At 46.8% G+C, this 61,220-nt stretch overlaps 4 protein-coding genes across 11 annotated transcripts in view; 3 read left to right on the forward strand and 1 right to left on the reverse strand.

Annotated features, from left to right (window-relative positions):
• Positions 1-17,427, forward strand: part of MSANTD2 (Myb/SANT DNA binding domain containing 2) — a 35,417-nt gene extending 17,990 nt beyond the window's left edge. Inside the window, exons 2-5 of one of the 7 annotated variants that reach the window (XM_017524024.2) lie at positions 5,148-5,237; positions 9,290-9,545; positions 11,239-11,299; positions 15,895-17,424. In XM_017524024.2, the coding sequence (XP_017379513.1) occupies positions 9,470-9,545; positions 11,239-11,299; positions 15,895-16,747 (990 nt within the window). In that variant the 5' untranslated portion in view covers positions 5,148-5,237; positions 9,290-9,469 and the 3' untranslated portion in view covers positions 16,748-17,424. Of the gene's footprint in view, positions 1-3,385; positions 8,539-9,289; positions 9,546-11,238; positions 11,300-15,894 lie in introns of those variants that run through there. The other 6 variants (XM_017524034.2, XM_017524006.2, XM_017524014.2 and 3 more) reach the window with 6 other exon arrangements.
• A 4,229-nt stretch (positions 17,428-21,656) lies between these two features.
• ESAM (endothelial cell adhesion molecule) lies at positions 21,657-30,638 on the forward strand. The gene is made up of 7 exons (XM_017524053.2): positions 21,657-21,896; positions 25,432-25,613; positions 27,199-27,400; positions 27,587-27,742; positions 28,990-29,112; positions 29,413-29,539; positions 29,794-30,638. Exons 1-7 carry the CDS (start codon positions 21,827-21,829, stop codon positions 30,107-30,109), a joined length of 1,176 nt encoding a protein of 391 aa, XP_017379542.1. The 5' UTR covers positions 21,657-21,826; the 3' UTR covers positions 30,110-30,638.
• Positions 30,639-30,729: 91 nt separating this feature from the next.
• VSIG2 (V-set and immunoglobulin domain containing 2) lies at positions 30,730-36,391 on the forward strand. The gene is made up of 7 exons (XM_017524068.2): positions 30,730-31,693; positions 32,166-32,323; positions 32,962-33,169; positions 33,997-34,155; positions 35,112-35,231; positions 35,346-35,490; positions 36,202-36,391. Exons 1-7 carry the CDS (start codon positions 31,633-31,635, stop codon positions 36,329-36,331), a joined length of 981 nt encoding a protein of 326 aa, XP_017379557.1. The 5' UTR covers positions 30,730-31,632; the 3' UTR covers positions 36,332-36,391.
• A 262-nt stretch (positions 36,392-36,653) lies between these two features.
• Positions 36,654-44,047, reverse strand: NRGN (neurogranin). Of its 2 annotated transcripts, none has more exons than XM_017524084.2 (4): positions 43,820-44,047; positions 38,131-38,357; positions 37,887-37,904; positions 36,654-37,448 (listed from the first exon to the last, which is right to left on the reverse strand). In XM_017524084.2, exons 1-2 carry the CDS (start codon positions 43,832-43,834, stop codon positions 38,136-38,138), a joined length of 237 nt encoding a protein of 78 aa, XP_017379573.1. In that variant the 5' UTR covers positions 43,835-44,047; the 3' UTR covers positions 36,654-37,448; positions 37,887-37,904; positions 38,131-38,135. The 2 variants fall into 2 exon arrangements, with proteins under 2 accessions (XP_017379573.1, XP_017379581.1); XM_017524092.2 differs by having other exon boundaries at positions 37,887-37,907; positions 43,820-43,981.
• Between the last annotated feature and the right edge of the window lie 17,173 nt (positions 44,048-61,220).

The following is a 61,220-nucleotide window of genomic DNA, read 5'->3' on the forward strand; positions in this document are numbered from 1 at the left end:
ACAATCAAAATTTCCTGAATTTTATGTTGTTTTGTTTAAAATTTGTTTTTACTTTCTTTTATTTTTTAATTTTAATTTTTACTTTTTGAGACAGAGTCTCATTCTGTCACCCAGGCTAGAGTGCAGTGGCGCAGTCTCACCTCAGTGCATTCCCCGCCTCCTGAGTTCAAGCAATTCTCATGCCCCAGCCTCCTGAGTAGCTGGGACTACAGGTGTGCATCACCGTGCTTGGCTAATATTTGTATTTTTAGTAGAGACAGAGTTTCTCGATGTTGGTCAGGCTAGTCTGGAACTCCTGGCCTCAGGCGATCTGCCTGCCTTAGCCTCCCAGAGTGCTGGGATTATAGGCTTGAGCCACCACACCTGGCCTTGAATTATTAATATATATTCTGTGCAAGAATCTTCTCTCATGGAGACAGTACTGACCAGTTATAAACACAAATTGAGTCGTTAATAGCCAGATTCAGAATGAAGTGCAAGCTGATAGGATTCAGTCCTGAACAGTTCCCACAAAGACTGAGCCTCCAGAGAGGTAAGATCTCTTTGTTTTTGGTGGTCATTCTGTTTGACCCTGTTAAAATCAGGAAACAATTGAGTCTTTCTGCCTTCCCGTCTTTGGTAGAACTACCTTATATTCTTGAATATTTCATTCACTTGTTTACTTTGTAAAGCATAAGAAATAAAATTTGGACAGGGCTGCAGAGCTCTCTTTGGCATGTGGCCTGCCTGCCCAAAGAAAGCTGTAACAACAAGAATGATAGATATTTTAAAAATAACCTTGCCCAGCTATTTTCAGAAAGTTTCAGGAGCCCTGCCTACCAAGATTCATTGATTTTATAATTTGTTTTAGTTAAACAATAAATTTTCTGATGTTCTTTGCTAAGAAAAATTTTATCCTCGTGCTAGTGATTTACTGCTTTAAAATTAGCTTAATTTATGTATTGAATAAATATATTTTTTGAATAAGCCTCATGTAATAGGCACTGCTCTAGACTTGGGGAATAGAAACAACCAACGTAGATAAAATCCCTACGTCATGGAGCTTGCAATCTACTGAAATAACTTTCTTAGGAAACATTAAAGTTTCTTAAGTGGCATTTGATAATTTTCATATGACAAACTCCTCTTAAAGGAATACTTATTTATCTTTGGGCCTCATTTGTTAAGTGAAGAAGGTGAACTAGATGATCTCTAAGGTTCTTTTCCATTCAGAACTTGTATGTTTTTTATTTTTATTTTTTCTAGAGATAGGAGTCTCACTCTGTTGCCCAGGCTGGAATGCAGTGGTGTGATCATGGCTCAATGCAACCTCTACCTGCTGAGCTCCAGGGACATTCCTGCCTCAGCCTCCCCAGTAGCTGGACTGCAGATGCACTCTACCATACCCAGACTATTTTTTTTTTTTTAAGTAGAGAAAAGGTCTTGCAGTATTCTGTATTGAACAGGCTAGTCTTGAACTCCTGGCCTTGAAGGGTCCTCTAGCCTTGGCCTCCCGGAGTGCTAGAATTATAGACATGAGCCATTGTGCCTGGCCCCATAACGTTTTAGAAGTTGGAGCCTGGTTTGCAATTAGAACCTTAGGCAGTTCCACCCACCCTTAGTGGATCAGTATATTATAAAAAGTGTTATAGGCCAGGTACAGTGGCTCACGCCTGTAATCCAGCACTTTGGGAAGCTGAGGCGGGCAGATCACGAGGTCAAGAGATCGAGACCATCCTGGCCAATATGGTAAAACCCCGTCTCTACTAGAAATACAAAAATTAACTGGGCATGGTGGTGTGCACCTGTAGTCCCAGCTAGTTGGGAGGCTGAAGCAGGAGAATCGCTTGAGGCGAAGGTTGCAGTGAGCCAAGATTGAGCCACTGCACTCCAGCCTGGTGACAGAGTGAGATTCCGTCTCAAAAAAAAAAGTGTTATAAAGAGACATTTGCCAAGATAGTGATATGAATAGGTAATAAAGAGTATCAAATGCTGCAGGGAAGTCAAATGAGTTAAGGACAAAGTTCAAGGACTGTTCTTAGTTATTAAGAAGACATTGGCCGGGCACGGTGGCTCACACCTGTAATCCCAGCACTTTGGGAGGTCGAGGTGGGAGGATCACCTGAGGTCAGGAGTTCGAGACCAGCCTGGCCAACTAGTGAAACCCCGTCTCTACTAAAAGGACAAAAATTAGCCAGGCATGGTAGTGGGTGCCTGTAGTCCCAGCTACTCTGGAGGCTGAGGTGGGAGAATCACTGGAACCTGGGAGGTGGAGGTTGCAGTGAGCTGAGATTGTACCACTGCACTCAAGCCTAGGCAACAGAGCGACACTCTCAAAAAAGAAGAAGACATTAATAATCACAATAGAAACAGTTTTAATAGAGTCATAGATTAGACCGTGATCCCTTTGGGTTAAGGATTGAATTATTATAGGCATTGCCTATTCCTGTGAGACCCTTTGGTCATTAGGCAGTGTTAAAGCTGGAAGATATGAGAGCTTAAGAGCGAATCAAGACTTACTTTTCTGTACTTGTTTCTGGATGTGTGTTTTTCTGTTTTAGGTTGTTACTTGACACAATTTGTCTGGCATCTATATTGATAAATCAATCAGATATGAATGATCAAGTACTGTGTGATGCAGTTGGAACAGATAATCAGCATAACTAATGAAATATTTAATATTGCTTAATTATCACTTCAGAAAAAGATTTCTTGCCTAGCAGATAGAAGGAAGTGCTATATTTTTTTTCTTCTTTTTTTTTTTTTTTAAGGATGGAATCTCACACTGTTGCTCAGGCTGGAGTGCAGTGGCGAGGTCTTAGCTCACTGCAACTTCCACCTTCCAGGTTCAAGCGATTCTCCTACTTCAGCCTTCCCGAGTAGCTGGGATTACAGGCACCTGCCACCACACATGACTAATTTTTGTATTTTTAGTAAAGATGGGGTTTCACCATGTTGGCCAGGCTAGTCTCAAACTCCTGACCTCGTGATCCACCCACCTCAGCCTCCCAAAGTGCTGAGATTACAGACATGAGCCGCCACACCTGGCCAAGAAGTGCTGTATTTTTGTGAAGAGTAAAGTAATATATGCTTTTACTTTTTTTTTTTTTTTGTGAGAGAGAGAGCTTCGCTCTTATTGTCCAGGCTGGAGTGCAATGGCACGATCTTGGCTCACTGCAACCTCTACCTCCTGGGTTCAAATGATTCTCCTGCCTTAGCCTCCCGAATACCTGGGATTACAGGCGCCTGCCACCACACCTGGCTAATTTTTGTCTTTTTAGTAAAGATGGGCTTTTACCATGTTGGCCAGGGCGGTCTCAAGCTCCTGACATCAGGTGATCCTCCCACCTCGGCCTTCGAAAGTGCTGGGATTATAGGTGTGAGTCACTGCACCCGGCCCTTGTATGCTTTTACTGACAGAAATTATTTCTTTCAAGAAATGGGAATTTGGCTAATTTACCTCTTAAAGGAAATACTAATGCTTCTTTATCTAAATGAGCAAGATAGTAAGTGAACTGGTAATTGTACTTACATTAGTTGTTCTAATGTTTAGAATCTCCTGGAAAACTTAAGATACAAGTTTACCATATATTAGGGTTTCAAACTAATATATGTTGTGTTTTATGAAGAAAAGAACTACATAATGTAAAGCAGAATTTTTTTAACAAGAGGTTCTTGTATGGGATCTTTAATGAGTCCATATACTCCCTTGAAATTGTATGGAACAGGTTGTGTATGTGTGCATTTTTCTGAGGAGTGGATCCATGACTCAGAAAGGTTAAGAACATCTGCCCTGCAAAGGAAAAGCAAAAGATTTAAGAATAAAAACGTTTTGTACTTGCCAAAACTTGCTCTGTAGCATTAAGTGTGAAACGAGTTTGCTACATTTTTCTTTCGTGGTTTTACTTTGTTGGGGTGTTTTTGTTTGGTTGGTTTTAAAGGATTTAGGGGATTGGCAAGTCAATTTGTCAGATATCAATGAACAGAAAACCTAAGAAAAAATGTAGCAAAAGTTCTGCTAGCCCCACATGGATTTTGCCTTAGGTAATTTCCTAATCCTTAGCTACAGCTCTGTGTCAGAAGATGTATTTAGAAATTTATACTAGATTCTTAACCCCTTTTTTACTGTGTGCAGAAATTCTTTTTATGTATGCTATGTAAGGTATTTTCTTTCTTACTTTTATGCTCACAGTAACAAAATATAGCTAAAGAAATTAAAGATTTTCTTAAAGATATTAAATGGTGTTGTTTTGTTGCCTCAATTAACTAAGAGCAACTGTTTTTAACAGTTACAATGGCAGTAACTTTAAAGGAATAAGAAAGATCTATTTCACAAAGACCTTTGTTGCTTCACAATACACATCTCCTTTAGTCTGAGGTATCATTTTAAACAATTTTATAAGAAAATCAGTCACTGGAAATTTACTCCCAGTATAATTTCCTCATCTCTTGTGGAGCACAATATGTGATTTTTAAGGCCTTGTTTGTGAATAAGTGTGTTCTTTAATCATTTGAGTAAAAGGAATCTTAAATTTATCATGTGTACTTGGCAGTGGATTAAGATGACCGTGTAATCCATTTCTAGTGTGGCCAGTTTGACAACTACATTTGAAAATCTGTTTCACTGCCTGTTTTTTCTTGTAACATTGTTTCCTGCTATTATAACTAAGCTGTCCTCCCTGCAGATTGACTTTATTTTTCATCTGACATCTTAGACTGATCAAGCCATTGTTTTCTAAACAACACATTTATGTAGCTGTTATGCCTTATTTCTGTTCCTCCTCATTATAATGCTCTGTTCCATGTATGGTCAGTTAGCTAGAACAGTGGTTTTTGTCCTGGTGATTATTTTATGATTGTATGAAATGGGGCAAACTTTGAGAAAATTATTAAGCCAGTACTGGAATTGGCTGGCATATGCCTTTATGATTTATTTAGTTTTCTACTTTGCCCTACCGTGGAAGAATTTAATTCTTCCCATTTCCTGAGAGTCAAAGGATTGGAGGACACTGAAGCAAAATAAACCTTAATCTCACCCCAAAAGTAGCTTAGATAATGTCAGGAAGGGCTTTGATGAAACCACTGTCCCTGCTTATAGATCTTATTTTCCAAGCCTTTCATTATTTTATTTGCCCTTTTCTGAACTCTACAATTTCCCTCTCTTGTAGCTGGTTCGATGCCCAGAACTGAATGCTGTGCTCCAGCTGTGGCCTCACCGGTGCTGAATAGAGAGGAAGAGCCACCTTCATAGCTTACATGTGATTCCTCTGCTTATACAACCCAATACTGGATTTACTTACTTTGGCAAGATAGCTGCATTGTGCACTGTATTTAATGTTACGTGTACTGTAACCCTGGGTCTTTCTCTGCATTGCTGCCGTTAAACCCCCAATCCTGCCAATCTAAAACTCCTGCCTTTGTTTACCTTCCCCCTCCCCCATAGACTCCCCATACATTCATCCACAATGAATGTCATCTTTTTATTCTCTCATTTCCTTTTACTGTAATCTTAAACTTTGGCAAAACTTTCACTCTGTCCTATAAATTGTCAGTTGTCAGCCATCTTATTTTTCTTCCTGCTTTGGTAATGGGACATCTTTCAGGTCTTTTCTCTGGTTCTTTTGCCTTTGTAGTCATTAAGCACTTGTCATGGTGGATTTAATAAGCATTCGCTTGCCATTTCTTCCAAATCAAATACCCATGAACTCCTCTGGGTTGACCACCAATCAAGTTGTTACCTATGCTTTAGTTCTTCAATCCGGGGTTTCTTGGTTCCTGACCTGTATCCCTACGTCTTCAATCAGGATACAGTATTCTCTCACAACTCTTCCTCCAGGGAGGAGACAAAAGCATCATGTCAGTTTACTGGGGAGCTTTCCAATAGTAAGGAAAATTATAATCCTTAATTGTAAAGGGAATAGTTTTTAATAATTTTAAGCAAATTTCTGCCCCCACCCCAGACCTTAATTTTTAGAAACTATTAAGCTTAATTTATTACAGATTTCTAGGATGAGTAAAGTAAAGGAAAAAGGAAGGGAAGCAAGATTTTTGTGTTGAATAAGACATGGTTCTCCAAAAAAGCCATATCGAGGTTATTGTTGGATTTGAGAGCTGTCTGAAATGGGAACTGGGGCTTTGTTTTTCTGAGCATTATTGTAATCTCAGCTCTAGAGTAGATTTTTAAGTTGGTTTATGCAGGACTGTTAACACACAGTCTTAATTACATGCTTTGGCTAATTTAGAGTGTGGAAAGTGTAACCTATTTTGCTTTATTATGAGTGATAATTGGAAGTTCTCCATGGTTCCTTTTTATTCATCTCTAAACTCCCTCAAGTTTAACTACATCCCATTGTTTGTTACAATAGCAGTCAAGCCGAAGTTTAAGTTCTTATTCTCTTTTTCTTAATTGATGTGTTCTATTTAAACAGCGTCTCCTTGGATCTGTGGTCTTTACTGAACCCAGAAGTTACCTCTTAAGTGCATTTATATCTTGAGAGAGTTAAAATTAGTTGTGAAATCTTTTTTAACATGATTTCAATACATCAAATTCCTATCATGGATTTAGAAGCTACCTAACATCTTTCCTTCAGGCCCTGATAGATATTTTACATGCTAGCATATTGCACTATTCAAGTGTATTACAAAAGTACACTACAAACTAAGAGGTGGCAATATCTGTTAGTGTCTTTGATAAATTATAAAATGTATCACGTTTCTTTCAGATGTATGACCATTAGATATTGCTAGTTTCCTTATTCACAATTACATAAGCCAAGTGAAGTATAAGCTCAATTTGGTGGTTCCAAAGAAAGTAAGAGTCTTTTCCATGGTGTCCTACCGTGTCTCTTGCCAGATATTGGTGCCTTTGCTTATGCTTGTTTTCCTTCCTGATAAGTATGGTACCTTTCTTCAAAGGAATGTTAGTTTTATTCCCTGACTTCTGAAATAACCCTCAGAACAGAGCCAGCTGGGCTCTTGTGTGTGCTGAATGCTTTTCTCTGGGCAGTCAGTAAGTAGTGAGCAGTGGCATGGTTTCCTTCTCCATTTATGGCCTTGGAAGGGTGAAAGGGACATGGTTGGGACTCTCCATTTACGGTCCTTGGAGGAGTTGAAAAGAGTGGTTGGGGTGTTCTTGGAGGCAGAAAGTAGACATTGTGAGATAAAAATAAATTGGCAAGGGATGTTTGCAATTCAAATTCCAATCCCTGCAAGGAGGGCAGAGGGCACTGGGAAAGGGGGAGTGTGTAGAAAGTCAAATGAGCTCTGCTGCAGACATTTGTCTCCTTCCACTGGAAGGTTTGCCCATGACACATTTCCCAAGTTCGTATTTCTGGTTTGTTCTAGAAAGTTTTATCTTATGTAATTGTGACTATCTCTTACAAAGAGAAAGAAGAAACACTTTTAAAAAGAGTGTATTGTTAGAAACCCCAGTTCTCTAAGGTATCATTTGAGGCTCCAGAAGCGATCTCAAGAAAGGAAGAATGAGGCAGGTGCTTGTCCAGGGCCTAGGCTGGCTGGCTTTAGGGTTGGAGACTCTTAATTGTTGCTCTGTTTTTGTGTGAGGAAGATCATCACACATGTCATGCTTTTATTATCCTTTTACCCATCTAGATTTCTGGCTTCGGGGACAGATTTTTACAGTATCTGAAAGAGTGTCTTATAGATTGTCAACTGTGATTTAAAGATAATGAACTTCCTGGCCGGGTGCAGTGGCTCACACCTGTAATCCCAGCACTTTGGGAGGCCAAGGCGGGTGGATCACTTGAGTTCAGGAGACCAGCCTGACCAACATGGAGAAACCCTGTCTCTACTAAAAATACAAAATTAGCCGGGCATGGTGGCACATGCCTGTAATCCCAGCTACTCAGGAGGCTGAGGCAGGAGAATCGTTTGAACCCAGGAGGCGGAGCTTGTGGTGAGCCGAGGTCGCGCTGTTGCACTCCAACTTGGGCAACAAGAGCGAAACTCCGTCTCAAAATAAAAATAAATAAAGATACTGAACTTCCATGGAGGTGTTATAAAGATTATTAAGAGTTGTTTTAGTTCGGTGAGAATAGTTAACATATTGGCTTATGGAGAGCAATCTCACATTTAGGAGAAATTTATAGTCTGGCAGTGCCTATAAATTAAGTCTGAGGTGAACTTTTGCACAGTTGAGTTAGGAAGTATTTGGTAACCACCCGGGAAAAGGGATATTATTTCAAGAACATTCTCAGTAAAAGTAAAGTAGAAGGGAGATTAGAAGGAACAAAGGGAGACAGAGGTGGGATAGAGACTGGATGCAACTAAACTAAATTTGGAAGCTGGGACTAAGCCTTTGATTTATCTTTTGAAATCCCGTGTAAGATAGCATAAGATGTACCATTAAACTCAGGAAACTGGGTTAATAATCAGAAATATGTGTTAGAAATAAAGACCATGGGAAAAGATGGAAGGGTTGTACAAGATAATAAAATTATTTAGGTTTTATCTGTGGACTTGCCTAATGATATTTATTTGCTGTGTGCTACATGGCAGAAAAAGAAGTGAAATGACACCCCTCTGCCCTGTCCTTCCCCCCAACAAGAAATCATTGGCTTCATTTGTTGGCTTGTTTAGCTGGCAGCTTGAGTTGGTAGAATAGACTAGTTGATTGTCTAGTTTTAGACATAGGTATTAGTGTACTGTTTCTTGATCCTTGATGTTTGAGACCTGGAATTTGTAGCATTATTGATTTGACCTCTGTTTTGAATTTTAGCAGCTTCCACAAAGACTGAGTTAGTAAGGAATACAGAATATGTAAGTAATACGTTTTACTAGCTAATTTGTTTAGGCAATTATTTTTACCCTGTATTCATTACCTCTTAATCAAGAGTAAGGCAGGTATTCTTTGCTTTGGGAAATTCTTCTTTCTGTCCTCCCTTCCCTCACTTTTTCCAAATTCTGGGCACAACAGCAACTCTCTCTCTTCTGTGGCAGGTGTGCATCCTATTGGCTGGCTGGTATTTCTTGTTTCCCCCCCCTTATTCTTTTTAAATGGGGGTGGGGGTTTAAAAATTTGTGTATGGGGTACATGCAATAATGTTGTAATGTTTCTTGTTGTTTAATGGATAATTAATTGCAAAATAATTGTTTTAATTATAACATGTTTGAGTAAATGCTAAATTAGTATTTTTTTCTAATATAATAATGAATTTGAAATCTAGCATTCCTGTAACAATGTGTCTATGTTTGTCTGTCTGTGTCTGTCTAATAGTAATTAATATCTGTGGTCCGTACCTGGAAGAGGAAGTACAGCTTTAAAGGAATAACAAAAGACTTTGTGTCTTAGACCCTTCGCAGGTGTTACAGTCGGGTGAAAGAACATGGTGTTGGGAAAAGAAAGAGCAGTTACACATTTGAACAGTTGGAACAGGTGTTTGGTCAGGGAGGATGGGATGCTCAGCCCTGCCAGCCTGTACTTATTAACAGTAGTGGCTTGTACCAGGAGCTGGAGTCAGATGGCAGCACTATGGAGGACTATTCACAGGAGGACTGGGGAAACCACAGTCAGGATCTCCATGGCTATCCAACAGATCAGGAATTGGGTAAGAAAGCCAACATACTTGATACTTATGTTTGTGTGTATTTATGTACCTTTATATATGTGTACCAGTACTTATTATCTGTAAATATTTTTGGTGGTGTTTCTATAGTGGTCAGCACAAGGCATAAAGGACATCTCTGCCTTGTATGTCTTTTATGCATTTCCATGCCCCAGTCTATTTGGGGCGATATGGGCATCCTTGATTTAGCCTTAAACTGCCAACTAGTGCTTGAGGTTGTTCATTTGACAAGTTGATTATCAACAAGATTCCCAAAAACACAGAAGAATTTCTAATTCTGACCTATACAGGGACACTCAGTGACAGGTAGCATCCTATGCAAAATATTCTGTACCCTCTAGTTCTAAGATGACTGCTACGATAATGACTCTTGGCCCAACTGCTGTAGATGTAGCTATGTTAGGAATTCCTTCCTTCATCCCAAATACATTTTTCTTTCTGTTTATGATTTGGAAAAGATCTTCTCCCAGACTTGAGTCTGAACAAAAAATGAGGGGAAGCTTCCATTTACCTTGAAAAGGGCTGATATTTGAACTGTGTGATCATATTCCTTCACACTTCTTAAGGGACCCCATCCCAACAGTAACTGGAGTGATTTATACAGTCATAGGTATTAACTGGAGGATTTATATAGTCATAGGTATTAAAAATGGAAATAAAATTCCTGACCATCAAATCTAAACTTGTGGGGTCTAATTAAGAGTGTACATGTCATTGTGGGTTTGTTCTGTTTCTTTTTGCATTACATGCTCCAATTTTGATTTTCATGTTGATTTCATAATTTGGAGATACTGATCAGTCAGCCATTGCACATTAACAGCAGGTTGTGTAATGAGTGCTTGCTTGGAAGGAAATGTTCTTGCTTCCAGCTCTTGGTACTCAGGTAGCCCCCAAGGAAGTATAAGTAGGATTGGCGTTATAAACATGCTCCCAGACCTTTAGATAAAAGTTCATGGGCTCTGTTTTTTACCAAATTTGTGATGATAGAAAAATGTTAATTCAAAAGAAAAAGGACTAAATGCTAATATGTTTCTTAGCAATGTTGTTTTAAAAATATTTCTCAAATACTGGAAGAGAGTGAGTGAAAGAAGAAAGAGGTTATAAAACTAAGACTAATGACATATAAAAGACGGACTTAAAGATTAGAAGAATAAAAGGGGTAGATGGTAAGCAATCACTACCGATTAATTTCAAAGGAGAAATAAGGTCTAAATTACTTTGGCATTCCGTAACACTGGTTTTGCTGTAGAGAGTTAAGTCACTCAAACCTTTAGGAAAAAAGCAGTGTGCAGAATATGTTGATCCTGATATTGGGGGAATAATTGCTTTGTAAAACCTACATAGAAAATCTAAATAGAACAGAATTATTTTTATTCTTGTCCTTTTAAAATCATGTCTGCAGTGAAATTAAGCTTTAAGCTCCTAGCTAGAAATCCACTGGTGACCTTGAAGAATTTCGTACTTGTAGAGCTGGTTTCTGACCTTGCATATAAATGTATGCATCTCATTATATAAGAGTTACATTTATACATCTGACATAGGACAGTGTTTGACACTAGAGTAAAAGCCTGGTCTTGGAAAATATGGAATAATCAGTAAACATAGCTACCTATCTACATACGTGCATGCCATTGCTTAGGAAAATATAACTTGCTTCAAAATCTTTGCTTTTCAGATGAAATACCTATCACAAAGAGAACATTAAAAATAAAACAAGAGTCTTCTGAAGAAGCACAGTAAGTAGATGCTTCACCTTTCCAGAAAGTGTGTCTGCCTAAGTTTAATGACCATTGGGAGGATCAGAAAATATTTAGACATGTTTTGGAAGTTCCAGCCATTCACCAAGGAGGCATGTCTATTCATTCTTTAGATTTAATCAAGGACTTAAAAGTAAAAAGCATTACAAGCATAGCATCACTGGTAATTCCGAGAACTGTGACGTCTATACATTCTTTTACATCTTAGCTTAACTCTTCCAGTGGTTATGTAAAATGTTGAGAATTTTGTATAGAAGAAGAAGAAATAAATGTGTTACATGAAAATAGGCATGTTTATGGTGTTTGCCTGTGTGTGGATGTGGACATCTGGATGTTTAATTAAGGCGCAAAGATGAGTCACAGGAACCTGAGTTTATCTGGGGTTAGGTGAAATGATCAGGCAGACCAGAGGGACACCTGAAGTATTACATTTTGGGAATCAAAAAGAAAGCTCTTAGATGGCCTATTAAACATTTAGAAAAGAAAGCAATTGCTAGAGGAAAGACTAAGAAGGTCCAGGGACAGTGGTCCACGAAGCTTGATCTTCCCCAAGTTTAGCATTATCTATTGTGCAAGGACATCCTAGTTCCTGAAATTACCAGTGACATTGTATTTGTGGTTCTTTTTAATAGCTTTAAGTGAGTCCCTGACTAAATGTAATTACTGAGGAGAATATATTGGCAGATAAATTTGTGGAGAAAGTAAGAAACACCATTCATTTTTTTCACCTGTTACCCTTGGAGCATGGATAGCACCCACTTATTCTTGGGTGCTTCATCCCACATATATGATCTTGATGTCTGAGAGATGGCAGAGAAGAGGTGAAAAGGGCTGTGATAGGTAACAGGCAACACAACAAGAAAGCATTCGTTGTTTTTTTTTGTTTGTTTTTTTGAGATGGAGTCTTACTCTATCACGCGGGCCGGAGCATAGTGGTGCAATCTTGGCTTGCTGCAAGCACCTGTAATTCCAGCCTAAGTAGGTGGGACAACAGGCATATCACCGTGCCTGGCTAATTTTCATATTTTTAGTAGAGACGGGGTTTTCCCATGTTGGCCAGGTTGATCTCAAACTCCTGACCTCAAGTAATCTGCCTGCTTCGGCCTCCCAAAGTGTTGGGGTTACAGGTGTGAGCCACCACACCTGGCCACATTAGTTGTTTTTATTCAGCAAGCCACCAGCACCACTTCCCATTTGCAAATGCTTGTTTCTTTTTCAGAGTCTCTCTTTGGAATCAAAGAATTCCCATTGTCATCTGATTCCATGTCTGGGGAGACGGTAAGAGTTCAGGGATGAGGAGTTGTTCCCCCAAATTGTGCCCATTATTCCATTCCTCAAAAAAGAAGCTAATGACCCACATCAGTAAGTTTAAGGCCATTTCTCATTGGGAAGTAGTTATCTTTTAGGAGTGTGACATCAAAGTGTACAAAGGAAGCAAAACTGATTATTGTTGTAAAAAATGAGTTATTATAGCCAGGCACGATGGCTCACTCCTTTAATCCCAGCACTTTGGGAGGCTGAAGCGGGTAGATCATGAGGTCAGGAGTAAATAAGACCAGCCTGGCCAACATGACGAAACCCAGTCTCTACTAAAAAAATAAAAAATTAGCCGGGCATGGTGGCGAGCACCTGTAATCTACTTGGGAGGCTGAGTCAGGAGAATTGCTTGAACCCAGGAGGTGGAGGTTGCAGTGAGCTGAGATCATGCCATTGTTCTCCAGCCTGGGCAACAAGAACAAGACTCTGTCTCAAAAAACAAAACAAAACAAAACACAAAAATTAGCTGGATGTGATGACACACACCCTGTAATCCTAGCTACTCGGGAGGCCAAGGCACAAGAATCGCTTGAATCCAGGAAGCAGAGGTTTCAGTGAGCTGAGATCGTGCCAGTGCACTCCAGCCTGGGTAACAGAGTAAGACTCTGTCTCAAAAAAAAAAGAAAAAAAAAGTGAGTTATTACAAGACCAAGCACCACCAGTGGCTCATGCCTGTCATCCCAGCACCCTGAGAGGCCAAGACAGGAGGATTGCTTGAGCCCAGGAATTCAAAACCAGCTTGGGCTAGACATAGCTAGAGCACCATCTTACAAAGCTGGGTATAGTAGATGCACTATACTACAGGCACAAGGTAGTCCTAGCTACCTCAGAAGGCTGAGGTGGGAGGATTACTTGAGTCCAGTAGGTCAAGGCTGCAGTGAACCATGTATTCCAGCCTGGATGACAGAGCAAGATCCTATCTCCCAAAAAAAAAAAAAAAAAAAAATGATTACAAATCTGTACCTTCAAACCCTTATTCTGCAAAAAAAGTCACTGGTTTTTCACTAAGATGTCCTTACCTCTTCCTAATAAACATTCGGGACCTTTAAGGAAGGCCCAGTTGGTATAACTAGGAATGAACTCAAATTTCATGGATTTGGTGTCAGCAACCTCAAACCACTTAAATTTTTCTGGTGATTGGAACTTCAAAAACCAGGAAATGTAACAGACAGTTCTCAGGAATTGTTTAAATAACTTGGTCTAGCTCTCATTGTGCTCCATAGCTTTGAAACGCTGATATGAGTCTTGAGCTCAAATCAGCTTCAGGCTCAGATCAGCAGGGCAGGAAAAAGACACGTTCTGCAGAAATTTCCAGCTAGTGCTGCCTGTCCTGCAGCTTTCAGCCCTCAGAGTGAGGGATTCTGAACAGGGTCTGGGTAGGCCATTTATTTTCCAGTGCAATAGTTTCTTTAAGACAGTTCTTTGCACGCTCTGACTATAGCATTAATGATTTAGTGCCATGACAATGCTGAGTAAAATTACGTGATTTGGGCATGGGATTTCCTTTTCTCTATAGGTAGGTATAGGTAGGATTAGCTGAACCTAGCTAATCCCCTAGGCTGCTCATTTATTCAACACATGTTTCTCAGGTGCCTACTATATATCAGGCATTGGGTCACTTCATTGAACAGAATAGACAAAAATCTCTGTCCTTCATCCCAGCCCTTAGCATAGCCCTCTGTAAGATCAATAAAACATTTCGAAGAAGGGCAGGGAAAGATGGTAGCTATGAAAGATCATTTTCCTTTTAAGCATCAACCCATGCAGAAATATGGTCTGTGTCTTAGCCTCATAAGCACCACAATTAGACATCATAAAACTGACCAAGTGCTTTTGTGTCCTCTGAGAAGAGGAATAAATTCCCCGAGAATGCAGTGATTTCATCTAGATAGGCACTCTGATACTTGAAAGCTTTCAAGACAAACTAAAGGATAGAGGGCAAATTCAGGGCAGTCTTACTCTTAGCTCCAAGAAGCAGCTGATAACAAAATATTCATTTTTTGCCATCTTGCAAAGAAAGTCAAGGAGAGCAAGAGGACAGACTTCAGAATGGCTATGTGAAGCCTCCCCAGAATGTTCCCAAAGCTCCTCCCCTAGAAGGCATGAGAATGTAGCAGGAAAGTCTCAAGGATTCTGCTGCTTCCAAAGCCTCCGTTCAAAAAGCTGTTAGCAAATCAGCATGTACACCCTCCTTTCTTGCCTGTGTGTGATTTATGTAAGTGTGGTAGTTGAGTGTTTTCGTAGGTTAAACCTGTAGTTGGTGTGGAGTGTAGTAGTTTGTTATCAAGTTGATATTTAACAAACCAATCTTCCAGTATCAAAGTTTTGCTATACTGGAGAAACAAACTTTATATAGTTTCATGTATATACAGATTACATGATTTAAGCAGCCTGTGAAATAAAAAAAAAATTTCCAGCATTTTTTGTCTTATTCTGTTAGGTATATGAGTCAAAATTGAAATAATTCCTATATTTTTGCTTCCCTTTATAAAGGGTTTCCTAGAACAGTCTCAGTTCATTATCTTGAATGTTTCTCTCTTGAAATCTAAGCCTAATGTGAGGCTTTTCCATCTGAATTCCCAGATCTTAATTATATGCTAACCTGACTTCTTTTAATTTTGGGAATAGTAGTAAATTTCAGACAAATAGAAAATGTCATTTAAAAAAGATCGTTAGTCATAATCAGTTGCATATTTTCCCACAGCACACATGTATGGGCCAAAAACATTGGACTTTCTGAATTTCCAGGTTAGAAGTTAAGCTGTTAATTATTTTAAGTGACACCAGATACTTTTCTAAATACAGCATTTTTCACCTTATTTTGGTAGGTAGTTAGATCGGAAAGCCATGATAAACATAATGGCCATTTTAAAATGTTATGATCTGTAGATTTCTGAAATGCTAGAGTCTAAGGTATTGATACTGATTAAACATGATACAGTGAGGCTATAGAAGTCATGGAAAGCAGTTTATCATTAATTCTTAGAAACTTGCTAGGGGTGTATTTCTCTCATTTTAATATGATGATTATCTAGACTTACACTGCCTAGTACAGTAGCCACTAGTCACATGTGGCTATTTAAATGTAATTTTAAACTAAATCTAATTAAAAATTTAATACCTCACATTAGCTACATTTTAAGTTCTGGTGGCCACCATATTGGACAGCAGATATAGAACATTTCCTTCACAGAAAGTTCTATTGGACACTGCTGTTCTAGACACTTGGGGAATTTGACTTTTATTTCTCTTTCCAGGAAGAGAGACATCATGCAGAATATTGTACAGATTTTGGAATCAGTACAGTTGAAATGGGAACTTTTTCAGAGCTGGACAGACTTTTCAAGGCTCCATCTTTCTAATAAACTGGCCATTTTTGGGATTGGTTATAACACCCGTTGGAAAGAGGATATCCGTTACCATTATGCTGAGATCAGCTCCCAGGTGCCCCTTGGCAAGCGACTTCGGGAGTACTTCAATTCTGAGAAGCCTGAAGGACGGATCATTATGACCCGAGTGCAGAAAATGAACTGGAAAAATGTTTACTACAAATTTTTAGAGATCACTATTAGTGAAGCTAGGTGCTTGGAGTTGCACATGGAAATTGACTGGATACCCATTGCCCACTCCAAACCAACCGGTGGGAATGTTGTTCAATATTTATTGCCTGGAGGTATTCCTAAAAGCCCAGGCCTTTATGCCATTGGCTATGAAGAATGTATTGAGAGGCCCCTCTCACCCCACATGGAGCAACGTTCCCTGGACCCAGGAAAAGAGGGCCGGGTTGACCTGGAAACCCTTTCACCACAAGCCTCATTACAGGTGGAAATAGAACCCACCCGAATTACATATTGCTACCTCGGGATTGCTGAGGTCAGGACTCTGCAGCAGTGCTTATTTTTACATTTCCAAGCAAATACCAAAACCTTCAGCAAAGATTGGGTTGGTATTAACGGGTTTTTGTCTCAGAACTGTATTGTGGATCCCGGAGTTTCCCCCAAATCCATCTATATCAAATTTGTAGAAGTAGAGAGGGATTTCCTTTCCGCTGGCTCTTTAGTTGAGTGCCTGGAAAAAGCCATTGGATACCCCTTAAAATTTAACAACTGAATGTCATCCTTCATAAGGATTTGGGCTCTTAGCTCCTTCTCTATTCACTTCCCATTACCCAGACCACCCCTCATCCAGATGCTGCCATCAGACTCTTCATGGAAACTTTCCTGGATTGGGCCAGTACAACTTCTAAGGAATCATAGTAGACTTTGGCCAGAGAAAAAAACAGACCTCACCTGCAAATGCTCATTTTGAGCAAGCAAGATATATAGCAAACTTGCATGGTGGGTCAGCTGTTTTCTTTTTTAAAAACAGAAAAACAATTTTTAAATGGTTTTAGAGCCCTAATATAAACAAATGTAGGTACATTCCATATTGGACAAAACTTATACTTTGAGTTTCATATGAAATTGAAAAATTGTATTTTTTTTCACAATGTTTCATTTTTACACATCTCTATGTCTCTATATAAGTAATATTTACAACCCTGAATAAATAAGCAATAGATAATGGCAAGTTAAATCTTGATTCACAGTTAAAAAGACTGTTTTTCAATATCACCCTTAGCTACTATTGTATATAGTTTAGTTTCATTTTTTTCACCAACCAAGTGTTTTGCTATTTCCAATCAGTGTTGCCTGCAAAGACCTTTGTTTCTGTGATGTACCAACTTTACAGTTGTGTTGCCATTTAAACCTTTTTTTAAAAAAAAAAAATTAAAGTAATTCCTGGCCTCTTGGCGTACTAGTTGAGCTTTTTGTAGCAGAGTGTGGCCGCACTGGCAGTGGGGGCTGTGCTCTGACTTTACTGCTAAGAATGAAAAGAACAAACAGAGCAGGGTATCTTCACGTCTTTTCACTCTCTATACCTTGCCGACCAATGTCATCATTTATTGTCAGAGTACCAAAGGTCACTGGACATCTCGCTCTGCAGTTCTTTTAAAAGTGACTAGGATAATCCTTTTGACCGTAAGTACATGAATTTGTAAAAGAGTCATTCCTCATCTTTTACACTCAGTACTCAGGGGCAGCTCTCAAGGAGTACAGCTGGAAAATTGATGGAATCTTACTGTCTCTCAAAAGGATAGAAGGATCCAATAGAAACATCCTTTTTTTGAGGCAGGGTCTTGCTCTGTCACCCAGGCTGGAATGCAGCAGTGCAGTCGTAGCTCAGTGCAGTCTCAAATTCCTGGGCTCAAGCGGTCCTCTTGCCTCAAAGCCTCCTGAGCAGCTGAGACTACAGGCTCGAGTGCCATCACACCAGCAATGTTTTTTTTTTATTTATTTATGTTTTTGATAGAGACAAAACATATCTCATGTTTTGTTTCCCCCTGTGTTTGGTATGTTTTATCTCTACCAAAACCATAAATAAATTTTATTTTATCATGCTATGATAAATCATGCTATGTTTCCCCCTGTGTTTCAGCTGGTCTCAAACTCTTGTCGTTAAGCAATCCTCCCACCCAAAGTGCTGGGATTACAGGTGTGAGCCACTGGGGCCAGCCCAAAAGTATTTTTTTAGGAGAGGGAATTGACAGGTATGAGTCCATTGGGAAGGTAACTGTCATGTTTAGATCTTTCAGAGATTTCAGGTTAGTACTCGGAGCTCAGAATCACTTACTAATAGCATAGTCAAGGATCTCTGATCTCATGGCAGGAACTTGTGAAATTGGTTATTTATCTTTAATGATTTCCCAGCATCTCTTAAGTGCTCTACTTTAAGTGAGCTGCAAATCCAGGTAAGAACTCTCATTCTTCCGTTTTGCTATACTACTGAAGATATAGTTACATATTAACCAAAAATGTTCTCCTGCAACCTGAATGTTCTCAAATCAGTGATTTTTCTCATTCTGATGCCTGTTGGTTAACACTTCTTTATTTTTGTAATAACTAGAAAGCTTATAATCAATGAAATGGCTTTTATTTCTTTTATTTGAGTCTGAGGTTATGGAGTTGGTTGTTTTCTGATGAGAGCTGCCGAAAATGACTACTAGTTCAAGGAGAATATAAGTATCTTGAGAGTGTTTTGAGTGTAGCACCTGTTCTCCCTGGGCAGCATCTATAGGCAGAGGCCTGAGGAAATCCTCCTTGAGTTTGCTCTTATTTGGAACTTAGAATTCTGATCCTAAAGGCTGAGGCACTCTTGACCATCTTGTAGCAATAATCTCATAGTACTCAGTGCTAAATGCTGTAGGAAAAAGTATTATTACCAGGAATTCATGGCATCTCTAAAACTTTGCCATTGACCAGTCCGAAAACTAACATGCTTTATGCATTTTTTTTTTCTGCATCTTCCCATTGTTGTTAGTTGCTTAGCTGGGGCAGAACATTTCATACGAATGGGTAACATTTCATAAGAATGTTTTAGACCTACCAAACATTAGTGAGAATGGGACATTGCTAGACCCACTGTGAGTGGCATGGAGAAGATAGCAAAGGCTGAATCCAATAGATGTTTTTACCATTTGGCTTGGGATGGTTGGCTGGGAAAGGACAACGATGAGCATTGGGAAATGGAAGTTTACCAAGAAAGTAGCTTGCTGATACTGTATCCCCAGTCTCTTTGTTCAGAACAGTCTAGAAAAGATAGCAGGAGGTCAGATAACTATGAGCATTGCCAAAAATAAGAAACGGACTATTTAGACCTTAAAGAAGGCTTGTAACTGATTCAAGGGGGACAGAGAAAGTATATTCAAATGTAAAAATAAATATTAGGAAATACTTTGGAAATCTAAGATGAGGTGTGATTGGAAGAAGCACTAGTGGCCTGCAAGTTTCTCACATGAAACTATGAACTTAGCTGTTGCAGAGATGTTTATGTAAGCAGTTCCCAGGTGGCACACAGATCATCTGTGCTGGCATTCATGATTTACACCAGGGTGACAAGCAATCCACCCTCAAGTGCATCTCGGTGAAAATTTTCAGAAAGTAATGGAGCTATTATGCCAACTTCTGCTACTTGACTGTCTCAGGGTCAGAAGAAAGAAATAGCTGAAATAGGAGACAGTAAGGAAAATTATTTACGGTCAAAGAATCCTGAAGAGACTGCCCCTGTGTCACATGAAGACATTCACTGCCTATAAATCATTGGTTGCTGCTTTACTTCCTATGTCACAAGTAATTTGGGATCTGAATTCTGAAGGAAAAGTTAGCTACAGGGAATGACTGTTGAGGCTACACCTTACGTAGCACCTGATCAGGATGAACAAAGCCTGTGTGATTAGATACTTGGTGTTTCTGGGTTAGAACCAAAAGACTTTACTTCCTCTCTTGGAAGGAGTTACTAGGGGTGACTTGTCTGGAAACAAAGGAGGGGTGTTTACAAGAGATGGTTCGCAGTGCAGACTAAAGCCAAGAAAAATTTGAGTGTGATGGAATTGGAAAACCAAACCAACAACCCCCAACCCCACCACACAATCTGCTTGGCAAGTCCAAGTTTGTAGTTCCCTGCACAAGAGTGTGAGACTGGCAGGTATCTCTTCCTGTTGTCTTTGCTGCCACTGAGCTGCCAAGTACTAGATTCCAGGGTTTGCGTGAGCAGTTTCATGTTTGCATAGGCATCTCTCCAGCCCACTGCATGGCAGGTATTTGAAGAGGAGCCAGGCAGGTCACACTAGGAAGAAGCAGCTGAGAGTGCGTATGAGGCACTGTATAGAAAAAGATCTTGTGCACAGTGTTTGCCCAGGGACTACACTGTTAAAACAGCACAACTGTGTGCAGTAAATGGAATCCCGCAGGCCTAGCTGCTTTTCTTCTCAGACAGCTCTGCCCGCAGAGCAGGCAGCACCAGGAATTCGTTGTTATGCTTTCTGCCCTCAGTGACCTTTGCTGGGTGGTTGAGCTGTGCTGGGATGTTTCAAGCATCTTTTGTGTGTGTGCGCGCGCGCGCGCTGTTGGGCAGAGAAGCAAGAACAGGTGCGTGCCTTGCTGTAAGGGAGCAGCGGCCGCCAGAGGGCGCAAAGGTGCCTTTTGACCGAATGGCACAGGGAGGTGGGCATTAAATTCAAATCACGGCTAACACGAGCTAGTCTCGGGAATTAAAGGATCAGAGCGTGCCTGAGCCTTTCACTGAGGGAATGGGAGGCACTGAAGATTCGGGGAATAAAGAAGAAACGGAGGGACTGTCCTGCCTACCTTCCCGCAGCTGCCCCTCCTCCCCAGTCAGCTTCACGCCCGAACGCCGCTCATTTCAGGGGCTAAGCTGGGAGCTGCATGCGCATTGCCTCAGTTTCCCGCTCGGCTCCTGGGGCTATCTTGTGCAACCTTCCCTGCTCGGAGTATGAGGCACAGGCCAGGGTAATTCTCCATGCTGGGTTGTCGGGGTCTGCGGAACTCACTGAGCGTTCCTTTTTCCTGCCCTCAGGTGAAGATTCCTTGCGCCGCCAGCCAGCGCTGGCGCGTCCCGGTGTGGCCTGGGCTCCCGCAGGGCTTCTGCCGTCACCCTTGCTGCCGCGCTCCGGTGGCCTCGCAACCCCCGCCTCCCACAGAGCCCGCAGGCGGCTGTCGCTCCCGCCTCTCCCTGCCAGTGTAAAACGCTGCTCTCCCTCTTCCTCCTTCAGGAAGCGCCCCCCTGGTTGGGCCGGGGACCCAGCATCCCCAAGCTTGGAGCCGGTCATTGGAGGCAGAGCCCTGGAGCTTTTACAAGTCAAGGATTACTGGTGGTTCCAACGTCGGATAGTCCCCAAATTTCCCACCCTTCCTGGTCACCCTATCCCACCCCGGCGGAAGGGGAGGGTACGGTGCAGGATAGTTCTGGAGCCTCCTCTTCCCCCTCCACTCTCTGGCTGGCTCGCGGGTTATCACGACTTACCCCACCCCTCCCTGCGTCCTGACTTGGGAGAGGCCGGGGGTCCCGCTGTCCTCTTGCTGGGGGCGCCCCCCAGCGGCAGACCCCGCGCGCCCCGCCCGGGAGGACGGCGACCTCTCCGCCCCCTCGAATGCCCCGCCCCTCTGTCGCCCTTGGGTCCCCACCCCGCCACCGGCACACAAGCACGCAGACTTGGGCTGGAGCCGCCCTGGGTGTCAGCGGCCCGGCTCCCGTGCACGCTCTGCTCCCGCCGTCGCGCAGTTTCGGCACCTGCGGGTCCCTGTATCCCCGCAGCTGTCGCCCCTGACTCCGTCTGGGCCAGGGAGGGCCATGATTTCCCTGCCCAGGTCCCCGGTAACCAACTTGCTGCTGTTTTTGTTCTTGGGGCTGAGTATCCTCGGTGAGTGAAACCCGGACCTGGAGGGGACTTGGGATGCGGGATGGGGTGAATTTGACCCTGAGGGAGAACTTTGGGCCCTGCTGCGAAACTATGTCCCATGACTCGCCCTCTTCCCCTGACCTCCCAGCCCCACCCCAGGGCATCACTGAGGGGCGCTGACTTCTCTCAGCGCTTTGGCGGGGACAGCTCCCAGTTTGGGTGTGAGAGGGATTGGGGAGAGGGAGAAGGTAAGGGCATCTCGCGGAAGATCTGGATACCTCTGGGGTGAGTTATTGGAACCATTCTTCTCCCTGTCCACTCCCCACCCCCACCCAGCAGAGCCGGATGAGCTGAGCCGCTAGATGAGACACTGGCTAAAGAGCTTAAGGACTTAACTTTAGCCCCCTCTCATCCCCGACCCCCCACACAAGCTGATGAGGAAGATCCCCCGGGGGAATTCCCCTGGTCCCCAGGCTTGACACACGCACTTCGGGTCAATTCCCCAGCACAGATCCTCTCTCTTGCCCCCTCCTGCTTCCTGCCCTGGGAATCAAGGGAGGTGCCCCCAAAGGACGACCGTGAGGTCATTTGGGACACAGGAAATGGCGGAAGGGTTCAAATGCACAGAGAAACAGAATTGTGACACCCCCCACTCCAGGTTCGCCACCACTATTGGTTCTCAGAGCCAAAGGGACGAGGGGAAACTGGGAGGAGGGTGTCCAAGGGTCAGAGAGGAAGGGAACCTCCTTGGAGAAAGTGCTTGGGAAGTGTTGGAGTCCTCCAGGGACGCTGGCTTCAGCTGGAGTTGGGGTGGCTCAGAACTCCACCTGGGAGAGAAGGACCGGCAGGACTAGGCCCTTTTGAACTGTTTCACTTGCTTTCCATCAGGCTTTCTTGCTATCCTCCTTCAAGGATCTTGCATGGTGGTGAAGGGTGGGTTTGGCCATATTTAACTCATTGCTCGGGTTGGAGGATGTCAGACAAGTAAGGCCTGGAAAGATGTAGAGTGAAATTCAGCCACAATGATGGGGACTGAGGTGAAGATCACCAGGGTCCCCTTTAGCCTGTTTTGTGTCCCACAGGTGTTGGGGCATGCAATATTACAGTTCTTGGACGAAGTGAGTTTCAAGAACAGTCCCCCTGGCCACACCAAAGCCAGGGATGCCTGCTCCAGGATCCCTCAAACTTCTCATTCCCGCTTTCCCAACTTCAACTTCTCTGTTCCTTCTGCATTCCACCCCAACTCTATCCCCCTTCCTTGTGGGAGGGGGGGTAGGGGCTGGGATCTCTGAAGCAAGGGAGGACAGCTCAAGTTGGCTGCCTGCTATCCCAGGCTTCGTCTGCTGCTCATCTGCAACCCTTTGTCCTACCCCAGCTTTGAGCCTCAATTTGTCATACTGAAGACCTGTACTTGAAAGTTCTATTGGCACCCACCCCCGATGGGTTGCCCAGCTCCCGCCAGCTACTCGAGGGTTAATGGCACTGGTGACCGCGGGGCAACAGGCAGGCGCCCGGCTCCACTCATCTGGGCTCTTGGGGAGGCTCTCCCGCTCAGCTTGCTCCTCGGAAGCTCAGCGCTGCTGCCCCTGGGGCGTGAGAAGCCCGCGGGGGGAGTTTCTCAGAGAAAGAGGGAGACTAAAAATAGTAGCCCTGGGGAGCGGGCCCATTTCGCTCTCCTTCGGCCCCTGCCGGCTCCCTCACTCTGGTGTCCGAGAGGGCTGTGAGCCCGAAGGGTCCCTTTCTTGGGCTGTCCCTGTGTCCTTCGCTCAGACCCAACCAGCCTTCTTTTCTCACCCAGTGGCTCCTTGGACCCTGGGACCAAAAAAAAAAAAAAAAACTGACCAGTTAGGGGGCTTTCGAGCCAGCAGACACCCAGGACGGAGGGCAGAAAAGCCTCAGGCCCTCTTCTGTTCCTAGTTTCTGACAGGGCGAAGAGCAGGGAGCCCATGCCCAGACCCCAGTGTGTCCATTACAATCTCTTTCAAGCCTCCTCTACCTTCTGTAAAGTGGAATTTTAAATGTGGGACCTGGGGAGGACGTTGGTGGTCCCCAAAGTGAAGGAAGCGCGCGCCCCTCCCAGGCCCCAGGCAGTTTCCTGGCGGAAATCATTTCTGCCCGCTCTGTCGGTGTGTGTTGCAGGAAGGCTGAGGGAGAGCCCGCACCACCCGCAGGCAAGGCCCCAGGCGCGCCGGGCCTCGGCAGAATGGCCAGTGGGCAGGGCCCCCAGGGGGCGTCCATTCCTTGAGGCGGGGATTGTTTTCTCCGGTAGAGCCTCCGGTCTAGCGGCCCTCCCCTTCATTGTCTTCTGCCTTATCACTGGGTACAAATTTCCTGCCCAGACCACAGGGATCCTCCAGGAAATGGGAAGGGGGATGCTACGAAGGCCAAGGAACAGAGGTGGGGGTTCTGTACAGCGCAGCCGGGAAGCGGTGGGGGTGGCGTGCATCCTGGCCGGATCAGCTCCCAGTGCTTAGAGGCCTTCAGCCTGGCTCTGCGAGCTCGAGGGCGGAGAGCCGGGCCTGGCTGCGGCCTCTTCCCACGGTGTCGGCCGCCTGCTCGCCACGCGGAGGTGGCGTCTTCAGCTCCCAGGCAGAGCGCCGAGGCCTGCGGGGAGTAGGGCCTGGGACTAGGGCGGCCAGCATCCTCAGGCAGTGTGCAAGCCCGAAGTTATTCCCCAAAGGGCTTAGCATTTAGCTGCTCCGTTGCTTCTCCGAAGGGCGAAGGATGAGTATTTCTGGACACTGTGCAAACGATAGCCCCCTCCTTGAAACCTACGCCCGGGTCCACCCCCTGAACGCCGGACACACTCAGGGGAGGCTCTATACTTGTCCGGATCGCCGTTCGGGCTGCCCGTAATTCCCTGCCAACCGAGAGGCCTCTGCTTAGATTGCCCGGACTCCAGAAGGGCTCCCAGGTGCTTTCTGGGTTTCAACCCTCCGTTTTCCCAGGGAAGCCCGCTGTTGGGATTGTACAGGAGGGCAGGGAGCACCACATTCACTGAGTCAGGCTTGGGAGCTGGGCCGCTGTACACTCTCCAGCTCCCGCAAGTTCAGAAGGAGCCGCAGGGTTAATCAGTAACCAGGCGGCCTCCCAACTCCCTTCGCTCATCGAGAAGTAGGTAGTGAGGGACCCTGGTGGTCCTGAGCAGCATCGCTACTCTCCCTTGGCTCTCGCTCAGGAAAACTGGGGAAGCAAGTGGGCTTTGTGTAGCATACAACAGAAGCGGTCGATCTTCCCTTTCTCCTGACATCTTCCCCTCCTGACTGGAAATCTGCCCCGCGCCTCTGGATACGAACAAATGAGTAGAAATGTGTCCCCATCCCCGCTACAACCGTAGAGGCTGACGGTGGAGAGAGGAAGCTGTGATGAAATGAGGCAGGACACTGAGCCAGTGGTCCCTGGGCACCCCTTGAGGCCTCCTGGGGCCGGACCCCGCAAGGTTCCTCCTTCGCCATTGCGCAACTTTCCTCATTCTCACGTGGAGCCGCGTTGGGCAGGGTTCGCGGGCGGAGCTGGGAGCCCGTCTGGGGCGCTCACGCCTCGCTCTTGTCTCCAGCGCCCCCCTCGCGCGCCCAGCTGCAGCTGCACGTGCCCGCCACCAAGTTGCAGGCGGTGGAGGGAGGGGAAGTGGTGCTTCCAGCGTGGTACACCTTGCAAGGGGAGGTGTCTTCAGCCCAGCCGAGGGAGATGCCCTTTGTGATGTGGTTCTTCCAACTGAAAGAAGAGAATGAGGAACAGGTGAGGGAGGAACATCTCTCAGCCAGAGGCCTGTTGCGCCCAGCCGGGTTGTAAGGAAAGAGCTGGTAGCGGTGGGAGGGGTGGCGAGGGAATGGGGGCCGGGTCATGGGGGCCGGGGAAGGAGTTTCAGGGAAGAGCAGAAGTCTGCACCAGTTCAGTTTTTGTTCTGATATTAGGGACTTCCCAGTTATCTTTTGCCCAACTTTCCCAAAAATTCTAGGACACAAAACACCGTGAAAGTGGAGAGGCATTTTATTTGGTTATGGAGGAAAAAGGAGAGGAAGAATGGAAGTTGAGGGCTGAGAAAGCTTAGGGGAAGTAACATGCACGACTTGTAAAAGTTAGCATATTTCTGGCCGGACTTGGTGGCTCACACTTTTAAACTCAGCACTTTGGGAGCCTGAGAAAGGCAGATCACTTGAGGCCAAGAGCTGGAGACCAGCCTGGACAACATGGTAAAAACCCATCTCTACTAAAAATAAAAAAATTAGCCAGGTGTGGTGGTGTGCACCTGTAATCCCAGCTACATGGGAGGCTGAGGAAGGAGGATCACTTGAACCCACAAGGCAGAGGTTGCAGCGAGCCAAAATCGAGCCACTTTCAACCTGGGTGACAGAGTCAGACTCTGTCAACAACAACAACAAAAAAGCATATTTCTGTTTTCACATTCTCTGCTTTGAATACTGTCGAGTCACAGGCCAATTCTCTTCCCAAATGATCCTTACCTGTCACCTTGCCCCTTTATACCACCTTGAGAGCCAAGGGGCCATCTCCTCCCACAATCTCTGACCCATCTGTCTTGACACCAGGCTTACATCCAAATACAGATGTACCCAGAAGAGAATGAAACAATGTTTAGGAGCCCCTGAAAACTGTTCAAGGAAGTCATTTGGGTTTTTTTGAAATGGGATCTCATTCTGTTGCCCAGGCTGGACTGTAATGGTGCAATCATGGCTCCCTGCAGCCTCTACCTCCCCCACTCAAGTAATCCTTCCACCTCAGTCCCCTCCTTAGCTGGGACTGCAAGCACACGCCACCATGCCAGCCTAATTTTTGTATTTTTTGTAGAGACTGTTTCACCATGTTGCCCAGGCTGGTCTCGAACTATTGGACTCAAGCAATCCACCTGCCTCGGCCTCCTGAAGTGCTCACAGTCGTGCTCTAACATGCTCAGCCTCATTTGACACTTAAAAAATTTTTTTTAATATTTTTTCCTCGAAGATTCCTCCCCTATTGTGTAAGTTTCAGGTCTTACAAACCTGGATCTACCCCAGCAGTCTGAGTTGCTTGCATACATACCTCCTACCAACATTGTCCCTGATCCCACTGTCATGTCACCTTTCTAAACACCGCAACTGGGAGATGAGACAATGCACAGGAACCAAGAACTGTTCTGGTGAAGGGGACCCAGGGGCAGTGAGAGGAGTCTAGGGACAAAAGGTGAATGGGGAGCTGGTTCAGGTTAGAAGAATGGGTACACGTGAGGGGCATTTGGAAAATGACAGTTGGGGGAGGGAGACTGGCTGAGCCTGCGGTACAGTATATACATGAAGTAGTAACGGGGATGTGTTATGCCCCACACCAGGTGTTGGCCTACATCAATGGGGCCACAACAAGCAAACGTGGAGTATCCCTGGTCTACTCTATGCCCTCCCGGAATGTGTCCCTGCGGCTGAAGGGTCTCCAGGAGAAAGACTCTGGTCCCTACAGCTGTTCTGTGAATGTGCAAGACAAAGAAGGCACCAGTAGGGGCTACAGCATCAAAACCCTAGAACTCAATGTACTCGGTGAGTGAGAAGCACAGACTTGCGGACTCCTCCCCACCCCCACAGGGAGGTCTGGCAGGTCTCTCTCCTAAATGGCTGAGGGCAAGAGTTAGGAGAGGGACAAATGAAGTGACAGAAGGGTGCGGGGCAGAGGGAGAGGATCGGTGGGTCTCCTGGTGTGGTTTTCATCAGTCTCCCCTTCCCCAGTTCCTCCAGCTCCTCCGTCCTGCCGTCTCCTGGGTGTGCCTCGTGTGGGGGCCAACGTGACCCTGAGCTGCCAGTCCCCGAGGAGTAAGCCCGCTGCCGAATACCAGTGGGACCGGCAGCTCCCATCCTTCCAGACTTTCTTTGCACCAGCGTTAGGTGAGGACACTTCTGGAAACAGCCGAGACAGGCTGGAAGGGGAAAGATGAGAGGTACCACAGGGACTGGGGTGAAAAGGGAAGCCGGTGCTGACAAGTACTGGGAAGGAGGAGGAAGATGTGGAGGAATGGGGGGCAGAGAAGATGCCCTGCCAGGGCAGGTATTGTGTTAGGTGCATTCATTGTGTGTACTATCAAGAAAGAGGCTCTACAGCTGGAGTGTCTGTGTTCAAATTCCAGCTCTTCTAGTGACGAGCTGTGTGTGACTTGGGGACTTCATTCCTGAATTTGTAAAATGTGGAGTTTTTACACACCAGCTTGAACTCATTAGTGTGACTTGAACACACCAGTTATGAAAAATATTTTAGGGATAACTGAAACATTTTTAATATGAAGTATTTGATGATTTTAGATAATTATTTTATCAATTTCCAAGGCGTGGCAATGCTATTGTGGTGATATGGAACAACCTACTCCTTTTTTTTTGGAGATTTATGCTGAAGTGTTTGCTTTAAAGTGTCTAAGTAAAAGAAAGAAAATAAATATGGCCAAAAGCAAATGTTGGATTTAGGTTGTGGGAATACGGATTTTCATTTTGCCTCTCTTTCTACTTTTCACATGAGCATTTTTATAATAGGAACTTTTTCTTTTTTAAAACAATCTTTATTACCTCACAGGTTTGTTGGGAAATTGTGGTAAGTTTGTACACGTAAAGAATCTAGAGCAGTCTTTGATGCAGAGTAAGCAGCCAATAAACGTTAACTGTCATAATGATTAGTCTGTATAGTCCTTTCAACACCATCAGGGAGGTCATCTTGTCCCAGTTTTACAGATGAAGAAACTGAGACCCTCAGATATCAAGTACCTTGCTTAAAGTCAGTCCTGTGGCCTGCTCTGGAGCCCACGTGTGCCTGTTCCTACCCCAGTGTTCTTTCTCTCTCATCACGCTGTCTTGGCAAAATAAAAGTAAAAATGGTGTTTTGGCTTTTTTGAGCATCACTTTCTCTGTAGCCTCCGGTCAGATTTCCACTGAGGTCAGTGAATGAGGAGTGAATGGAGAGGGTATTGTGCTAGCCAGACCGCAGCTGGGAGCCGATCCCAGCTGTCACACCTTTCCCCCGATTCAGGGAATAGATAAGCTATGACTCCCAGATGGTCAAAGGGGACATTCCAGAGAAGGGACAAGATTTTTTTTTTTTTTTAATGGGAAAGAGGATCCCTGGACTGATGGATAAATTGTGTCCACAGATATCATCCGTGGGTCTTTAAGCCTCACCAACCTTTCCTCTTCCATGTCTGGAATCTATGTCTGCAAGGCCCACAATGAGGTGGGCACTGCCCAGTGCAATGTGACCCTGGAAGTGAGCACAGGTCAGTGAGGGGTAAGTGTGGTTAAGAAGAGTGGTCAATGGTGGGAGAGAGGTTGCAAGAGGGGAGGAAGCCTGTCTGCTGAGGCCTCTCATTGCAACAGGGCCTGGAGCTTGCCCTGCTCAAATGTTTGTACAAATATTTGGTCTGTGACTGGCCATTTCCTGCTTGACAGCCACCCCTCACCTTGACAGGGAAAAAGAGAGAATGTATATGGTGGCAGGTGGGGTCGGGGGAGCAGGATTGAAGAGATGTGGGAACCCCTCAGCTGGGTGTGCCCCTCTGACATGATGCCTTTTCCAGGGCCTGGAGCTGCGGTAGTTTCTGGAGCTGTTGTGGGTACCTTGGTTGGACTGGGGCTGCTGGCTGGGCTGGTCCTCTTGTACCACCGCCGGGGCAAGGCCCTGGAGGAGCCAGCCAATGATATCAAGTAAGTATTCCTGGTCTCTGCTGCAATGAGGGCTCTTCCAGCTCTCCTCACAGAGTCTGAGAATTCAGGCAGCTCTCATCTATTGGAAGGAGGGGGTCAGTGGCTGAAACATATTCCTGTGGGCAAGTTTTAAGGGAGAGGGAAAGGAGTACTGAAGTGTGCAGGGAGAGATAGAATATAAGATCAAGCCTGTAGAAACTTTCTCCTCCTTCCCCGTCTCACTTCTGACCTCTTGTTACTTCTTTGATGACTAGGGAGGATGCCATTGCTCCCCGGACCCTGCCCTGGGCCAAGAGCTCAGACACAATCTCCAGGAATGGGACCCTTTCCTCTGTCACCTCCGCACGAGCCCTCCGGCCACCCCACGGCCCTCCCAGGCCTGGTTCATTGACCCCCACTCCCAGTCTCTCCAGCAGGGTCCTGCCCTCACCGAAACTGCCCACGACAGATGGGGGCCACCCTCGAGCAGTAACCACCATCCCTGGTGGGGTTTCTTCCTCTGCCCTGGGCCGCATGGGTGCTGTGCCAGTGATGGTGCCCGCCCAGAGTCAAGCTGGGTCTCTGGTGTGATGACCCAGCTTGTCATTGGCTAAAGGATTTGGGGTCTCTCCTTCCTATAGGGGTCACCTCTAGCACAGAGGCCTGAGTCATGGAAGAGTAGTCACACTCCAGACCCTTAGTCCTCTATCCCTACCTCTCTTTACTGTGGGAAAACCGTCTCAGTAAGACCCAAGTGTCCAGGAGATTGCAGAAGCGGGAGAAGAAGTGGATCTGGAATTGGGAGGAGCCTCCACTGCACCCCCCACCACCACCACTTCTCCCTGTGAAGCCAGATGCTGAAATTAGCTACACACCAAGGGCCCTGGCAGAGACTGCCAATCACCGAGTCTCCAGGCCTCCTTGATCTGTACCCCACCCCTATCTCACACCACCCTTTGCTCCCACTCCAGCTCCCTGCATTGATATAACCTGTCCGGCTGGCTTGACTAGGTTTTACTGGAACAGAGGATAGGGAATGTATTTTTTAAAACTAACATGAAATGTGTGTTTTCATTTGCAAATTTCAATAAAGATGCATTGTGTTTGTATGGGATAAGAATCAAATTGCCTTTTCAAACTAAGAATTCTAGAAGTTGAGCTTCTGGATAATGCAAAGCAGACCCCTTCCCAAGCTGTGTACCCAGGAGGGCTTCTCCCCACAGGATCAGAGCAGCTCTTCGGGTGTTTAGAAGGGTCCTTGTTTGTCCCATGGAGAAAGGGAAGAGACCCTAAGCTGCTCTAAGCAGCAGGGGGATGTAGTACGCTTTGGAGCAGGAGCTTGAGGGGTATGCGTGCCTCACCTGCTTTCCTCTTCAGGGACAGGGCAGAGGAAGCTCACTTGGGCTCCTCTCCCAGACCACAGCATCCTTAACAAAGATACCTTCTTGCCCATCTGGAAGAGATACCCCTTGTTACTGAGGGAGAGCTGGGCATAGTATGGGGTGTAGGTCTGTGTCCAAATTTTGCCATGTTTCCTGCCAAGGGTGGGGTCTCCTTTAGGTTTCAGTTTCTCTGCCCCTAAAATGGAGTGGCTCTGGGAATGGAGAGAAGCTCATTTCTACCGAGACTCCTACCATCCCCAGTGGTGAAATGAAAAGTGGCGTGACAGAAAGGGTCTGTGGCCTGGGGCTCACAGTCACAGTGAGGTCCGAGGTGGGGACACCACTTGCCAGCTCTGGGGTATCAGGACAACTCCGTCTTCCAAAGTCAGCTTTCCTTCCGGAGCTCCAGTGCCAAGCCTGTCTCCGCAGAAGGCCCACCCCAAGCCCAGCCCTTTTCCCAAGGCCTGACACCTTCAGACCTTGGGGAGAAGAGGAAGGAAGGAGGGAGCAGGGATAGAGGGACTGCCGAATTGGGGCTGGAAGGGAGGAGGGAGGAGCACTTTTTTTTTTTTAACCTGTGGTGCTGGCCTCTCCCCTGTTTGCTCTGAGATACCAGTCTCGCTCCTGCCCAGTCCAGGCGGCTACCCTTGGGTGCTCCCTTCCTTCCCCGACACCCCAGACTGACCTCGACAGACTGCCCACCTGGCAGGAGCAGGACAGCTGGACACGGCCATGGCCGGGCTCCCGGGGCCCTTTCTCTGCTGGACCCTGCTAGGCTATCTGTGCCTGAGTGGTGAGGAGGGGCTGGGCAGGATCACGACAGAGCTGGAGGGCACAGGCCCGGCTTCCCGGCTCCTGGGGACCCACTCTGTCCCTGCCAGGCCAACTAAGGCTGCCGTGGGCCATACGGGCCCTAAGGTGCCTGGGGTGAGGCCAGGAGGGGGTGTTGAAGGCCAAGAGGGCAGAGGAGAGAGGCCCCCAAGCTGGCGGAGTTCAGCCTCTCCGTGGTACAGGCCTGAACCATCCACCGCAGGGGTAGTGTTTTTCTCTCTCTGCTAAACACGCACACCCTCTTACCTGGCCCAGTCTTGGCCCTTTTACCCACAAAGACCCGGCCAGTCCCGGAAGCCTCAGGTTTTGGGAAGGGAGGGGTTGGATTGAGGGGAAAGGGTTGTGCTCTGGGGAGGGAGCCCTCAGCTTTCAACGTAGATGACCGGAGTGGGCCCAACCCTCCAGATCACTGGAATTTGGGTTCCCCGCCACAGGGCTGGCAGTGGAGGTGAAGGTACCCACTGAGCCGCTAAGCATGCCGGTGGGGAAGACAGCCGAGCTGACCTGCACCTACAGCACGTCCGTGGGAGACGGCTTCGCCCTGGAGTGGAGCTTTGTGCAGCCTGGGAAGCCCATCTCCGACTCCTATCCAGTGAGCTGAGAGCAGTTGCATGAAGCTGGGTTGGCTTGGAGAGACAGGAAGCCAGGATGAGGGCAGGGGTCGGGAGGGGGCATTTGCGGATCAGTGTGCTTGGATGAAAAGGTAAGTGGGCTCTGCCTAGATCTTCTCAGGGCTGCAGTCTGCCTCACCCTATATCTTCCCTTCCTCTCCCATAGCCCCTATTTCCACCTCCCCTGCCTTAGTGCAGTCAGAGTTTCAGTTAATATATCCATTGACACTAAGGTGTTGTGACTGATACCAAGATAATACGTGCCTCTTCTGGCTCTTTGAGAGAAAGAGAGAGACACAGATCGAGAGAGAGGAGAGAAAGGAGAGGGAGAGGGAGGGAGGAAGAGAGAGAGAGAAGGAAGAGGGAAAGAGAGAGAAGGGAGAGGGTGGGAGGGAGGGAGAGAGAAGGGAGAGGGAAAGAGAGAGTGCACAATGAATCTGGTTCATTTAGCACCTGAAAAGGGGTGGTTTGGGGAGACAGCCTTCGAGGTTCCAGCCATAGGGTATCAGCCTCCCTGGCTGACGTAAGTCAGGGGCCTCGTACCTAATTTGAGGATGAAGGACTGTAGAGTTGATCAGGCAGAAAAAGGCACATATGTGTGTCTTCTGCCTCTCCCTAGATCCTGTATTTCACCAATGGCCATCTGTATCCAACTGGTTCTAAGTCGAAGAGGGTCAGCCTGCTTCAGAACCCCCCCACAAGGGGGGTGGCCACGCTGAAACTGACTGACATCCACCCCTCAGATACTGGAACCTACCTCTGCCAAGTCAACAACCCACCAGATTTCTACACCAATGGGTTGGGGCTAATCAATCTTACTGTGCTGGGTAAGGCAGGCTGGGGATCCACCAGCGACCTACTCTTTCACATACTCTGAGAGTTTGCACTGGTCCTGCTAAATCTCCTATTTCTGACTTTTAGCCCAAGTACACAACTGCACTGGGGGCCCCAAGGGAAAATACTCCCTTTCCAAGTCTTCTAATCCAGATGGTCATACTCCAACTCCACCCTCCACGGAGGGCATCTCCTCCATCAGGGCCTGATAACAGAGTGTGTGAGAGAAAGCCTTTCCCATACATGGGGATCTGAGTCTGTCCCCAGCAGCTCTATCATGGGGTAACCTCTCATTGGTAGTTGGATTCTGTCCCTCCCAAGGTCAGTGGCAGAGAAGGGGAGTGGCGGTCAAAGGAACAAGGGCCTCTATTACTGGGCACTAACCTCATGCTCAGAGCTTCTGTCTCACCCCAAACTAGAGGCTGCTCAGAGATGAGCAACCAGAAAAACTGTCAAAGAAGCTGGCAGTGTTTAGAAGGAAAAGAGAAGACCTAGGATGTGGTGTATATACGGTTGCCGGATTCAACCCCCAAAGGCCTGTCATGTGGAGGAGAGATTTTAATTTCTTTGTGGGCCCAGAGGTCGGTAACTGAAACCAATGGGTGGATATTGTTACACACATTTTGGCTCCACATGAGGAAGAATTTTCTCTAACAATCACAATTTCCAATAGTGGAAATCCCTCAGTTCCTGGGGATGCAGGGGTGTGTGGACACAATGACCACTGTTTGACAGGGGTATTGAAGTAGAGAATGTAGCACCTAACGGAGCTGGGAGTGGGGTCGGAGGATTTCTGAGGAACTTTCTATGGTTTTTGCAGTTCCCCCCAGTAATCCTTCATGCAGTCAGAATGGGCAAACCTCTGTGGGAGGCTCTGCTGCACTGAGATGCAGCTCTTCCGAGGGGGCTCCCAGGCCAGTATACAACTGGGTGCGTCTTGGATCTTCTCCTACACCTTCTCCTGGCAGCATGGTTCAAGGTAAGGGCCAAGGGCATCAGGAAGAGGGGATTGGACACCTGGGGAGATCTGGTCTCTAAATCCCACACAGGCATATTACCAGTTCCATGACCAGGGGTATGAGACAAACCACTATACCTTTCCCTGCCTCCTCTTCCTTGGCTTCCTGTATTGTTCCCTCCTGCCTGTCTTCCTGCACAGTCTGTGGCCGGGGGATCCTGGGAGTATTTCTCAAGCTACATATACTCCTGATATCCTGGAAGAGAGTAGAAGGCAGGGAGCATTCTGATGATGCCCACTCATCTGCTTTGGGGAGATTTATTTTAGGTTTCCTAAGGGTCATGGATCATTTCCAGACTTCCTAGAGAGGAAACTGAGGCAGACTAGCATGGATTGGCTTGAATCTTTTAACCAGTTTCTTTGGAGGAACCATATACATAGGAGCCGTAGTTTCTTAGCTTCCTCTTCCTGGATCCAGTTATTCTCTCTCCAGCCCGAGGAAACATCTTTATCAATCCAGAAATGAATGATCCCCACCCCCAGATCACTTCCTTGTGTGTGCTCTGCCTTCTAAGGCAAGCAGTTTAGAAAAGCATTTGTGTCAGCTTAGAGCCACCCTACAGGATGCAGTTTCTAGCAATCAAGCCTTTTACACCAAACCAGGAGCCTGACATCAGCCAGCCAGCACCCCACCCCGACTCCATTGCCAGTGTCTGAATCCTTCATGAGTGTGCAGCCCTCTTCCTCCCCAAAAGGCAGTTATGTAGGGTGGAAAGAACAGGTAAATTGCAGCAGCTTTGAAATTCCTCTCTGGGTCACTTCAGACACATTACTTCCTTTTTCTGAACCAGTTTCCCCACCAATAAAAAAAAATTAGTTCCCGACAGGATTGTTATAAGGATGAAATGAAATGTGCTATCCTCACAGAGGTGCTCAGAGTTGAATGAGTGGTGGAATACTCCCTCTTCATCCTCTAGATGAGGTGTCTGGCCAGCTCATTCTCACCAACCTCTCCCTGACCTCCTCGGGCACCTACCGCTGTGTGGCCACCAACCAGATGGGCAGTGCATCCTGTGAGCTGACCCTCTCTGTGACCGGTAGGGATGCTGGGTGGAGGCCAGGCCAGCAGGCTTGTGTTGGGAGGCTGCATGAAGTGGTCTGCTGGTGGGCCAAGGAATGTCTGCAACTCTCTTGGTCCTGTGTCTCCTTAGAACCCTCACAAGGCCGAGTGGCCGGGGCTCTAATTGGGGTGCTCCTGGGTGTGCTGTTGCTGTCAGTTACTGCGTTCTGCCTGATCAAGTTCCAGAAAGAGAGGGGGAAGAATCCCAAGGAGACATATGGGGGTAGTGACCTTCGGTGAGCAGGAGGGCTGGGGGGTGGTGCAAGGAGGGAGGAAAGGGCTTGGGTTAAAAGTGGGTGCCTGCAGCCCTCAAACTCTCACATCATTAAATGTGTTTATGGGTAGGTGTTGTTCAGCTCTGGGATTTTCTGGTGACAGCAGTATAACCTGTGGATTTGAGGGCGAAGGCAAGCAGTACAGGGTGGAGTGGCTGGTCCACAAGCCGTGGCAGGGAAGTTCAGTTTGCAGGACTGTCCAGTCCCTCCTATTTAATAGTTTACTTTTCTGTTTTGAAGGCATTTTCATATACTTTAACCACCTGGGAGTAGTAGTGGCTTGTAGATGCCAGAAGCTGTATTTGTCCTGAGCAGTCAGCTGAGTTCAGTTCTTCTATGGAAGAAATCAGGAAAGGGGAGGGGAAGCTGCCTCTGTCATTTACTTTAGCTGCCAGTCAGGGTGTAGGATAGGGATCAGAGCAATATTTCTCCAAGTGGAGTCCTCAGATTACCTGGACAGAAATCATGGGGAACTAGTTGCACATTCAGATTCAGGCCACTTCCTAGCCTTCCTAGAGTTGTGTGTTGGGGAGTGATGAGGCCCAGAAACTTCATTTTAACCAAAGTTCCACAGATGATTCTCATGTACAGTGAGAGTCATCCAGGTTAGAGGACAGCCCTCTTCTGCAGGAGACTTCAACTCTTCACTAAGAACTTGCCTATACCCATCAGGGAGGATGCGGTCGCTCCTGGAGTCTCTGAGCACACTTCGAGGGTTGACTCTAGCAAGGGGCTCCTGGAAAGACCCTCATCTGCCGGCACCGTGACGACCACCAAGTCCAAGCTCCCTATGGTTGTGTGACTTCTCATCCCTGAGGGCGGTGTGGGGGAATATCAGTAATTAAAGTCTGCGGGTACCATACTGTCTCCCTCTTTCTGCTGGTATAGCGAATTCCTCTAGGCGGCTCAAAGAGTATTAACAGTAAGGGAAGGAATGGGCTTGAAGTCGGAGAAATGATGCTGTAGGTAGGCAGGAAGTTTGGTTGGGTAAAAGGGGTAGGTTTCAACCTAGGTACTTCCACCTCACCCCACCAGTCCTGATTTTTAGTTTGGCCAAAGGAGACTTGTTCAAGCTCCAAGCCGAGGCCTTGTGCACCCAAACTCCTTCCTCTGGCACCCTCTGAACACTTGGACATTCCTCTTTATTGTTCACATTCCAACCCAGCACAGTCACATGCACACACGGAGATAAAAAACCTTTCGGCCACAGCCCCAGGAGCCCAGCGGGGAGCGGGGACGTGGCCGACAGGGGCGGGGCGGGGCCGCGGAAGACTCCTCCTACCAAGCCTCCCAGGCGCTCGGCGTTTGCGTAAACAAGAGAGCTGGGGAGGCTGCCCTCCACAGTGCGCTGGGGAAAGGGGAGAGAACGTGACAGGCAGGTGTGGGATAGGGACTTCTCTTCCGATCAGAGTAAGGGGCGTCGACACCATAAAAACCCTCTTCTCTTCATCTCGCCCCAGATCCAAAGTCCTGGGGCTAGGCTTGGGGCACGAAGATGTAGGGCGCCCCTTTTAGCTGCGCACAGAACGAAAGGACGTTTTTTCTTTAAGTAATTGTACTTGGGTGACGCTTAGGGCGCCCTCCGCAGTGCGCGCAGGAAAGCGCACTGAAGCTGCGGAGGCAGAGCTGCATGCTGGGTGCGGGGAGAGGTGGGCGAGAAGCAAAAGAAGGATTTGGGAGCGCAGGGTTTACAGTGGGGTGGGGTGGATGGGCAAATGGGGACCATACTAGACTGTAGAACTAACTAAAAGGGCACGGACTCAGCGACTCCGCGACGACAGAGCCTGCCTGGGAGAGGGAGTCTCTGGGACGCAGGGGGCTCCTGTAGCTGGCAGGTTGCTGGGCAGGAGGGGGTCACAAACACGGCAGGGAAGTCTCGTCGCAGCGAAGGGGACGCGGCATCCATCTCTCCTCGGGAACTGAGGGGAGAGAAGGTCTGAGAACCCATCCTCTCTTGCTACTTCCTCTCCCCACTCCCTTCCCCCTTTCTGTACCAAGATTCCTCGGGCGGGGAGTGCCAAGGGGCCCCAGTCACCCAGAACCCCCAGCCTGAGTCATGGCGCTGAAATGAGCCCCGCGGCAGGTATGTGTGCGCGCCATGATGTGTTTTCTGCCCCTTGGCCAGACTTGTGCAGCCAAATGGGGTGACTGAGCATGTCTTAGTCCAGGTGTGTCCCTGTTGCAGCCTTGGGCGTCTTGATGTGTCCCTACCGCAGCCTTGGAAGTCTGAATGTATCAGAAAACGCAAAGGCGCGGGGTACATCTTCCCTCGCTGGGAGGGGTGAGGGTGAGCAGAGGGAAGACATGGGATTCAATCCTTTTCTCCTACCCCGTCGCCTCGGGGCCGTGTTCATTACCTTTGAAAATGCTCAGTTCTTCTTCCGTCCAGGGCAGGGCAGAAAGGATGCAGGAGAAACAGGTGAGCTCCTGGAATCCACTCAACCCTCAGCCTCTTCCCACCCACCCACCTCCCGACTCGGATTTCTATCCCTCAATCTTTAGCTCCCTCCATGCCCCCCTGCACCCCCTAGCCGGCCCTTATTCTCCCCCTGCTCCTTCTGGGGAGGGCTGCGGCTGTGAGCTCGCCGCGAGCTGCCTCACCTGGCCTAGTCTCCGCTGGGGCCGCCGCCCGCGCCTCCCCGGGCAACCCCAGCTCCGCCAGGCCCCCCGGGGCCCGGGCCCTTCCGGCCGCGCTCTCCGCTCTTTATCTTCTTCCGAGCCATGTGGCCCCGAAAACTCGCCTGGATTTTGGCGGCGGCCGCGTTGGCGCCGGGATCGTCCAGCGGGATGTCTAGAATGTCGTCATCTGGCTTGGAGCAGGCGTTCTCCTGGGGGCGGAGCAGGAGGGTTCTTGTGGGGTCACTGGGTCTTGACTCCGCGGGAGTGGGGTAGGAATAGAGAGGCCTGAGAGATTGAGACTATGGCGACGCGGGGATGGGAGGTGCAGAGAGGGGTGCCGCGCCTGCAGCAGGGCTGTGGCACGGACACGCACTGAGGTGGGGGCAGCGACAGGTGAAGAGGAAGGTTCAGGGCCAGGTGGACAGACGTGTCTCAATTCAGGAAAGAGAAGTGCAGGTAGGATTGGGTGTAGGAGAGCCAGGTCCATCACCAGCATCCAGTTAGGGGTCTGCAGAGCTGCTTGGAAGGTGGAAAGGAGGAGCAAGGAAAACAGCAGCAGGCACTCCTTGAGTGGCCACCTGTCCCTCGCTCTCAGAGGGTACCTCCAGCTCAGAAGGACCCAGTCTGAGTCCAGGGTTTTCCGTGGAGAGGGTGAAGCCTCAGTGCCCCAGCCCTCTCCCCAGTAGAACTGCAAGAAGCTCACAGCTGGAATTAGGGCAAGGATGGGGATACTAGTCAGTGAGCCAGCCTCCCCCACCTAAGGCTAGAGCCCCAGAAATTGTTTTCCCATTGACTCTTCATTTTCCACTGCCCAAGAATGAGCTCAAACACAGAAGATAGGAGATGATTTGGAAGAAGTGACAGGGAAAAGGCTTCACTCCAAGAAAATAAAGAAAAAAGAAAAGAACGAAGGAAGGGAGGGGAGGGAGGGAGGGAAAGAAAAGAGAAAAGAAAAGAAAATAAAGAAAATGAAAAGGCCAGCAGGAGTAAGAAGCCCTTTCCAGGGTATACTTATGAGGAAGAAAGGAATCACAGTGATAGCTACCATTTAAGCACTTACCTTGTTCCAGGTGCAATAACAGTGTTTTACAGGCATTATTTTATTTAGTCCCCCTAAAATAAAGCGGTGATGTACCTTTTTATTGTTACCCTTAATAAACCTAATGATTAGACTGTTTAAAAACCTACCTGGCTCATACAGTTACCAGTGGACCCAAGGTTCAGACCTTTGTGTTTCAGAGTCCAGAATATATTTTTACTCCTACTTTGTAGGATAAGCAAATGCAGCCCAGTCAACCAACCAAGGCTCTACCATTTGCTAGAGGTGTGTAGCCTTGGGCAAGTTATCTAATCTTTTCTTATCGCAGCTCCTTCCTCTAAAATATCAGAATAATAATATTCACCTGTATGGGTTGTGGGGAAGAATAAACAGCATGCTATGCATAAAGTCTCTGCATAAAGTCTCCTGCACAACCTAGCTGCTCAATAAATAGTAGCTCTTAGGATTGCCTTAAAAATAACATTGTTAATGTGAAATCATTGTTTTGCAGGCCAAAAGCAGTCATATAATAACAGTTTCATATAGTTCAACCTAATAATAATCAGGCCCACCTCTACGCCCCAAACTGTTTATGTGTCTCTGACAGCCTGCCCTAGCTGAAAGAAGAGGGGGTGAGGGAATTGATGGTATAGAATGCAGAGGAAAGGCTATGGCATGGAGAGGAATTCAGCCTCCGAGTCCCTTTGTTGCTTACCATTACTTACAGTATTAGCGTGAGTCGGGATGGGGATGATTACCTTGAAGTTAGAAGGACATTTCTCTTTTGATCTGGCCCTCTGGCTTCTAAGAATTTGCCTTGATTTTTTTTTTCATGAAGACTTCCAGTGCTTTCATTATATTTTTCTTCTAGGACACCAGATGACCAAGGTTTCACATAATAACGATAGTTCAGTTCTGCACATTCGCTCTCCCTGCCATCACCCATCCAGCTCATAGAAGTAGACAGGATATGAGTGAGGCTTCAGTGATCACTGCCCTAACCAGATTCTCCCCCAGGAGCATAAACTTAAATTCCAGACACCAAAGCCCAGGCTTATAAATGGCTCCCCTCACCATGTTTCCCAAGGTTAGCTTCATTTCCTGGGCTTCATATTCTTCAGTTTGTGCTCAAGATGCCCACAGTCAATTTAAAAACAGTTAAAAGGAATTACATTTTGGTAGAAGACACCCCCACACCGCAAAAAAAAAAAAAAAAGAGTTACAAAGAGGCAGGTATGGTTGTGGAGGGGCCCAACACAGGTCTAGAATGCTCCCTGACATCTTATTCCTCACCTAAAATCAGAAATGACTCCTTTGGGATTTTTTATTCCTAGAACTCAAGTCTTTCTTGGGATATCCTCAGGGAATAGTGAGGCTTCTTCTCAAAAGAGGGTGACAATCATAAAAAACCATCCCTGACCTCCCTCTCCTCCTTGGCCCTGCAGCTGTGAAGGAGTGGGAAGGTTGAGTGGAGGAAGGGATATCTGCCTCCAACCACGCTAGACCCGACCTGCTGTCACCGCCCGCCCCAGCTGGATCCAGAATGGAAAGCTGGAATAACAGGCAAAGCCACCCCCGACACTCCAGGCTCCTCCCCAGAATCAGCTCCCTCTCCTGCCAGCTGAATTTTCAGGACAGAGCTGCCAGGTGGCCAGTGTGGCCACAGGTGGAACTGGAAGATTAAAAGGATCTGGGGAGGGGCTCATTGGTCATGGGGCCTAACTGGTGCCTTCCAAGGTTGCTGGTGTGTGCCTGAGAGTTCCACAGGAACTAGGGACTTCTGGGAGGGGCGGGGGAGGTGGAAGGTACACAGGTCAGCAAAGCAGGAGCTGAGGCTTCTAGTTCCAACTGGGCACATCACTTCACCTCTGAGAGTCTCATTTTCTTCAGCCACAGCTAGAACTTAACCTAATGAATAAAGTCTCTGTCAGCTCCCAAATCCTAATAGCTTTAAGGATTACTCCTGCTTGCTGCTTGTTATGTGTCAAGCCCTGTGCTAAGCACTTTGCACATATTACCTCATTTAATCCCCATTTTGGAAGTCAGGAAACAGCCTCTGAGACATTTTGTAACTTACCTAAGGTCACTCAGTTGACAAATAGTGAAGTGATCAGATTCAGTAGCCTCTGCTGCTAGCCACTGCCTCAGGGCAGGTAATTATTTCTATGAATTCAGCAGGGCCAAGCCAACTGGACTAAGAAAAAGAATCGAGTAGGATCCAAAAAATAATAATAATTCTTTGCCTTTTCATACGCAGTGAATGCAGGAAAAGTCACATATATATGGCTATGTAAATCAGCAACTGCAACATTTGAATCAAAAGGAATAAAAAACCATTCCTCTGTCTCCTAAAAAATAGGCAGGTCTGTTTTCTTCTTCCTCATTTCTATTTGAGCCTCTGTAGCAAGGAGAAACAGGAATAACGCAGGACTAGATTCTTCCCAAATACCAGGTGAGGTGGTCAGTGAGGAGAGCTCCAGAATCAAAGATGAATAGGGACCTGCCTCTAGCCCCCCAAGAGGTATGCTGGTGTTCCTACGCATCCTAGCTCCCTCCCAGCACCAAGTCCAGCCCTCCACAGCAAGGCGAGGAAAATGCCCACCCCAGCTCTCCCCTTCCCCACCCCTCCACCCATCACCCCTTCTTCTTCTTCCTGCCCCCCTACACAGTCTGATAATGGTGCTCTCTCTTGCTCAGCCCTTTGGCCCTGCCAACCTTGGGAAGGCTCCTGGGTACATGGTGCACTGAAGGACATGCCCCAGGCCCTGGGCCTCAGGGTTAATTGTGTATCTGCTTCTTCTTTACCTTTTGAGTGGGTAACCTCTCCTTTTTTAAGGGACACTCACTCCAACCATGTCTTCTAATCCCAGTATGACACTCAAGGGCAACAGTTCCAGGCAGAGACCCCCATATCCTACTCTAATTACTACTGCAGACAGAGGAGACCAATTCTATTCCTTCCCTCGCCTCTTGGATTATTTACTCACCTCTTTGACCATGTCTCCCACTTCCCCTTCTCCAGCAATATTCCCCTCGCATCCTTACCTCTCCCCTCCCCCCAGCTCCTTTCCCAGAACCTACCATCCATTTATCCTCTCTAAACAACACTGCTGGGAGGAGGGGCTCTTCCTCAGTGGAGCCCAGGAACCTCCATGAGGAGCCCATTCTCCCTTCATATCCACAACATTGCTTCCTGTAGAATAACAATCAGAGGGAAAAGCCTGGAAGGAGATATGTTATCAGGGTGTTCTCCAGGGGGTGGGACTGTAGGTGACTGACATGTTTTTTTTTTTCATACTTTTCTCTAGTTTTTTACATTTTCTATTATGAGCAGATTGCTTTTATATATTTAGAGGAGAGGTTAAAGCACAGCTCTTTGAAGAAGACAGGGCTACGTTTGACTCCTACCTCCACACTTAGGAGTCATGCTTCCTTGGAAAAATCATTTAACTTTTTAAACCTCAGTAGGCACATCTGTGAAATAATACCTACCTTGCAGTGTTGATGTGATGATTAAATATTGGGTAGGCATTCACAAACTGACAACTATTATTGACACTAATAAGAGTTAAAATCGCAACAACCACCACTTACCCCTAAGTTTTCTCTGCCTCTTGGTACCCAGACATGGGAAAGTCTCACCTATTACAGACTTGGGCTATCCTTTCTTTTCAAAGCTCACTTTTTTTTTTTTCTTTTCTATGCCATGGGGTGGCAAAGTCAGTAACCTCTTCTATCATTTGCTGGTTGACTGAATGACTGAAAATACAAGGATTTTGGAATAGTCTTTACCCAAGTATAGAGGCAAAAAATAAATAAGCAAACAAATTTCATATACGTATGATCACTGTAGTCTTCCGGTGAGTCAGGGGCCAGGTCCTGTGCCAGGCGCTTTCATACCGAGTCACCTTAACCGTAACCCCCTCGGGCGTTGGGCACTCGCAGTACCCAGGTTTCCGCGTGGGCGCTGACAAATTGCAGACACTTCCTTCCCTCGCCAGCAGGGCTCTCTCGCGGTCACTTCACTCAGCCCTCTCCAAGGGAGAAGGCCTTGGGGGCCGGGACAACCCCTCCCCAGAACCACCCTGACTAGGCTCTTTGCAGCCAGCATCACAACCGAGCTAACCAATATGGATCGATTACACCAGCCTGCGCTGTACAGGGCGCTTCGGCGATCGTTGGGGGGTCATGAGGATCAGCGTGTCCGCCCACCGACGGCGGCGGCAGTGGGATGGGGAACGGGGTGGGGGCCGAAAGGCGGGAGAAAGGAGTGGCCGCAGTGTCTCTAGGCGACGGTTTCCAGCGTCTCTCTGGGGAGGACGTGCCTCCTCTCGTCTAACCTGCAGTTAGCTCCCCGGTGCAGAGCCCTGCCGAGCTCCCGGTCCAGCCGAGGCTGTCTGGCGGATGGGCGCTCAGACGCCCCCGCGAGTTGAGGAGCATTTGTCCTAGGGCTTCCAAGTCGGGCGGGCGCCTTCCACCATCCACCACCCACGTCTCCGCAGGGACCCCTTTTTTTTCTGCTCCTAGGTCTTCCGCGTCCACTTCCAACCCTCACTCGCCCTCCAGGGCGTTCTCCTGCGTCTCTCGCAGCAGACCCCGCCAAGTGCCCCTCCCCCGGGCCCTCTAACTTACGGTGCAGCAGTCCATGCCGGTGGCAGGGCTCCTCGGCGGGGAAGGAGGCTGGCGAAGGGCGGGGGCCTGGGGTCTGTGTGGTGCCGGGTGGGGGCTCTGGGACAGCTGGCCTCCCGCCGACCCGCGCCGAACCAGCAGCTCCGCTCTCGGGTCCGGTCTCCCGCGCTCGGCTCCGCTCGCGAATGTAACCTGAGCCCCACGGCCGGGCAGCCAATCAGGAGCAGCCTCCGGCAGGGTGGGCGGGGAGAAGCGGAGGGAGGACCACGCCCTCTCGCGACTCCCTCCGCCGCGCTCCGCCTCCCGCCCCGGCCCCTTCGCCTACACGCTTGTATCCTAGCCGCCTACACACTCCATCCTCCCGGGCGCAGTCCCCTGGCTTGCTAGGCGGCAGACTGCCAGGCAGATGTACGCCGGAGTAGGCAGAAGGAGGCCCCCGACACCCTAGGCACAAACACACCCACATCTGGGCACAGCAGCCCCTCCCGCTCACAGAAAACCACGCACCCCTCCACACTTCCACAACCTAGCAGGAGTCCCAAATATGGCTGCCTCTAACTTCACTCCCCCTCAGTCCGCAAAGAAAGGCTCCCTAAGATGTGCGGTAAAAAGGTCTCATCATCACTCCTGCCAAGAAGGAGAAACCTGTTGGTGCACCCTGGCGATGGGCATGCGTCCACACAAAAGCCCACAAGCCCCACATGTCCACATATGATTTTCCCAGGCCTTCTTCCAGCATACAGACACTGCAGCCACAACCTGCAAAAATAACTACGCAGACCTTCAGTTGCAGGTAAATGCGGGCACCCTGTTGCCGGCGCTCGGCCCTCAAGCAAGCACACGGACAGTCACCCAGCTCAAGCTGTTGGCATTACATATCTATTATCGATCTGTCCACATGCCCTGCAGCAAACAAACAAAATCATATCTGCACAACACCTATTTTGTATGTATTTGTATGTGGGCACCAACTTGGAAGAAGTATCCTCCTCCTCTTCCTAGCAGACTCTGCCTAACCTCTTGACCTATTGCCTCAGGTTAAGACAAAAGCTGGCCATCCTCGCCCTTGCTCCTGAGAAGATGAAAAATATCCTAAACCCAAGTATAGGGAATTCGAAATAATTGGCTCTTGGGTCCATGATGAGGCAGGATGTGGGCTTCGTGAGAGGCTGGGAAGGGGAGCTATGGAAAGAGCATCTGGGAGGGACAGCCTGCCACTGCTGTGGTCGTCAACCTCCCCCAACTCGGCAGGGTACAAGAGCTGGCAGTGTGGCTTGTTATGTGGGTAGGGTAGGCCTTCTCTGAGAAAATTAGGAAGTCTTTCTCAGCTAAGGTCCCGGAGAAGGGAAGGAGGAAGGGATGGCTGCTGCTCGGAGCAAAGGAGGGAAATGCCCTGTGGCTCTGGGTGGGACAACAGACCCTGAGACAGCTCTGCAGTGCATCCCCAGCCCCTGGCCCTGCCCGGTGACCCCATGATGGTTACATGCTTCCTTCTCACCTGGATGTTTGGACCAGAGGCTCTGCTTGCCAAGGGAAATTGAGTGGGAGGGAAATGCCTGTGTCCATTCAGGGTGAGCAGCTCAGGGTCCCAGGTTGAGCTGGATGCTAACTGGGATTCCAAGATTTGGGATGTAGGGGTGTCTCTCCCAGCATGTTTGGGGCCCACCCACTTTTGTAATGAAAAATCTGTTCCCCAGTCTGTCTCTGGCACATCCTCCATCTCCCCACCTCCACCAAATGGCCAGATGTCCTGGGAACTCAGGCCCTTGCCTAAATGACGGGCACATCTGTGGCCTTCGGTTTTGCCAATTCCTGCTGGACTTCAACTCCAGAATCCAGAGAGGAGAGAAAAGGGGGAAATTGGGGGACAGGGAGGATTCCAGGCCTAGACTCTGTGCTTTTCTCTTCCCAAATTAGAGCTGAGGAATTCGGGATTTGGTGAGTTTGCAGTAAAGTCTCCCAAGTTGCTAGGCAACATCCCTCTGCAGACTGCGCTGCCTCTGGGCCCTTCTTCCTGCTGGTCAGAACTGAAGGGGGGGGTATCTTTACAACACCCCCCAACAAACTCCCAAGCAGGCAACACAGCCCCTCCCTCTTCCTGAAGGACACCTTTGTGTGGGGTGAAGGTGTCTCTGAACACTGGAGGGCCCATGGGGGAACAGATACGGCAACTGTCAGTTCCGTCCGCAAAACAACCATTTCAGCAACAGCCCACTCAAGGCGCCTACGCAGAACTGGCCACAGTGCTGGCCCTGGGGGATGGGCAGGCTCTGAGGTGAGGAAAAGACAGAGAGGAAGGCAAAGCCTGAGATGAGAAGACAGACACTCACAAACTCAAATACCAGCGGCAGAAGCAGCAACACATATGGCCTCATAGAAATTACACACACAGAGACCCAAAGATGTAGACATACACACTGCCCACACACCCAGAGACACACACCCCGCATAGGTTGTCACCCACTGGCATCCAAAGACATGCTCAGCGTGGGCCCCTTAACCACTGTGGGGCCAGGGCACCCACTGGCCCTGGTAAAATGTCCCTCCTCTGGGCCTCTAGGTGGCTGGGGTTTGTCAGCAACGTAGACTGGTGGACTCAGCTTGTGATACTCAGATAGATGAGCTAGGAGAAAGGACAGATGCAGTAAGGGATGGCTGGGTCTGCCTCTACAGGCCTCTGGTCTTTGGCAAAATGATGCCAAGTCACTCCCCACTACTCCCCACAGTAGCCTGCCTGGCCTGGGGCCTGGGTGCCACTGGTCAACTTTTGGAGTATTACCTACTGTCCAGCTGAGCTTGAACTCGTAGCTGTTCTTGGCTTTTCAAATTTCAAAACTTCTCATCTACAGTCTCCAGCCCCCTTGGCTACTGAAGGAGGACTGCTGGCCTGGGAAGGAGTTGAGCTCTGGAAGGGAAGGGCCGGGTTAGAGAGGCAGCTGGGGCATGTTGGTGGGTGCTGTGGGATGGAACCAGCAGGAAGCATGGAGGTGAGAGGGGTGAGGAATAGAAGCCAAGACAGCAGAAGAGGAGAGGGGTAGACAAAAGAGACGATAAAAGATGGATTAATGGGAAGCTTCTGTGGTCCAATACATATCCTTCTTGGGACAGATGGAAGGGGATTTGGAGAAGGTTGGTCCTAGTAAGCAGGGACAAAAGCCAAGGCACATGACAATCTATTTGCCAATAACTTGTGGCTTCCCCTCCTCGGAGTGGGCACTTTCTGAACATCACATCCCAGCTCAAGCCCAGGGTAGGACTCATAATCAGAAGGGGGCTGGAAAGGAAGAGGCCTGTGCCTTTGGTGGAAGTGATCTGGGGGCTTCTTAGGTCAGGATTTTACCCATTTGAGTGGAGGGGGTGGAGGTAGCAGGAAATTCAGTTTTCTCTGCAAATATTTCAGCTTTTGCTGTTGTGGTATTTTTAGCAACCTGGTTGGCAGAGGAGGAGCCTGGGTACATTTTTAAAGGGGCCTCTGCCAGGCTGGAGGCCTCTTCCCACCCTCACCCCACATGTCAGAAAGGAGAGAGGGAGAAAGCACTTGGCTTAAGGGGCGCATTCAAAGGTAGAAATCAGGTTCGCTGGGCATTGGGTGGCCATTAAGTCATTTTCACCAGCAGTGATTTCGGTATCAGTCATTGCCGGCATCAGGATTGTTAGCAGCATTATCAAGAGAAGTAAATATTTCTAGAACTTCTGCTGCATTCAAGGTGCTGCTAGGGAGGCAATACGGAAGGCTTGATTTAATATATTTGCTAAATGGGGAAAGAACCAACACTCTTGAGTGAGTTCTAGGCTAAATCTGAATAATGCTTTACAAAGTGCTACCACATCCATTATTTAAAGTGGTGCTGTCAAGAACTGTGTGAGGAGGTATTAGTATTTTTTTTTTTTTTTTGAGACAGAGTCACACTTTGTCACCCAGGTTAGAGTGCAGTGGCACGATTTCAAGCAACCTTCACCTCCCAGGTTCAAGCAATTCTCCTGCCTCAGCCTCCTGAGCAGCTGGGATTATAGGTGCTCACCACCATGCCCGGCTAATTTTTTTGTATTTTTAGTAGAGATGGGGTTTTTTCATGTTTGCCAGGTTGGTCTTGAACTCTTAGCCTCAAGTGATCTGCCTGCCTCAGCCTCCCAAAGTGCTGGGATTACAGGCGTGAGCCACCACACCCAGCCTAGGAGGTAGTGTTATTTCTAACCTCTTTTGGAAAGAGTTTCCTGAGGAGGAAACTGAGGCTGGGAGAATGACTTGCTATTTGTCCAGCATTAGCTCTCTGATTAAATGCAGAACTAGGATGAAAACCCAGGAGTTCTGACCTTGAACTCTGTGCTTCTTTTCTCCAGTGCTCCTAGCATAGCATATGCTAAGCAAATCAGACATAATCTCTTTCTCTTGGATGTTGTAATCTGATGGAAAAAGTACATATATGTGGGCATCTGCATGTATAAAATAAAGCAATAAATGATAGATGCCAAAGGAATGAAGCAGACAGTAAATGTTATGAGAGTTGAGGTGTGGGAGAAATGACTGAGAATTCAGATGGTCAAGGAGGGCTCCACGGAGGATGGTTTGAAGCAAGTGTGAATCCAAAAGTATCTCAGACAGGTCTCAATCAACTTCGCAAGTTCATTTTGTCAAGTTAATGATGCATCTGTTGACACAGCCTCAAGAGCTTCGGAATGACATGTGTCCAAGGTAATTGGATACAAGCTTGCTTTACAAGCTTGTACAAGGGGTACATCTTGTTTTTATATTTTTTAGGGAGATGTAATACATCAGTCAGTACCTGTAAGATGTACATTGGTTTGATCTGGAAAGCTGGGACCACTTGAAGCTGTGGTGAAGTGTGGTGGCTTCCAAGTTATAGGTAGATTTAAAAATTTTCTGATGGGTGATCAGTTGAAAGAGTTATTATCTAAAGACCTGGAATCAATAGAAAGGAAATGTCTGGGATACGATGATAAGCAGAGTTTTATCATGCAGACAAAGCCTCAAGGTAGCAGGCTGCAGAGAGAATAGACTGTAAATGTTTCTTACCAGACTTAAGGTCTGTGTTGGTCTTAATGCTGGTTGGCTTTTCCTGAATTCCAAAAGGAAGGAGGGTACAATGAAGCATGTCAGACCCCCTGCCTTCCCATCATGGCCTGAACTTGTTTTCCAGGTTAACTTTGGAATGCCCTTTGTTGAGAGGAGAGGTTTGTTCAGATGGCTGTTGGAAGCCTTAGAATTTTATTTTTGGCTTACGCAGGAATAGGACTTAGATGAGTGAAGAGGGCGGGGAGTGGGCAGAAGAGCATTTGAGGCAGGAGCAAATGTGAGCCACGTACCACACTTAGTGTCACTGTGAGTGCATGCCACCCCAGCCCAGAAGGGCCCTGAGTCAGCAATCCCACTCTCCTTTCTCTTACCCAGGGTTTTATGTCCAAAGCTCAGTGCTCTGAATTCATGTACAGTATCATAGCCCTGCTGTTCCTCAGAGCTCTAATGCACACCTGGTCCTTGCTCCTATAGATGTGCCAGATGTCTGCCTCTTCTGCCTCCATCCCATTTTTCTAGGTCTCAGATGTAGTTCAAAGTCCTGGACATAGTAGCTCATTATTCCTATTTTGCTCCAAACACCTACTTGTTCTTACCTTTCTACTTCCCTTTCCTCAGCTTGCTTCCCCACCTCTCCTAATGTGTGAAAGCTGCTGATGGCTAACCAACGCCTATCCCTGCTGCGCCAGCACATCCTGCCCATAAACATTAGACCAACACAATTTTTTAATAACAAGGCACCAACCATTTGAATAACAAACTCTAGAACAAACCTAATAATAAGCATTTCAGTGTTGGTCCAGACACAGACCTGTTTTAATTGATTTCTGCAAAAAGATTTACATGAGATGTAGTTTTTACCATATTTCTTAGTTCATTTAAGGATGTTGGCTCTTTTTGTGGTTCTGCTGGGTAGTCAGAGACAAGAAGTTCCTGGTTTAACCAGCAATGCATGCCTACTGAACCAAGTGAAGTTTAGGCCGTTCTCCCCATCATTGTCTACCTCAAGGCAGAAGGAGAGGGGAACTCATCCAGAAGATGGAGACCCCCTTAAAATCATCCAGAATGAGTGGCTCTTGCCTGCTTGCATGTGGTCAGCATCCCAGGCTCACACTTTTCCATGCGGATGCTCTCTGGAGTCTTGGACTGATCGTTCTAATCTGGAGTCATACATGCCAAATTAATGACACAGTCATGCCAAATTAATGACACAGCATCACTGTGTCATTAATTTGGCATGTAGTATTTATTGCTTCATATTAACACTTAAAGAAACTTTTTTATTTTAGAAAAACTTAAACATAAGCAGAAGTAAATAAAGTAATGAACTCCACTGTACCCATCATCCACATTCAATAATTCTCAATTTATCATTAAACTTATTTAATTCATATTCCTTCTGATTCCCCCATTATCATTTCATTCATAAATATCTAAGTATGTCTCTCCGAAACATGAGGACCTTTTAATACTTATTTTTAAAGCATATGTTCATTAGTCTGTGAGTTCTGTGGGGAAAGATATTAGATTCTGAGGATCCAATGTACAATATGGCAGCTGCAGTTACTAATGCTGTATTGCAGGGCCAGACGTGGTGGTTCATGCCTGTAATCTCAGCACTTTGGGAGACTGAGGTGGGCAGATCATGAGATCAAGAGATCAAGACCATCCTGGCCAACATGATGAAACTCCATCTCTACTAAAAGTACAAAAATTAGCCAGGCATGGTGGCATGTGCCTGTAGTCAAAGCTACTCAGGAGGTTGAGGCAGGAGAATTGCTTGAACCCAGGAAGCGGAGATTGTAGTGAGCCAAAATCACATCACCGCACTCCAGCCTGGCAATAGAGTGAGACTCCATCTCACAAAAAAACAAAAAACCTAGTATATTGTTTACTCAAAATTTGCTAGGAGAGTAGATCTTAAGCGTGCTCACCACACACATGCACATCAAAAATGGCATCTATTTGTAGTGATGGATGTGTTGACTAATTGATCTGGTAATCATTTCACAATGTATACATACAGTATATTAAATCATCCCACTGTACATTCTGAATATGTACAATTTTTATTTGTCAATTATACCTCAATAAAGCTTGAAAAATATAAAATTAAGGCTGGGCATGGTGGCTCATGCCTCAAAATCCCAGCACTTTGGGAGGCTGAGGCAGGCAGACTGATTGAGCCCAGGAGTTTGAGACCAGCCTGGGCAACATGATGAAACCCCGTCTCTGCAAAACATACAAAAATTAGCCACGCATGGTGTACACCTGTAGCCCCAGCTACTAGGGTGGCTAAGGTCGGGGATCCCCTGAGCCTGGGAAGTCAAAGCTGCAGTGAGCTGTGATTGTACCACTGCACTCCAGCCTGAGACAGNAAAAAAAAAAAAAAAAGAAAGAAAAGAAAAATACAAAATGTAAATAAAAAAATAAGGAAAGAGATTAGAGATGTTTTCTTTACCACTGTAGCCTTAGCACAATATCCAGAACATAGTGGATAGTCAATAAATATTTTTTGAATAATTGAATGAATAAGGAGAATGAATGAATATATGTCAGAGGGAGCAAGCAGTAAAGAAAAGTGCATATTGCTGTGGTCAGGCATGATCTTATTTGCAGCAGGCCATGATTCTGTCAGAGGTCCAGGTATGTTTTCAGCAAGAACTCAGAAGTTAGGCCTTCAACAGGGAGGCAACTCTTCATCTCTCTGAGATTTGGTCTTAGCGCTTCCATTTTGAGGAGCCGAGTCAGAGAGGATGTTGATACTGAGGTGGCCACTTTTGGGGAGCAGCTGGGAGATAGAACAAGACAGGACCTGAAAGCCAGGAAGGAGCCACATCTGTTTCAGTGTACCTAGTTTAACATAACTCTCTGTCTAGTTCCATTTTATTATTTCCTTTCTTTAACTTGGTTAAGCAATTCTACTTTGTCTTAGCTGTGTGAGGGGACATTGGAAGAAGAGTTATATTCTAGGCCTTGGACCAGAGGCCAGGGTGGGGCAGCCAGCTTGGTGGCGGCAGTCCTTAGGGAGACATCACAAGAGGATACGACTCTCAGGCTTCGTGGTCTTGGTGTCCTGTTGCACGTGGAGATTTCTTTCCAGTGCTAATCTTGGGGGGTTTTATTTTTATTTTAAAAGATGAGACATTTCTTTCACTGGGTGCTCTGACATATCCCAGTTGCTTAAATAAGCTCATAGGCTAATGACTTCTGCCTACCAGGTCAAAGCAGCAGCCTGTTGGGTAGATGAAGACCACCTTTTCACTGCTGCTTATGAGGAATTAAGGGTCTAACAGCTATCATCTTCTCTAAAGCAATCCAAGTCAGCCATCTGGCTGAAGACGGTGTTACCAATAATCATCTCCTACTGAGTTTTCATATGAGCCTCTCATAGTAAGTGTTGGCATGTTCTGAAGTTTAGAACTTCAGAAGAAAGAAGACATTGACAGGATTGTTCCAGTGGACTGTCATCCACTGTGGCCAAGATACAGATGAGTAGATATTAGAAATCAGCCATTGCAAAGGCTGGGTGGCAGGCCATAGGCAAGCCAAAGCTTCTTCAAGGGTATCACCCAAAGTGAAAGATACTTCACATACCCTTGGACTTGGATCATGACACATGACACTTGGAATTAGTTATATGAACAAATATCTTTCTTTACGTAAAAATGAGAGTTCTCTTACCCAGAGAGAACTAATCTTGGAAAGTGATGTTTGTTTTGACTTATTTTTTTCTTTTTGGTCAGACTGAAGCACTCAAAGGCAAAGGATTATTAACTACAAGCTTTTGTTATTCTGCAGTTTGGGTAGGACATTTAAGTTTAATGAGGTATGTACCCATAGTTATTTGGGTTGCTGTATTTGTGTTATTTTTGCTTTGCCTTCATGGGATTGTGTGTTGGGGTGGGGTGAATGAGGGGAAAGCTGGAACATGAGCTGTTTTGGGATTGGGTTGTTAGTGGAAATGTTCTCTCTGCTTAGAGAAAAGGCATGCTTAGAGAGAAGGAACTGAAGGTAAAAACCGTACTTTCTTTTGACCCTGGGGTCTTAACATAACTCTTCCACAGATGTTCAGTGTTCATAATTACCTAGTAGAGACAGTCAAAGATTTGTACTGGGCACAATCCTATCTAATAGGTATTCTTCCAAAGAGGAAAAATATATAGTTTGATCCTTAGAGACAACACTTCCTTGGTTTTTTTTTGTTTGTTTGTTTTGTTGTTGTTTGCTTGTTTGTTTTTTTGATCTGGAGTCTCACTCTGTCACTCAAGTTGGAGTGCAGTGGTGAGATCTCAGCTCACTGCAACCTCTGCTTCCCGTGTTCAAGCGATTCTCCGGACTCAGCCTCCCAAGTAGCTGGGACAACAGTCATGTGCCACCACTCCTGGATAATTTTTGCATTTTTAGTAGAGACGGGGTTTTGCCATGTTGGCCAGGCTGGTCTTGAACTCCTGACCTCAAGTGATCCACCTGCCTCGGCCTCTCGAAGTGCTGGGATTATAGGCGTGAACCACTTCATCCAGCCTGAAGAGAAAACACGTCCTGTCCCACTGGAACAGGATGGTGGAGCCACGCTACTTTACTATTTGCTAAACACATATCAGATCATGACAACAGGAAGGTTTGCACTTGGGATAATAAGTGGGGTTGTGTAGACCTTAATGAAACCATCATGGCAGACACTGTTGCTTACCTAGTCAATATCCATGCATTCCCTCTTCTTGCTTGATAACGCAACTGCAATTTTGTTGGGGTGGTTGTGGATCCAGACATGACAATGGGTCATAGTCTAAGCCTGTTTAGGGCTAGTCACAAGATGCAGATATAGCCAATGAGATACAAGCAGATTTCTGCTGAGAAATCTGAAAAAGCTCTTACTTCCCAGATAGGAGAAGGCAGATGGCACTACCAGTCCCTCTTTTCTTATTCCTTTAATACAGAGCTGAAGTCTGGAGCTTCATCAGCTGTCTTATGACCATGAAGCAAAATATCAACATGATAAAATCAAGAGGCAAAAACCCTCATAATCCTACAGACTTAAGCCACTATAATTCAGTCTTTCTATAAGATTTATATGAATGAGGCTGGGCTTGGTGGCTCATGCCTGTAATCCCAGCACTTCGGAGGCTGAGGCAGGCAAATCACTTGAGGTCAGAAGTTCAAGACCAGCCTGGCCAACATGGTACAACTCTGTCTCTACTAAAAATAGAAAAATTAGCCGGATGTGGTGGCAGGTACCTGTAATCCCAGCTACTCAGGAGGCTGAGGCAGGAGAATCGCTTGAACCCAGGATGCAAAGGTTGCAGTGGGCCGAGATCATGCCACTGCACTCCAGCCTGGGTGACAGAGCGAGACTGCCTCAAAAAAACAAAAACAAAACCAAAAACAAACCCAGATTTATGTGAATGAATCCCTAATGTGCCACAATAATACAAGAGATGTTCAAATGCATCAGATCAATGCACCTATCTTTTGACAAGATGGGGACAGCATGTGCAAGTTGTTTCCACGGATTCTTTGATAACAGGCCTGAAATGCCTAAGTTGGGACACCTTGTAATTCATACATAAATTAATGCAATCTTGTGCAACCTTGATTTTCTAATTGGTTGCCCTAGCTTAGCTTTGCTTAACTGAAAGAACCATTGTAGGATTCCAAGTGACTGTTTGTAGTTCCTGTAGTCACACTCAAGCCTTTGTGCCTTGGTCTCTCTCACTATTTCTATCATGTGAACCTCTCCCAGTTGTCTTATGTCTGGAGTATGGGCTTGCTATAATTGGAATTACTAACAACTAAGGAAAATTTCTTTAAGACAAAGATGAGGACCCAGAGATAGATGAGGACTGGATGGGTTTAGGCGTTTTATCTCTTAGCCAAATGGCCAATGTATATTGGTTTTAAAAAAGTGATAGGTGGTAGGTCCTTACTCCCTTTTGAATGGTAGTGGCTGGCTGGTCCTCATTCCACCCAATTGGCCACTGGTTTGGCCTGGTAGACAGAAGTCATTAACCTATGAACTTAGTCAAGGGAATTAGGATCAACTGTGTCAGACAACCCAGTGAGGAAACATCTCATTTCTTTGAATAAAAATAAAACCCTCCAAGGTTAGCACTGGGAGATCAATTAAAGGCAGAGTGAATGTTCATCTAGAGTCCCTCATTTGTGCAGCCTTTGGAGCTCCTTCTGGAAGCGGCTCCTTTCCTCTGCCATTCCTGCAGACAGCACTTGGTAGTCCATAACAGTTGCTAATCTAGTTATTCTGATGTTCTGAAAGGTTGATTAGATACTCTTAGGACAAGGACTCCCTAATAGTTCTTGTCTCCCTTAAAATGAGTATTTCTTACTTTTAATTATTAGTTGGAAATGGTTTATACTGACAAGGCGAAAACCTCTGGGACACTGGTGGGGCACTTCTTTTTATTATACATTTTTATTATTGTAAACCAATGTATATACACATATATAAGGGCTTAAAAATGTATCTTAGGCTGGGCACTGTGGCTCGCACCTGTAATCCCAGCACTTTAGGAGGGCAAGGCAGGAGAATTGCTTCAGCCCAGGAGTTCCAGATCAGCCTGGGCAACATAGTGAGACCCTGTCTTTACAAAAAATTAAAAAGTTAGCTGGGCATGGAGGCCCATGCCTGTAATCCCAGCTACCCAGAAAGCTGAGGCAGGAGGATGGCTTGAGTCCAAAAGTTCAAGGCTGCAATGAGCTAGGACTGTACCATTGCACTCTATCCTGGGCAACAGGGTGAGACTCTGCCTCTAAAAATAGAAAAATAAAAAATAGAAAGGATTTATTTCAAGTTAAAGCAAAGATTCTATAAGTCTGGAAGGTCTTAAACCATTTTCCGGGGAGCACTTTCTGTGCCAAATCTTTGTTATGAGCATTTATTATGTGCCATCTGCTTTATACTAAGTGCATTACATACTGTATTGATCAAGACTCCTTGGGCAGAAAGGGATAGAAACTCAACTTACATTAACATAAACACTGATTCACTGAAAGGGCAGAGGTGGAGTTCCAGGAATGTAAAATCTTATTCAGACTCTCTTCCTCCCTTTATGGCTCTTGTTTCTGCTTCCTTCTGCATAATGCTGACATTTCCATAATGCTGGAATAGTGGCTGCAGGCAGCTCTGAACTTACACCAGTAGAGCCTTGAGACCAAGGAAGAAATAGAATTCTTCGACTCCAACCTCATTAATAATAATTGTAAAATTCCCAGAGGAGATCGCTGATAAAACCAGATATGAGCCTTATGCCCATCCCAGCGCCAACGCTTGTGGCTAGGTCAGGGAAATATTATAATTGACACAGCCTGTGGCACAACTGTGGGGCCAGCTGGATTCTATGACTGGCAGGGCCCTGCAGAACCATTTGGTAAGAGTGGGGGAAGAGCAGTTCCACAAAAGAAAAGGGTGTTTTGGACTGGATGACTAAAGAATGCACGCGCATCTCAGTACCTTATGTTGTGTCACGCCCACAATAATCCAAGCAAATACCATTGGTGAAGCAAATACCATCCCCCATGTTTTATACGTTAAAAAATATATGTATGGGGAACAGACAAGTAACTTGAACAAGGCCATACAGCTGGTAGACAATAAAGCTGGGCTTCTATTCAAGTCTGTTTGACTCTAAAGCTGTCCCCACTCTTTGGCCACCTCTCCTGCCTGGACGAATTTGTCCTTAATCTGTGTGAAGCCATTAAGACAGAAGACTAAATTTGCATATTAAGCAACTTTCTGCCTCTCTGCTCCCCTCTGGGAAAGGTCATTTTGGCATTGAGGGCTCTCCCAGGCTTCGGCTTCCTTCTGGAATAACTAGCTCAAACAAAATTGGGGATGTTATGAAGCCACTTAACTGGGCTGACGTGGCTGGATCAGGGGCTTAGAACAATGTCATCAGGTTTCTGTCTCTCTTTCCATTTCTCAGCAGTGCCTCCCTCAGGGTCTGTCTGTATTAGATTTACCCTCAGATTGGCCTTTTATGATGGTGGAGAAAAGAAGGTTATTATCCCCAAACCCCCAAGAGAAAAAGAAACCATCTCTCTCTATGTGTCCGTATATAAAATTTCGTGAAAGGGCTCTAAGCAACCTTTCTTGGGTGTTTGCTCATGTTACTGACAAACACTTCAGGACCACATGGACTGGGGCAGGGGTGAGCTAGCCCTAGGAAGGGATCTTGGTAGTCAAAAAAATGGCTATGTTGATGCCTAGCAAGGCGGAATCATTGCAGAGTAAAGAGCTGTGGTCAGCTCCCCGTTTCCCTATATGCCTTCTTGTCAAGTGTGTGCTTTATGGACACTGCCTTGTCGTTGTTTCTGTCTTACCTTCCTCACTAGGCTGTGACTGCCTGTAGAATCAGGATTTGGTCTCTCTTTCTTTTTTTTTTTTTTTTTGAGGTGAAGTCTTGCTCGTTCCCCAGTCTGGAGTGCAATGGCGCGATCTCGGCTCATCATTGCAACCTCCACCTCCCAGTTTAAGCAATTCTCCTGCCTCAGCCTCCCGGGTAGTTGGGACTACAGGCACTTGCCACCACACCTGGCTAATTTTTAGTATTTTTAGTAGAAACGGGGTTTCACTATGATGGCCAGGCTGGTCTCAAAGTCCTGACCTCAGTTGATCCACCTGCCTCAGCCTCCCACAGTGCTGAGATTATAGGCATGAGCTTCCTGGACTTTCATTTTGATATCCCAGCATCTAGCATAGTGTCTGACACATGGTAGGAGCTCAATAAATATTTAGTGAATGAATGAATGAATATAGTATAATGCTACAGTTTATATGATTTACAATGCTATGGTGAAGAAAACAAGCATTCTCCAAAGATCTGGTATGCACCACAGTAATAAAAAAAACTACCACTTAGATGCCATTGCATAATTTACAAAGTAAATTATAGGCACTTGGTCAACACATTTTACATATGCATCTCATTTAAACCTAAACACCATGGGAAGTTATGTGCCACTTCTTATCAGTCTTGCACTTGGCTGGGTGAGGGTGAGGGAAGTTCAGAGCAGTCTGTAAGATGTGTTTGGTCTTATGGAGAGGCAAGACAATCAAGGCAATTAGAAAACCTCTTCCAGATGATACATAATAAGTTCTTCCATTCAAATTGATGCACAGGTGCTTCCCCGGCCAAAGTCCAGTTTCTGTTTGGGGTTGCAAGAAGGAGTTGGGGATATATTCAGAGCAAGGTTAGAGGAGTGACAACAAGATGAGCTAAAAAAAACATGATGTATGGAGAGGTTCAAGGAACGGGAATGACTCAGGTTGAAGATGAGAAGACCGAGAGGAAACTGAATCATTTCCAAGACAAAGAAGGGCTCTCTCGCTGGGGGATGATGGCCAGCTGTCCTCCTTTGCCTCTGCTTGCAGAGCAAGGGGAAATGGGCTTAGACCGAAGGCAGGGCTAAGATTAGAGAGAAGGAAGAACTTGGCAGTGAAGGATGTTGTATAACCTAGTTTTTGAGACAACTTGGGGACTGAGGAGACTCCCACACGCCTGGTCTGAGCCCAGTGGACGTGCATGTGGGGTGATCTGGCTGACTGGCTGGGAAGGGAGGAGGAGGTCCTGAGGCTGCATCTTTCTCTGTGTCCTCGATTTCCCGTTGGAAGTTAAGTTCCCAAATTTTGGAGCTGGCAAGGCAGCACCTCCCCCACCCACCACGCACTGCACCAGTGTTCCTGGGCTGGGTAATAATGCCTGTCATTTCCTCTCCCGGGGGAGTGGGGCTGCAACCGCCCTGACAGCCCCGAGGGATTGAAGGCACCTAAAAATAGTGCATTAAATCATTAAATATAATCTGTTGAGGGGCACATTTGCATTGCTTTTCTTTCCCCCTCGCCTGTCTCTTCATCCTTCCTGGCAGGCCAGGCCTGGGTCTGGCTCTGGGCACTGGGAATCAGGTTCTGGGCACTGGCTGCTCTCATTCTGTTGCAGAAGGGCTTTCTAGACAAGAGGTCCAAGGGAGAAAATCCACACAGTACAGTCAAGGGTACACAGTACCCCAGGGGTGTCCCCTTCCACTCCTGCCCATTCCCCCTGGGCCTCTGGGTCCTTCAGGGCCTGAAGGTGCAGGGGGAGGAGCTGCAAGTAGGGGAGGTAGTGTTGAAAAGGAGAGCCAGTCAGGGCTTTGTTCTCCCATCAGCCACTTCCGTCTGCTACACAATCTCTCTGAGGTTAAATATTAATTAAGAGCAGAATGACAGTGAGAGCTGAGCAGTGTCAGTTTCTGTCCCAACACAAATGCTAATTTCCTCTGCTGTAGAAAGTGACTTTGGAGTGGGATTGGCAGCCCAGGGAGAATAGCTGGGGAGAGGGGAGAGATGGGTGGTGGCGGCAGCAGCCCTGCGTCAGAACTATTAAGACTGATAAGGCAAGGAAGGTGTTTGTGCTGGGATTCCAGAGGAAAGACAGGATGCATCCAGTCACAGAGCACACATCACAGCACAATCCTAGGCTCTTTCCACTTTAACAAGTTATCTAAGAAGTTGAGGTAGAACTGGGTTTCCCCACTTCCCGAAGACTGAGTTCTTTTTTTTTTTTTTTTTTTAAGACAGAGTCTCGCTCTGTCATCCAGGCTGGAGTGCAATTGTGCACGATCTCAGCTCACTGCAACCCCCCCGCCCAGGGTTCAAGTGATTCTCCTGCCTCCGCTGTCCAAGTAGCTGGGATTACAGGGGTGAGCCATGGAGCCTGGCCTAAGACTCACAGTTCATAATCTTGGGTCTGTGCACTGGTTTCAGGGGTCATCAAACCCAGGAAATTGTTTGCAAAACTGTTTCTGTGCACATCACCAGTTTTTTTGGAGACAGAGTTTCCAGTAGGGCTGGTATGTGATCCACAGTGTCATCCTCAGCATGTGGTACCATCTTTGAGGTCAGCTTATGGTTTGAGATAGCTGTTGGAGCCTCAGCTGAACACCTAGATTCTAGGCAGGAAGCAGGAAAAAGTTGGTGGGTGGGAAAGATCAGAAAGTTCCACTCCAGTTTTCTGTGCCTCTGTGAATGAACTTTCCTAGAAATCCATTTCCATCTTACCGTCTACATCTACCTGCAAAAGAGGCTGGGAAAATAGGACAGTTTAGCTGACATGGGGCATCTCCATACAATACCAGTGTTTGTGTTCGTAGGAAAGAGAAGGTGAGAATGGCAGACAACTAGGAATTTCTGCTGCAGTCTCTGTCTCACAAAAGGTCAAGAACCTTGGCTTTGGGAGGGGAAATGCTACCATCTCTCAAGGGTTTCTGTGCTCCCTGCTCAGACAAAGCTGACTGGAGGAAAAAGCCTAACATGGAAATGTCTACTTTGGTACGGATTGCAAAGATCACAATTGGTCCTCAGAAGCTGGTCCTCCTGAGTGAGGTTGGCAGGGTTAGCCTCTGACCAGGGCTTGGTTATTAGAAAGAAGGCTAAAAAAGGAGATGCTTGTTTCATTGAGGACCATGGCCTTGTAGGAGGCTTTGCAGAGTATGTATGGGAACAGCTTTGCTTGGTCTCTGATAATCACCTTCTTCCTGGCGATACTTTGCTCCCCACAGCCTGAAACAGGTGGCCAAGGAGAGGGAAGACATTCTTACTTCTTAAGGGAAGATGCAGTGAGGAAGGGTCTGGGGTGTGGGTGTGGGAGGGGTGAGCTGGGCCAGTCTGAGATTCCGCTTGTTTAGGACCTGGGTGATATATTCACTTCAATTCATTTCTCTTAGATCTTTGAACCTTTGCACAAGCTGTTCCATCTGATTGGAGTGGTCACCCATTGATGGACTCTGAATCCCTCCTAAGAGTCAGGTCCATGAAGCCATTGCTGATTTTCTTGACCATTCTCTCTATCCCCCATCCCTGCCCCAGGAACCTTCTTGTAGCTGTTCTGGGATCTTCACAACCACACCTGTCACATTGTTTAAAACTATCGACTTGCCTTCCTTCACAGGGCTAAGAGCTCCTTCATGGTAGAGAATGTTTTGGGCCGTCTATGATATATGACTCTCTAAGTGTTTGATGGCGATGAACAAACTTTAAAAAGTGTCAGTGAACATCTGCTGTGAGCAAAATGCACTGGAGGTAATAAGGAGATTAACATTAACAACGACAAAGACAGTCGGGCACATTGGCTCATACCTATAATCCTAGCACTTTGGGAGACTGAGGTGGGAGAATCTCTTGAGTACAGGAGTTTGAGACAAGCCTAGGCAACATAATGAGACTCCATTTCTACACGAAAAATAAAAAATTCGATAGGCATCATGGCACATGCCTGTAGTCTCAGCTACTCAGGAGGCTGAGGCAGGAGGATCACTTGAGCCCAGAAGGTCAAGACTACAGTAAGCTATGATCACACCACTACAATCCAACCTGGG

This window comes from Cebus imitator, unplaced genomic scaffold (assembly GCF_001604975.1).
Source record: "Cebus imitator isolate Cc_AM_T3 unplaced genomic scaffold, Cebus_imitator-1.0 Scaffold0, whole genome shotgun sequence".
Lineage (NCBI taxonomy): Eukaryota > Metazoa > Chordata > Mammalia > Primates > Cebidae > Cebus > Cebus imitator.

What these genes read in the sequence shown, in the direction of transcription:
- ESAM (XM_017524053.2), top strand. Translation starts at nt 21,827, where the DNA reads ATGATTTCCCTGCCCAGGTCCCCGGTAACCAACTTGCTGCTGTTTTTG. An exon ending in AAGAAGAGAATGAGGAACAG is followed by an intron (nt 25,614 to 27,198) that starts GTGAGGGAGGAA and finishes GCCCCACACCAG; the next exon opens with GTGTTGGCCTACATCAATGG. An exon ending in GACCCTGGAAGTGAGCACAG is followed by an intron (nt 29,113 to 29,412) that starts GTCAGTGAGGGG and finishes TGCCTTTTCCAG; the next exon opens with GGCCTGGAGCTGCGGTAGTT.
- VSIG2 (XM_017524068.2), top strand. Translation starts at nt 31,633, where the DNA reads ATGGCCGGGCTCCCGGGGCCCTTTCTCTGCTGGACCCTGCTAGGCTAT. An exon ending in TCCTGGCAGCATGGTTCAAG is followed by an intron (nt 34,156 to 35,111) that starts GTAAGGGCCAAG and finishes TTCATCCTCTAG; the next exon opens with ATGAGGTGTCTGGCCAGCTC. An exon ending in GCTGACCCTCTCTGTGACCG is followed by an intron (nt 35,232 to 35,345) that starts GTAGGGATGCTG and finishes GTGTCTCCTTAG; the next exon opens with AACCCTCACAAGGCCGAGTG.